The following is a 72,089-nucleotide window of genomic DNA, read 5'->3' on the forward strand; positions in this document are numbered from 1 at the left end:
TTTTCTTGTCTAAATTCAGAAACATACAAGAATTGTTTCAAATTGTAAACAAAAAAGGGGGGTAACAGATTGGAAAGAGGAATTAAAAATTATATATATATATATATATATTTATATATATTTAATTATATATATATATAATTTAAGAATATACACATACACACACACAAATACACACACACACAAACATACATATACACTCACCTCCACCTGAATATGTAAAAAGATCAGTCAAGGCTAATTGAAGTTTTTTCTTAAGGTCAAATATTAATACACTGATATAAACCAAAGTTTAATCTATACGTTAAAAAGACAAGGATTTCTTAAAACATTAATTTACCCATAACATTATGTTTATTAATTCTTGGTTTTTTTTTTTTTGGGCAAGTAATTTTAAAGAAATTAAGTATTATCTAACTATGGTTAAACAACAACAGTTATTTTGAAATATTATAATATGTTATTTTCTTAAGAGTGAAATTTTAATTAATATAAAAACATCAATGTAATTATGGTGCTATTATTCTTTTTTATATATATTAAATATGTTCATATCTTCTAAGTATACAAGTCTTTAAGGTAGAAGCTTTTAAAAAAAAAAAAAAAAAAAAAACAACAACAACAAAAAAAAAAAAACATTATATCAAGCTAGGGTTCTCCAAACTAAAGTTGTATGGTAATTTTGGGCTTATAAGGATGACAAATTTTATTGGAGATTTATTTATATCATTTAATGTTCTATAACTGAACTTGTTATCAATATGATATAAAGTTTTACGTTACTTTTTACATTGGAGTATGATTTAAATATTTTTTAAGTTAATGAGAGCCTAAATTATATAAAGTTTCATACTATGAAACATGAAAGTATTTTGCTACTTTTCCAAGAAAGATTAAAAGCTTTCAGCCTTTCTTTAATTCATGTTTTAAATGTGATATTCATGTGAACTCAAGCAACAATATATACAAACTTTGTAAAATTATATTTAAGAAAAAAGATCGACTTCAGATAGAACACTTCACCTAAGATCTGTAGGAGCTCTGCCTTACCTGAGATAAGGATCTGCCTCCCACCTTACTGTTGGAACATTTTACCTCTTTTGGGACCGTGGCCATCATTGGGTGTTGGCTGAGATGGCCTCATGGGTTCTTCTAGAGCATTTCCATATACTGAGCTGGCTGGATTGGCATGCATGGGCTTTTGACCTTAGCCCCGCCTAATGGTTTAACCTGAAATCTGCCTAGGCTCTTAGTGATAGTGATGTAATTGCCCCCTCTTAGTTCTCGCTACTTTCTCTCCTTTCTCCCTCCTTCAATCACTATAAAACCTTGTCCCTGACACAATAAAGCTGAGATCTGCTGCAGCTTCATGGCTGACACAACCCCCGGCTCAGTGTGGTTTCTTCCCAATCTTGGGTTGGGGACTGGGCCGTGACCCTTACCCTCTCGCTCAGCCCCTCGGAGATGACAGGCTGGTCCTGCCTGTCTCCCATGTACCCTTGTTGCAGGTAGCAACACCTTACTACATGTCAGAATGATTCCAAATCAGGCCAGATTTCAGTTCATTTAAAGTTGTGTTCGAAGAATTGATTTTTGTTGTTAAAATTAGTAGAATCTCAAACAGTGAATATAATATATAATTCAGCCAAAATTCAAGATAGGTTTTACACAAACTAAATATGTTTTTACTCTTGTTTATTTTATTTTGTATTTTCCTTATAAACTGTATAAATGTTGCCTGTTAATGTATTGCAGAGGTATTGTTTCAAGAACACACAACCTTAGTTAATTTAAGATAACAAGCTATCACCTACAGGACAGATAAGATAGTGCAGACCCCAATTAATAAAAAGGGGTAAATGACTATAAGGTTATAGACATTAAATTTAAAGCCCAGTATTCTTAATTTAAGACTGGTGAGACTGACTTGATAGATGTTTAAGATCAAGACATAAAAATTAAAGTTTAATTAAAAGAACCAAGAACCAATATTTGGCCTTGCCCTCTGAGTCAGTCTAAATCCAGGGAACAGGGATTAATGAGACCACTGGAGAACAGAAAGCCAATTGATGCACTTGCCATGAACAGGAGGGTTATTGGAGAAGGAAGACATCCTGGTGCTTCAAAGGGAAACCACATGTTCAAGCAAGACCTGGACCCATCCTAGAGAAAATGGCAGTAGCAGAACTAAGAAACTGTTTTCAAGTTGCTCCAAGAGTGACTCCCATGAAAACTCAGCTGACTGTTAACAATAGGTACAAACAAAAGTCAGTTTGAAATAGTATGCCATGTAGATAATTAGCCTACTATCTGCCTTTATATTATGCTTGTCAGAATCCTGTTAGCTGTAAGATCTCAAGATACCCCTCTTTGCAAATTTTTGTGCTATAAAATCCTGTTCCTGGAGAACTGGGGGCTGGTCTCTAGCCCGCACTAGGAAAAACAGCTGCTGGTCACCTCTCTTTGTGTACACATACACAAGTTTGCTTTAATTTGATTTAAAATTGGAATCAGTGGTCTCTTCTTCATGTCAGGGTTCAGCACACAACCCCATCACTTCCATCTATATATGTGTTTTTACCTGGTGTTCTCCATATGTATCTGCCCCAAATTCCCTCCTTATGTGAGATTAAGGCCCCTCTTAATAACCACATCTTAACTCACTGTAAAGACTATTTCAAAATTAGGACATATTCACAGCTTCCAGGGTTTTGTGTTGAACCAAGATGAAAAGAAAAGATCACCAACTCCAATTTTAAAACAAATTAAAGCAAGCTTATACTGTGTACACAAAGGAAGCTGGCCAGCAACTGTCTTCCAAAACTGGGCTAGAGATCAGCCCAGCTCTCAGAGAAGAAAAAGTTTATATAATAAAAAAAAGTTACAAAAGGGGGGGTGTCTTGGGAACTTATAGCTAACAAGGTTCTGTCAAACATAATACAAGAAAAGATAGCAGATTAATGATCTGCATGAAATTTTATTTCAAGGTAGGGAGTAAATTTAGATCCCAACACCAGAATTTATGAGGTGCTGCTGAGGTTTCAGAGAGAGTTGTTATCTGGTCAGGAGGAGCCAGGATTTATGAGGTGCCAATAAGCTTTTAGAGAGGATTGTTATCTGGCGAAGGAGAGCCAGGCATGGGTGAGTTTAGAGCAGGAGCAGGAATTACAAACAAGATTAAAAACTGCAGTAATTTATAGTAAAAGAGAAATTAACTTTTCGTGACTTTGTGATGAGATGGCTTTAAATCTTAAGATGAAATTAGGCTGGGTTCATCATTTTGATCCTCAACATATCTTTTCATAGGACACATTCAACTCATAACAGCAAGTGACAACATAGAAAAATGCCTTGGAGAAATATTATTATTGGAGGTTGGAGGTGGGAGATTAGAGGCAAGAGTAGATGTGTGCTAATTATTAGGAACTTCGAGGAAATAAAAATGAATATATTCATATGTTTGTCTCTTCTTTAAAAAAGTGGGAAAATGTGTATGGAACTTACAATGAAAGTAGCTACCCATAGGAAGCGACATTGGGATAGATAGAAATCGCAGGTACACTTATCAATAAGTTTTTGAACTACTTAGATTTTAGTGTTGCATAATAACATTAGCTATCCCATAAGGAAACAAGAAGTTTACAACTGGTGTATTAAGGTATTCAGCAGTCAAATAGTTGAGGGTATTCTCCCTCAACTTTCAGTATTAGGAGTACCCTTCCAGAACAAATTTCCAATCTCATGCTCAGACCTGAACTTCTAGATTTCTGATTGGCCAAACTGATAACATTTTATTTTCTGATAAGACCCTATATCAAAATAAAGATCTTAAATAGATAAAAAATGAATTACTACTATAAAAAGAAACTTAAGAGAACATTATCAACAACTTTATGAAAATACATTAAAGTATATAAAATTTATTATTTTCATTGTAAATATTAAATAATAATAGTTAACAAAATATATAATTAAGTACATGATATAATAAAAGTATAAAATATTTAATTACAAAATTTAAAAACAGACAACATGATTGTTTGGTAAAGTGATTCAATAACCTATATCTAAACACAATCACCCTCAAGGTTCAATTTTACATGTGAGTTTCCTGAAATGTGTAGAATTTTATTTCCTTATATAAATTATTCTAATGATTTTTTAAATAAAGAGCAGGAAAGAATTCCAGTGAAACTATTATAACTGTGATATTATAATTTGTCAAAGACATAAGAAAATAAAATTACAGACTAATCTAGCTTGTCAATACCAGGAGTACCAAGGAGTATTAATCAAGCTTGTCAATACCAGGAGTACCTAGAACAAACCAAATTAATAAAATGAAAATCCAAATATAATATTTCCAAAAGATGCCAGTAACAAATTTAAAAATAAAAACAGAGGGTCATGTCAATTAGCAAGTAGAATATATACAGAAACACAATAATGAGTTAACATAAAATTTATTTAAGCTATTTCTATTATTTTTAGGTTAAAAATGTAAGCTATACCTTTACTCCAATAGTATAAAAAAGTAGTCAATGGAATTCAATGCATGTTTTACTAAGCTTTATCATCACTGTAAACAAAAGACTTGACAAGGACAATTCAGAGGAGGGGAAGTGTATTTAGAGGTTCAGTACATAGATGGCCAACCTCATTGCTCTGGCCCTGAGGTGAGACATAACATCATGGTAGAAGGGTACATAGGAGAAAAGCAGCTGAGAACATGGTCACAGAAAGCAGAAAAAAATGCTTTGCTCACAGGGACAAAATATAAACCTGTAAGGCACTCCCCAGTGATCTATATCCTCCAATCACACCCTACTTACCTTCAGTGGCAACCCAGTTAATCCACATTGAAGCAGACCAGATACTCCAACCCAAAAGACCCTTGCCATAATTAAGCTTCTCCTGTCAGATTAGCAGGATGTTTATTGTGGATGGCATTTTTCTCTTTCTTGTAAATGCCAGGTTTGCACACAAAAGGTGTGACAGAGTTCGTCTGCAAGCTTGTTGTACAAAAAGCTATTATCTCTGTTTTCTTGGTCAAATTTGTAAAAACCTGTGTCTAGTCTGGGGGATGGAACATGGAGCACTTTCCATGTGAACCTCCAACTCCCTTTCCCCCTAGGTATAAAGTTCAAAGAATGTCCAAGATCTTTGTTCAGAGGAAAATTTCTTAGGCAAGAGGTATCTTTGAACCCTGCAGTCAATAAACCTGCTTTCTATGATGAACACATCCTAATTCCATTTTAAGATTTGGAGCCATTTCATCACAAGTTCTTAAAGAGTTTATTTTTTTTTGTTTTACTATAATTATTAACATTTCAATTTGGCCCAGCCATATACTGATGTTTACACTTGTTTGGAAATTCTGCACATACTCTTAACTCACCCATCCCTGCCTCTCCTGGACAAGATAACAACCTTCCTTAAAATCTCAGAGGCTCCTCATAAATTCTGATATTGGAATCTGAATTTACTCCCTACCTTGAAATGTTAAGCCATGTATATCATTAACCTGCTATCTGTCCTTGTATTACACTTGCCAGAACCCTGTTAGCTGTAAGTTCCCAAGACACCTACTTCTGTAACTTTGTTTGTTTGTTTTAGGTGGACACAATATCTTTATTTTTTGTGTGTGATTTTGAGAATCGAACCCAGAGCCCTGTGCATGCCAGGTGAGCATGCTACCACTTGAGCCACATACCCAGCCCTCTGTAACTTTTTGTTAAAAAAAAAAAAAAAAAACCCAGCCCTTAAGCCACATATTGTCCTCTGGCATGGCCTTGGGTGAGGCAGTCACTGATCAGCTCTCTTGTGTACACAAGAAAACTTGTAAACTTTTACACATGTAAACTTTCTTTAATTTGCTTTAAAATTGGAGTCAGTGGTCTTTGCTTTGGTTTGCAGGTTCAACATCTGAAAATTCTTCTTACTTCCAGCCTGTTTTCTCCTACTTCAACATAAGTAGATTAATCTACTGATTGGGTTTCAACTTTTGTCATCGAATCATTTCACCTCTGAAGCTTCTTGTATTGTCTCACACATAAACTTGTGGGGACACCTCATATCTAAGCCATAACAGTGCACATTCATAATTTAAATAAAATTTTAATAAAATGGTTATAAAAGGGAAGTAGTAAGAAATTAATAAAATATATCTAACTGAAGCAGAGTGCAATCTGAAAACAAGTTAAATACATTATATTTAAAGTGGGGAATGAGTAAAGAGCTCATGTGGGATGATAACTAATGGCTCAGCTAGAGGTTTACAGAAAGAGGACAAAGGTCACAAGCGCTGATATCTGGCCTCCCTTACAATTCCTGTTGGTCCTTATGGCTCCTGTTCAATTAGAGAATCCCTCAGAAAGCCCATAGCAAGAGACAGGGTGCTTTGAGTTTACAATTTACAATTTATTATGAAGTACTCATTGAATGTGGCTTGAAAATCTTCGTTTCTTTTGAGACTATGAAAGACTTTGAAAAAAACACTGTGTGAGCCTTTGCCTCTGTCAAAATGTGAGTAATCCTGGAAAAGGCATTTATTCTCTCAAACTCAGCTATCATCTCACCAACTGAGACTCAAATTCATTTCCTGTATGTGTGTTTAATGCAGAAAATTATACAATCCACCCCAACAGGATGGTGGAGGCTTATGTAATCCACCCAATGAACAGTAAATATCTCCTAAATTAAATAGCAGTCATTACATATTCAGTGGTTATTATCTAGCAGTTTGATAACTCCTTTACAAGTGATATTGTAGCTAACACTCAAAGCAATTGAAATCACCAGTAGCTTCATTTTTTGATAAGAAACCTGTTACCCAGCTTTCTTACCTCTGTCCTGGTTATATGTGACAGTACTGAAGATAACTTGAGCCTGTCTGGGTTCTGAGCTCAGGCTATCACCTTAGAGCCACATCCTGACATTCTGACAGTATCAGAGTCTACCTTATACCATCAGGAGTCACCACACAACCAGGCTTGTACAATCGCTTCAGCACTTGCTTCAGCACTGCCCAAGTCCCAAGATCAGGGAACAGACTTTTACAGGGATCTTAATAGCATGAAAGTCCAGGCATGACCCTGGCACTGAGGGATCAAGCTTTGGGTGGGACTGAGGATCCACTTCTCAGCATTGCTGTAAGTTGCCTATTGAGGCCAGAGACCTCAGTGATGCCTCCTGTGCAACTGCTCAGTTCCAGAGACTCAGGAAACTCTATCCCTTAGAAGCAGACAGGTTGGAACAGGTGACTAGGAGGCATACTCAGGAGCACAGACACAGAGGGAGTCTGTGGATACTGGAGGGGAGCACAATGGGGGAGATTGTATTTCCAGCAGGTTTCACATGAGCTGTGACTTTTGAAGGAAGTAAACAGTTTAATCCTGAAAGATGAAAGTGACTTTGAAATGTCATGTCCAATGGAACTGTGTTTGAGGCATATTTTATGGCCCTGGTTGGTGCAGTACAGACGAGGCTGGACACTCAAGGAATTTGCATGAAGCAAGTTTAATTCAGCTGCAGAAGTCCAGGGCGGCTAATGCAAAAAATTCCTTGGACTCTGGGTCCAGAGATTTAAACTCAGTGAGTGGTTACATAACAGTTATTTCTTATTTCATATTTCTAGATTGGACAAAGATTTTCTTAAATTTTATAAGAAAAACAGAAATAGATGACTAGATAAAGAAAATGTAATATATATACACAGCCATAAAGATGAATGAAATTATGACATTTTCCAATAAATTGATGGACTGGAGTCTATCATACTAAGGGAAATAATCCAGTTCCCAAACAGCAAAGGTTGAATGTTCTGTCTGATGATTTAGGGCATGTCACATCAGAGAAATAGAAACCTATAATGGAGAAAAGGAAACCTAACTTGCAGACTGCACTTCCTGGTCTTGGCTAAGATGGTGCCTGGTGATCAGCCAGAAGGTTTTACCATGGGTTGTGCTGAAAAATCAGACCACCTCTAGGATAGGCTCAGAACCCTTCCACCCTCGTAGACAGCTTGTGTCTCCCCTTCCTGCCTGTAGAATGGGTGTACACGCGAACTCTCCTCACCCTGCTGACCTTTATCCTGATTGGCTCCTGTGCCATATATTAGCTGTGTGTGCTTCCATGAGTTCCAGCCTTGACTGGTCTCCCTGATGCATCTGATTGTCCTCCAGTGAGGGCTGGGTGCAGGCTGTCAGTCGGCCCGTTCCTTTCTTGGCTTGTCCTGGCTGGGTTGTGTTCTCCCTATCTCTCCTGCAGGTTAGAAGGGAACTAGGACTAAAAACCCCGACATGATATATAGATTTTAACACACACTAAGGAGGGAGAAGGGAAGAGGAGAAGTTTATTGGAGTAACTTCTGTAACAAGAAAGAGGAATCTTTCATCTACAAGAAAGGGGAAGCTTCAAACCACAATGACTCTGCAAAAATTCTACAGATATTCTTTGTAACCATCTTTCTGGCAAGGAGAAAAGCTGTTACAATTATGGTAGAGACCTCTCTAGGGTCTACATTATAGTGGCAAAGTATATTTGTGCTAAGGGTCTGCAGTCTTTTCAGTGTCTGATATATTGGAGCAGGTACAGGGATGGGCTGGAGAAGCTCTAGGTTAAAGTTCAGGTTCTCCAGTCTGAATTTCTCAATCCCCATGGTATTGAGATAATGTCCACCTAGTCAGACTGTTTTCTGTTTATTTTTTTAATCAAATAGTCTTTAAAAATTTAAACTCAATTTTCTAGTGAAAATTCTTGAACTTCAAATGTTATATTTAAATGTAACAGTAAGATAAACTGATGATATAACTATTAGTTTTATTCAAACTAGACATTCTTCCTCATTGTTTAAAACTGACAAAATAATGAATCAACTTTACAATTTTTCTTCCTACTCCTTGAATTCAGTGCTGAGCACATCTTTTGAGCAACCACTATTTCTTCAACAATTTATTGTTTACTTTTTTCTCTATTTTATATGAATACATTAAAAGCATTTTGTTTTAAATTATACAGAAACATAGATTCATTTTGATCAAAACATCAATGTGTGATGAGGTGCACCACTAGTCACCCATTCTCCCTTCCTATCCCAAATGTGACCAGTGTTTAAAGGTACTCAGCCCCGAGCTTTAGTCAGCAGACCATGACATAAAATGGTGCTATTTCAAGTTATGTATAACTTGTTTATAATAGAGTTTGTAGTCATGTTATCAGTTCAAGATACTCAGAAAAAACCTTTCTTTTTCCTGAATACATAGTACTATATTATTTGGGGATGACATTTATTTCACCAGTACTTTTTGATGTTTAGTTTGTTTCTAATTTTTACTATAAATGCAGTGAATATTTTGTCTATGCATTTTTGCATATTTGTTTTTATTTCCATGGTACAAATTCCAAAATAGACAGTTATTTGTTAAAATATGTAAATGATGAAAATTTAATAAATGTTTAAAGATTGATTTCAATTTATCTTTCCACTAATATTTTTTAAAGTTATAGTTATTCTTACACATTAAAATGGTCAGGAAGGAGCTCTGGGTGTGGTTCACTGGTAGAATATTACCTAGTGGGCATGGGTCATGCATTTTATCATATTCCAACAAAATTAAATAAAATAAATTACTAATTTTACATTATATTTTTGTTATAGTTTGGGTGTGATGTGTCTTTTTTTTTTTAAGAATCCAGATGTTTATTCATTTGTTCATTGATCATGTATTTATTCACCATCTTCTTTCTATTTGTTCCAAGTGTTGAGGATGCAGAGGTAAGCATATATTCTGGTGAAGGGAACTGGCTATTAACAAGCAGATGGATAAAGAGGATGTTTAGAGCTATAAAAACAAACAACAAACAAGCAAACAAATATCCAGGATGATATGACGGAGGACGAAGAGATACCAGTTTGGGGGGTGAGGAGCCCTTGACCTGAGGAGGTGACAGTTAAGTTGAGATGATGTGGAAGGAGGAAGATAAAGATGACATAAAATGACCCAGGCAGAGGGAACAGCACCTCTAATTGCCCAAAGGAGAAAATGTTTGGAGTTTGCAAAGCATCAGGTGATCTCCAGGTAGAATCAGAAGCCATGCCAGGAATAAGTGGAAAAGGCAAGCAGGGCTGATGGCCAGGGGTAGGTTTCAGGAAGGGTCTGAAAGGGACCCAGGATCCACTGGGTGAGCTGCTCAGGCCACCTCATGGCCAGGCAGTTCATCAACTCTGACAGCAGCTCTCCCAGCCTCCCACTGCAGTGGGTCCTGTGTTCCCTTTGCTCTGAGTATTCTAATCACACAGGCCTGCACCTCCATCCCCTGAGGGTGGTTTTGATAGTTTTGCTGTGTGCACAGTGATTTTAAAGCAGGAGACGCATGAGGGACTGCAGCAGCACAAGTCAGTGATGTCAACGCCTGACAACTACCACGACGGAAAAAGATTCCTGAAGAAACTTCATTTATGTTGCCACATCTTAACAGAATCTGAGGTGTTTCTTGGTATATGAGCACAACATCATTTTAAATGTTAATAAGTTCAACTTCCCAGATTTTTTTCAAAAGGTCCATCGATGTGTAGCCATTAATTAGAAAGGCTTTGGTGTAGTCACCCAGTTCAATGGAATCCAGCCACTCGGCTACAGAGGTGGGATGGTAACCATCATGACCAATGGGTCTCATCTTTGGAAGGAGCTGGATTGCCTGTAGAATTCTTTGTCTGTGCCCAGAATTAAGGATACCAATTTCCAACAAATCTTGATCTTCCATAACATTGCTTCCCATAAACTGCACATTGTCAAATCCATTAGCCATCAGGTGGTTCTCGTACTGAGGTAGCCCAATGCTTTCCAACCATTGTCCCACTGTTTGGACAGGGCATCTGGGTCTTGTGGTTTCACCATTCATCTCTTCAAGTTCACTGTTGATTCCAACATCTATGGAATTCATTATTTTGTCAATTTCTTCCCATTCAGATGTGAAAGACGGTGTTCTTTCAGAATTCCCTTTAGAACTGTGTTCAGCAGTTGAAGCTTCACTCCAGTTAACTCTGGATACTTTCTCCTTTGAAGGGTGGGCGATGAGATCAGAATCAGATTTAGAGACAGTTTTGGATAAATGCATGTCGATCAGGGCTCTAGGCAATGACCTTATTCTCCCCAGAGTACAAGCTCTTTCCACAAATCCCCCTGTATTCACAACCCACTGGTCTCCACTCCTGGATCCACTCCTGGTTGTTCTTGTGCCTACAATGGTATGGTTCTCGAGTTGGTTGCTTTTTTTGTGAAAAATTGTTCTACTGACCACTTTGGGTTTAATTTTCTTTACCACAGTTTCTGAGTTATTTTCTATTGGAGTCTGCTTGAAAGGCAAAGGACTGTTTGCCAAACTGACTTCATCTTGTCTTTCTTCACATTGACCTCTTCTCCCATAGAGATGAAATGGATTTTCAGGGGATTCACAGGCTGGAGAAGATCCATGGAGAAGGCCTGCAAATTGCCCAGGATCATATTCTTTAGGGGGATCATTGTCTTCCTGTTGAGAGAGGTCATCTGTATGGTCAGTTTCCTCATTCTTGACTTCTATAGTTCCCACAGAAGAGGTGGGTGGGCTAACAGGAGGGCTGGTAGTAAAGCCTGTACACCCTGTTGATGTGTTGATTTCAAAATGTTCTTGGTTATGGTTCATTGGATGAAAATCCAGAGAAGACACAATAGATGTTCGTTGTTTAGGCTGGGGTCGAATAACTTTTACAATATTTTTGAGGGCAGTGTCAGGGGATGGAGGTGAGCAGTCAGGTGTTGGGCCTGTTGAGCTGTTTCTATGGTTACTAGTTCCTGGAGCAGTAATTGCTACTTCAGAGGCATTATCAGTTCTTGGGGAAGGTGCCCTTGCAATTTCTAAGGAACATGGTTTCTTTGTAACAGCTGTGTCCATGAGATCACATAGAAAGTTCTCATTTTCTGAAGGAAAAGTATCCAGAGAAGCAGATGGTACAATTTCCATAGTATAATTCCTCTTCTTTGGATAGGACTCCTGTGCAAGCATGGGGAAGCCAAGGTTCCTACATCCATTACAAGGAGTCAGTGCTTCCCAAATTCCTGAAGGCCCACATGTGTTCTCATCATCGTCATCTTCTTCCACCTCTCCTGGTGACAAATTTATTGTAGATGAAGTTCTTACACTCTGGCTTCCATTTTTCCCAAGTTCTTCCTCTGAAATCTTGCTCAAGTTATCTAAGTAGTGATCTGATATTGTATGGCACAAATCTTCAAAAGAATAATCCTTTTCTTGACAAAGCTTTATTTCATCCAAGAGTTTTGATAGTTCTCCAGTCACAGTTTCACTTTTGGTATTTTGGGAAGGAGATTCAACAGGAGATGAAATGCGGGTTTCTTGTGTTGTATCTTCCTGTACTTCCTGTATCTTCCTGCTCTTCAAGGGCTGTTGCTCTTCCCACGCCTTCTAAATATTCTTGTAAGAGTGTTGCAATCTGGAGGGATTTCTGAGATGGATGTTCTTTCAGAATATCTAAGACAGTTCTTCCTAAGCTATCCTTTATGTTGGCATCAATTCCTGTTTCTAACAGAATTCGCACAACATCCACCTTTCCAAACAAAGCTGCTTCATGAAGGGCACTCCCCTTTTCTGTTTGACAGCTCACATCCATTCCTGCCTCCAACAGCACCTGTACAACTGCTTTGTGACCGTTGCGAGCAGCAAGATGAAGTGGTGTGTGCTTTCGAGTGTTGCAGCTCATTAAATTAGGGTGTGCACTGATGATCATTTTGACTACTCTAAGTCGTCCATAGAGTGCTGCCAGGTCCAGTGGTGTTTCAAGCTTGCTGTTCCTAATCGTAGGGTCAGTGAGCTCTTCTAGGAGGACAGCAACTACTTCTGAGTGTCCATACTGAGCTGCACAGTGTAGGGCAGTTTCATTTTCATTGTTCTGTTCATTGACTCTGGAATGTGATGGTCCATGATGAATAAGAATCTTCACAATTTCCACATCTCCTTTCCAGGCAGCCAGATGAATAGGAAAATAACCTTTGTTGTCTGCCACATTTGTTGATGCCTCATACTGAAGTAGTTTGAGAACTATGTCCTTAGGTCCATTTAAGGCTGCATGGTGTAAAGCAGTGTAACCGGAACTGTCAGTGCAGTTCACATTGGGGCCTCTCCAGATGCTTAGCAGATTAGACAGGGGCAGGGGTCCGGATCCACCGCCCAGGATCCCTCCTTTCCTGCCAGACAGGAGTTTCTCCACCAGAGCCACATTTCCAGTGCAAGCAGCTTCCAGCAGCTCCTGGTCCTTCCCCATAGTCCCTCACCGACTCCCCCAGAGTCCTTTCCCTCCTCGGGTCCTCCTCCCCGCCCACCCCCACTCCCCGAAATCCAGGGGTCTCCCGCCCCACCCTAAAATAATGCAAGCGCTTCAGCCCGGAGATATCCCTGCAGCCCACGCCGAGAACACAACGCTCTCCTCTTCGGGGCGCAGCTTTTACAATGGGGACCAGACCATGTCCTGGAAGAGGGGCAGGCGGAGCTGGGAGCCGCGACGCGCCCCTACAGCCACTCCCCCGAATTTCCAAGGCCTGGTTCCCGCGGGTGGGGCGTGAAGGGCTAGGGGGTCGGGGGTGCTTTTGAGGAGCTGGAGGGGGTGGTAGGACTGAGGAGGAAGATGAGGACTGAGGCGGTCGGAGCAGCAGGAGGAGACTGTCCTCGCTGGAAGCGGAGCACAGCGAATGACCACGGCGGCCCGCGAGCCCTCACGCCCGCCCGGGTTCTCCTCAGCTTCCGCGCCGGCCGCCTCGGCCGTTACGCGGCGGCGGCGTCCGCGGCCCGCAGCGGGGAGGAGCGGAGCGCGGCGGCGGCGGCTCGCGCGGCCCTGGCCCGCGCCGAGGCAGGGCGGTGCGGGCGAGCCGCGGCGGGCGCGTGCCGAGGGCGGCGGCGGCGCCTCCCAGGCCTGCCGTGATGTGTCTTTTGAAGTTCAATGTGTTAGAGGCTTGGTCTTCAGTATGATGATGTTGAGGTGGTGGACAGTTTAAGAAGTGGGACCTAGTGGAAAAAAGGAAAATGATTAGGCCATTGGGGACATGCCCATTAGAATTAATACTGGTCTCATGAACTGGGTTAGTTTTCATGAGAACTAACTTATTATAAACAAAACGACCCATGTACTTGGCCTCTTCTGCTCAACGCTGTTTCCTGTTCTCTACCTTCTTATGATGTAGCCAAGATCCCTTATCAGAGCCTGAATAAATTGAATCTCTTAATCTTGGACTTTCAGCCTCCAAAATTATGAGTTAAATATACCTCATTTCTTTGTAATACTCAGCATTAGGGATTTTGTTATAGCAATAGAAAACAAAGAAAAACAATTTTAATCAATACTGTGGCAAAGAGGTATTAACAACAGGAGACTGATGACCCAGGCTAGTTTGAGGACCAATAAAATGAAAACATGCACAGTCAAGGGGTTAAAAATTCTACAGCCTGGTTTTATTTCACTTCATTTATTTGTTTCAATCACAAAGTTCAGCATTCTACATGTTACTTTTTTATACATGTACAAAATCATTATATTAAGTGGTTATATTCTCTCAATGAGAATTAAATGGTTATATTTTCTCTATGGAAAAAACTTGTTGGGCTGTGGCTGTGGCTTAGTGGTAGAGCACTTGCCTAGCATGCATGAGGCACTGGGTTTGATCCTCAGCACCCCTTAAAAAATAAACAAATGAAATAAAAGTATTATGTCAATCTGCAACTAAAAAATAATAAATAAAGGAATATTGACACATTAAATAAAAAGAAAAAAACTGATTGTGGGAGGATTCCAAGATTTTTCACTTTTGCCTGCCTAGTTCACCAGAGTGCTGGTGAATATTAAATATGTACTATGAACATCCATATAGTAAAATATTTGCTTGCTCTTTCTTCCCCTTTTAGTGCTTATCCTAGTCTTGCTTTTATTACTATAATAACAAATTTGAGTGTCCTAGGCAATAATACTATAGTTCTCTTTCTACTGTTAAACATTATACTTAAGATAAAAATATTGTGGGTCTATAACTCTACATAAGTTGAAAATTCAAATATATAGGAAACAAACACAAGAACTGACCAAATTAACTGTTTTTTGATAGAGGTCAATATTTGGTGATAACACAAATTAAATATGAAGTAATTATAATTCCATCCAAAAATTTTTAGCACTCTGCCTAACCATGGCCCCAAGTTCCCCAAATTGTGGACATGAACAACATTCCATGTGAATTACACAGATGGTAATTTTCCCTTAAATAAAAAACAATGTTGCATTTTTGGCCCCAAGAAATATTTTCTAGTCATCAGACCACCACTACAGTATTTCTTTTGGTTCTCTATTCAAATTCCAATTGTGTTGGGTTGACCAAAGGGAACCAACTCTTATGCTTGAGATACAGAGTTAGGCCCCTTTTTTCTTATGTCTGCATGGGCTCTGTAAAAGCTTTAAGTAATATCATGGGAGTGACTCTGCCATGTTTGGGGCCTGAGGATTCAATTTGTCTTCTCTGTCTTTGGGAACACTTACCCTTTTGATCCAGATGCTATGCTCTAAGGAATACCCAAAAGCCCCAAGAAGATCTCCATATGAAATGGAACTAAGGTCCTTGGCCTACTGCTCTCTCAACCACATGAAAGAGACCTTTTGGATCTCCCAGATGAAGTACTAAGTGAAGCAGATTTGAGCCTTTCCTATTATACCATGTTTATATTGTAAATTTAGGGATAAAATACATGGTTTTTGCTGGTATAAGCCTCTAAGTTCTGAACTTTTTAACTCATAGCAAAAGATAAGTGAAATATGGGCCCTGAAAATCTCTGCTTTGATATAAACTGTTTCCCCTTTTGCTTTTTCTTTGTTCAGAACATGGATAAAAGTTCAGGTCATTTTTCAGATCAACTCTACCCTTTGAAGACTGAGTTTTTTACTCAAGTTTCAAGGCTTTCATTTGGGCCGTACTGGCAGCTAGGTTGCCCCCTAGGTGTTTATAGACATTTTCCCTAAAACTCATCACACAGCTAAATGCTGGCTCCTTCAAGATCTGATATTTGAATATTAATTTTATTTATTTCTAAATCTGTGTATTCTCCTATAAAACTCTCTTAAGAATCTCTCTGGATTTTAGCTCATTTGCAAACAAAGAAGAACCAACTCAGTATATTTTAATGTATTTCTTGGATCAGGTAATTAGCTCTACTTTGTTCCAAAGGTTCTCTCAGCCTATATGGGTTGAAACCCATATAAGTTTCTGTTTTGATTAAACAAATTTAAAAACAACAGAGAACTGCAATTGCAGATTGCTCAGATTGCCAAAGAAGCAAATTGCCTCTTAAAAAATTCAATTATTCTGACCTCATATTCAATATTGATTTATTCTTAATTATATATTTTACTCTTTAATAATAGTTAAATTGTACCCACTTTGACCCTCTTAATTCATGTGTATTCTTCAGAAAATCTCTTCTATAATCTTACTATTATCAAAAACATATTTTTAGTGTAAGTTTAATAATTCCTCTTTTATAATTTTATTTAATCACCTTCTGTCTCATATATTAAAAGAAAAATAGACAATAATTTCCAACAATTTCACCACAGGAAAAAAATATTATTTTAATATTACCAGGTGTCAGTTTAGATTTTCTTTAATCAACACATTCAAAGAATTTATATAAATTAGAACTTTAAAATAGTGAACACTAATGTTTTTATAAGTTTTGTTTAAAATGGTTTAACTTCTCCATCTTAACTGCCTTTGAAGGATGTTTTTCAGGTAGATATTGTATTTCAGAATGAGCTAAGTAGTAGAAGGCAAAGAGGAATTAGAGTGGGATTTAGAGAGAAGGAGGTACATGTTAGAATAAATAAGCTTGATTTTAGGGTAGATGTAGCCCAAAAGGTTAATTATGCTTTTTGTGGCTTAAATATGTTGAAAGCTTATGTAGTGACCTATAAAAATTTAATGGGAATTGGGAAGAAGCCAACAGATTGTCCTTTTGCTTTAAATTTCCCCAAGAAAAGTCAATAAAATCCCAAGCATGTACATTGAAAAAAGAAAAAGAAGACTATCAATTCCAGATCCTGAGCCCTTGAAAAAAAGATAAATTTTCAGATACTTCATAATCCTCTGCTTTTTTAAAAAATTTTATATTTATTTTTTAGGTGTAGATGGACACAACACAATGCCTTTATTTTACGTGGTGCTGAGGATCGAACAAGGGTCCCGCTTGTGCTAGGTGAGCACAATCCCAGCCCCTTGACATTTTTTCACTGGGATTATCCTACCAATAATTTTATTTTACCACACTTTTTGTTCCTCTATGGGAAGTTAATGTAGACAAAAAACCAGGATTAATGCTTATATTTTCAGATTTATGCAACAAAACCTAAACATTAGGTTTTGAGTTCCTTTTCACATTTTTATATTGAATTTTTATTTTGGGGTACTATTGCAACTCATAAAATTTTATATATCTGAGTTTCAATTATTGAAAACCATGAATTTGATGTTTGAATTGTCCCATCCTTGGCCCATGGGGTCCATTGAATTGGGCTTTGATATTCATTTGATTCAATCTCATCAATTTTTGTTTGAATCTTTGCTCTCTGTTCCTAATTTCATGGGCTCACTTTATTCCTTTCCTATTACAGTACTAAAATTAGCTATTTCTCCAAAAACTCTCATTTGTTTTGTTGGAAATTCTAGGTTGATATTATAATCTGGATGCTAGTCATTCCCATTTGCTAATGAGTTTTTATTGTTTCTAAGTAATGAATATATATATATATATATATATATATATATATACACACACACAAAAATGTATGGGTCCATATGATACTTCCAGATTAAAACTAATGTTTCAGGGATCTTAACTTTGGCAATTTTATTTAAAATTGAATTTATTTCCTCATATGTTGAAAAATTATTTATTACTGATTTGGTATACATACTCTAGATAGATGAGAGAGTAATTCAATATTATTCTGGAAAACAAAACTACTGACATTTATAAGTTGTTTTTTCTTCTTTTTTTTTTAAACATTTTTTTTTTTAGAGAGAATGAGAGAGGAGAGAGAGAGAGAGAGAGAGAGAGAGAGAATTTTTAATATTTATTTCTTAGATCTCAGCGGACACAACATCTTTGTTGGTATGTGGTGCTGAGGATCGAACCCGGGCCGCATGCATGCCAGGCGAGCGCGCTACCGCTTGAGCCACATCCCCAGCCCCCTTCTTTTGTTTTTAATACAAATACCAAAGCAAGTTTATCCTTTCATTCCAGGTTTTATAATTATTTCATGGAGTTTGTATGACTGAAATACCAATCCAGAGTATAATAGACACTTCACACATCTATAACTATAGTACTTCTTTAAATTATGTGTAGTAGTGGAATATTTATTATGGGTAGTAGAGGAATAAGTATAGGAATGCACCACCAATAGAATGAAATATTGAGATGAGAAATAGACTCACATTTCTATAATTATTTGATTTTGCCCAAGGTGTCAAATTGTTTTTCTGAGAAAAATTAAGTGTTTTTAACCTGTTGTGCTGAACAACTGGATAAATGTATAAAATAGATTTTTTTACAAACTTTAATTTCAATGTTTAATTCATCTAAATCTTAAGAAAATGATACTTTAAATATATTCTTCCTTAAATGTAAGTTTAAATACATAAATACATATGTACTTTTAAATTAAAAATTTATTGACTAAATTTTATTACTAGCAAAAATACATTTCTGTCTATGTTAAAAGAAAACAAAATACTACACATGCCTCATGGTGGTAAGTAACAAGTAGTGATAAGCCATCACTTTTTTCCAGTAACCAAAAATGCTTATTAAATGATAAAATAATACTTCCTGAAAATATCATAGAGATATAAAAATAAAATGACTAGATGAACCAAAACTGTATAGAAAAAAGAGCTGTTCTTTAGTGAACTGAAATTGGAAATTAATTTCTAATGTGGGATTTCTTGAATGGCTGAGATTTGGGCTGATACTTGTGATTGCCCTTAGCAGAGAGTCTCTTGGAGGAAATTTCATCACCTTGTGATGATGTAACTATTCTCTTTTATATACAGGTTATATATACCTTAACTGTAGTGATGGATATATAAACTTATAGATGTAAAAATCTTGCACAGAAGTATGCACATGCACACACACAAACACATGAGAAAATGCAAAACTGGGGAAGTACAGTACAAATTCACTGGAATATATCAATATCAATTTCCACTACACTTGCCCTTCTATAATGAAACTTCCCTTTACCCAAACCATTTCCTTGTCCCAAATCTCTGACAATGATCAATTTGTTCATGATTTCTATAATTTTATAAATTTTAAAGTATATAATTTACTTTTTAAATTAATTTTTTAAATAAATAAAACAAAATTGTTCATGGCACTATAATATCATGTGTAATATCAATATATTGTACATTGTATAATGACTAAGTTAGGTGAAACATATCTGACTCCTCAAACATTTATCATTTTTTATGTTTTAAAATCTTTAAAACTCTTTCTTGCAACTTTCTGAAATACATAGTAAATTATTGTCATATATAGTCACACTATTATGCAATATTACATAAAAATTCTTGCATCAATCTAACTGTAACTTAGTACTGTTGATAAGTTTCCTCTAATTTTTACCCTGTTATCTCCCCAGCCTCTGTCAACCATCATTCTGCTCTTACTTCTATGAGATCAACATTTTTTAAATTCTATATGTGAATGAGATCATGTGGTACTTGTCTTCCTGTGCCTAGCTTATTTTACTTAATATAATGATTTCCAGTTCCATCTATATTCTCAAGAAAGACAGAATTTAATACTTTTTATGATGTATATATACCACATTTTCCTTGTCCTTGTATCAGCTCATGAACACTTTGCTTGTTTCTACTTCTTGATTAGAATGAGTAATGCTGCAACAAACACACCAGTGCAGAAGTCTTTCTTCAATATGCTGATTTCATTTCCTTTGGATGTACCCAGTAATGGGATTGCTGGATAACATGGTAGTTCTACTTTTCAGCTTTTAAAAAAACTTTCAGGCTAATTTTTGCAATAGATGTATTAATTTATATCTCCATGAACAAGGTACTACTGTTCTCTGTTCTCCACATTCTCACCAGCACTTGTTATCTTCTGTCTTTTTAATGATAAGTTCTTACTGGAGTGAGGTAGTAGCTAATTTTGTTTAATTTGCTTTTCCCTCATGCTTAGTGAGATTGATAATTTTTTCATGACCTGTTGATCATTCCTATGTCTTCTTTTTAGAAATGTCTATTTAGATCTACTGCCCATTTCTAAAGCTTGGACAATTACTTTTTTTGCTATCAAGTTTTTTTAAAGCCTTACTTATTTTGGGTATTATCCCCTTGAAGATGTGTAGTTTGCAAATATTTTCTCCTATTTCACTCTGTTGATTATTTTCTCCACAGGAACTCCTTAGTTTGATATAATACTATTAGTTTACTTTTGCTTTTTTTTTCTCCCATGAGAAAATTACTTGTTTAAAAGTTACCCCTTCCCATGTCCTCAAGTTTTACCCTATTTTTTATTGTGTTTTGATTGTTTCAGGTATTAAAGCTGTATTTAACCAATTTTGAGCAGATTTTTGTAAGTGGTGAAATACATAACCATTCTTTTTATTGCTTTTGACTTAAAGTCTGTTTTAATTATATAGGTATGGCTGCTCCTGCTTCCTTTGGGGTTTTATTTCTCTTCATTTTCACTCTATACATTTCTTAAAGGTGAACTAAGTCTTTTTTTGTAAGCAATACATAGTTGGATCTTGTTAAATTAAGTATATCTATGTGTTTAAGTTGGAAATTTAAGATAATTATTGACTGGCAAGATCTTGCTACTACAATTTTGTTTTTAGTTTTCAAGTTTTAGTGTAATTTATTTTCTCTATTTTTATAGTCTTCCTTTGTGGTTAAGTGATTTATTCTAGTAGTGTGTTTAATTTCTTCTTCCTTATTATTTTTTTATTTGTTTTTATGAATTTTTAGTTTGTAGTTGCCATAATGTTTATAAATAACATTTTTAATTATAAGAAGTTATTTTGAAATGATGGTAATTAGCATGCCTGTAAAGACTAGAAAATAATTTTTAAAAGAATCAGAAATATGCTTATAAGAATTTTCCCATTTCCCCTGTGTTCCTCTCCACATTTTGAATTTTTTGATCACCCATTTTATGTCTTTCTATATTGTCTTTTAAGATACTAATTCAGTTATTATTTTTAATTGTTTTAATTTTTATAATAAAGGCATGAATGTTTAGAGTACCTTGCTTATAGTATTAGAACATTCTAAGTTTGTCTATACATTTACTCTTACTAGTAAGTTTTATATCTTATGATGCTTTACACTTTCTCATTAACATCTCTTTCAGTTTGAAGAACTCCCTTTAGCATTATGTGTAGGACAAGTCTGATGGAAATAGATTTTCTCAGATTTAGTTTGTCTGGAAATGGCTTTATCTATCTTTCACATCTAAAGAATAACAGTGCTGGGTACAGTATTTTGGGTTGCCAGTTTTCTGTTTTTCTTTGATTGCTTTCTTTTCCTCAGTGCTATATCAATCTCCTGCCACTTGATATAGTTTGGATAAGAAATGTACCTCACAGTTTATTATAGGATGTTCAAAAATCAAGTTTGGGAGTGACTGGATCATAAGTGTCTCGATTTCATCAGTGTATTAATCCATTGATGTCTGAATAGACTGCCTTGAGGAGGGAAGTTGAAGGAAGTAGGCCCAAGGGGTGAGGGGGAGATTCTCTGGAGGGGTTTATCCTCTTTCCGCATCCTGCTGCCATGAGCCGAGCAGCTTTCAATCACAATGTTCTGACTTGACTCAGGCCTAAAGTAATGGAACAACTAAACATGGACTAAAACCTTTGAACCTGTGAGCAAAAATAAATCCTTTCTTATTTAAAATATTTTTGTCAGATGTTTGTCTCAGTGTTGCAAAGCTGACTAACCCACTACTCTTTAATGGCTTACAAGGTTTCTGATGAATCATCTGTTGTCAGAACAATGGGAATGAGTTTTATGTTGCTTCTTTTTACAAACTACTTTGAGAATGTTCTCTTTATCTTTCTTCTTTGAGAATTTATTACAGGATGTACTAAAGTAGAATTGGTTGAATTAAAACTGAAAATCTGAAAAAAAAATGACTTTTCTGTACCTTGATATTTGTATACTTCTTTATTGTTTTGAAAATTTTCTGCGCTCCCTCAGTCCCAGGCCTCGGAGCGCACCTCTTCTGCGGTCCGCTCGCCTCTCGCCTCTACTTTCCGCCACGTGCTGCCGCTTGGGCGAAACGCTGCTGTTGTCGCGCGCCGGACCCGCTGCGCTGGCCTCTGACTCGGCTGCACTGCTGGGCTGGGCCCGCGGACAACCCGCCGCCTCCCCGCAGCCCGGATTCACGCCGCCCTCCCGGCGCCACTACAGCGAGGCGGCTGCCGACCGTGAAGACGACCCTAACTTCTTCAACATGGTGGAGGGCTTCTTCGACCGCGGTGCCAGCATCGTGGAGGATAAGCTGGTGGAGGACCTGAAGACCCGGGAGAGTGAGGAACAGAAGCGGAACCGGGTGCGAGGCACCCTGAGAATCATCAAGCCCTGTAACCATGTGCTGAGCCTCTCCTTCCCCATTCGGCGAGACGACGGTTCCTGGGAGGTCGTCGAGGGCTACCGGGCCCAGCACAGCCAGCACCGCACGCCCTGCAAGGGAGGTATCCGTTACAGCACTGATGTGAGTGTAGATGAAGTAAAAGCTTTGGCTTCTCTGATGACTTATAAGTGTGCAGTGGTTGATGTGCCATTTGGGGGTGCTAAAGCAGGTGTTAAGATCAATCCCAAGAACTATACAGATAATGAATTGGAAAAGATCACAAGAAGGTTCACTATGGAGCTCGCAAAAAAAGGTTTTATTGGTCCTGGTATTGATGTGCCTGCCCCAGACATGAGCACGGGTGAGCGAGAGATGTCCTGGATCGCTGACACCTATGCCAGCACCATAGGGCACTATGATATTAATGCACATGCCTGTGTTACTGGTAAACCCATCAGTCAAGGAGGCATCCATGGACGCATTTCTGCTACTGGCCGTGGTGTTTTCCTTGGAATTGAAAACTTCATCAATGAAGCTTCTTACATGAGCATTTTAGGAATGACACCAGGATTTGGAGATAAAACATTTGTGGTTCAGGGTTTTGGTAACGTGGGCCTGCACTCTATGAGGTATTTACATCGTTTTGGTGCTAAATGTGTTGGTGTTGGTGAATCTGATGGGAGTATATGGAATCCAGATGGTATTGACCCAAAGGAACTGGAAGATTTCAAACTGCAACATGGATCAATTCTGCGCTTCCCCAAAGCAAAGATCTATGAAGGAAGCATCTTGGAGGCTGACTGTGACATACTGATCCCTGCTGCTAGTGAGAAGCAGTTGACCAAATCCAATACACCCAGAGTGAAAGCCAAGATCATTGCTGAAGGTGCCAATGGACCAACCACTCCAGAAGCTGATAAGATTTTCCTGGAGAGGAACATCATGGTTATTCCAGATCTCTACTTAAATGTAGAAATTACCTATTCCTGAAAGCCACTTAGGCAATTTGCTTTTAAATTAAAAGTATCTTCCACCTGACTATGCTGCCTTGCTCCAGGGCTCTTCCCAAAAATAAAAAAAAAAAGGGTTGTTGCCAAGGAAAGCAGTCAAGAACAGTTACTCAGTTTTGCTCTGGCAGGTCTGGGACATGCTGTAACTTTGATACATGTGAGAATTAGATATGTGGTTTTTGAAAGGTGGCATGGTCCTCAAATGAGTTATTGGTATTTTACATCTGCATAATAACTCAATTTTATAAGTTGCAAAAAAAATAAAAGCTGTCTCGTATGCATTTTATTCTCATAGAATAAAATAAGTACATGCTGCTGTAATAAAATTGCCTTGAATCACTTAATAAGCCTAACCTTGACTCAAGCAGTGAATGCCTATAAACATAGTAAATGAAAAAAGCTAGTATTTTTATAACATAAAGTAATATCATTTATAGCTTATCAGTCATATATTGTCCAGCAGAAATAAAAAGCCTGATGGAGATCTGTCTTCATACCTGGAAACATTGGAGGCTATTTTTGTTAAAACTATCAGAATTTGCTAACTGCCATTATGACACATAGTCCAAAGAATGTAGTAATCTCCTTATCATGTTAATTAATTGTTCTTCCCTTTTGAAGATTATTGTGTTGACTAAACCATAATTCAAGTAGAGTGTCCCAAGAAAAACCACTGGGCTCCCTGTTTGGAGTCCAGCTGGCTCTGAGCACTGACTCAACCTGTGTACCCTCCCCTTCTGGAGGCTTTGCATTCTGCACCCAGCTTCATTAACAGCAGGCTGAAAACAACATAGGTTCTAGTGTTTATGGAGTTTTTTGGCCAGGGCCTTTTGGCCTTTTGAGCAGTGTCCCAATGAAGTTCTAGGTATTTATGTAAGAATGAGCGCTTTTTTTTTTTCTTCTTCTTCTTCTTCTTCTTCTTTTTTTTTTTTTTTAACAAATAATGCCCTTTCACAGATTTCTAACTACTTTGTAACTGCATGACTTAACCTGGTGATAAAGGCAGTTATTAAAAGTCTACATTTTCCAAAATTTGTTTCTTTTCTGTGTTTTTATATTTAATAATCTCTCTCTTAGTAGGATAAAACTACATCTGGATTTCAAGAATTTTGTAATAGCTGCCTATGTATCATTTCCTTCTGTTGTGTCCTGAGCTGCCCAAATTTTATTCCTGAATTCTTTTGCATTTTAATTTTATTAAGTAATACTAATAGCTGTTCTTGGGGAGGAGATTTAATGATTAAAACTGATAACTAAAAAAAAAAAAAAAGAAAATTTTCTTCTATTATCTCTTTGAATGAGCTTTCTGCCTTTTTGACAACGGTGTGTGTGTGTGTGTGTGCATGTGTGTGTATGTGTGTGTGTGCATGTACACGCAAGTGTGTAAGTGTAGTATTGGGGATTAAAAGCAGGGTATTGTGAATACTAGGCAAACATTCTGTTTTAGTCAGGTTTTTGTTTTTTGCCACTTGGACCAAAAGACCTTACAAGAATGATTTTAGAGGAGGAAAATTTTATTTGGTACTCATGGTTTCAGAGGTTTTATTCCATAGCCAGCCACTCCATTGCTCTAGTCTAAAGGCAGAAAATCATGGAATAAGAGAGTAGTGAAAGAAAGCAAGCTGCTCTCTGTTGCTATGCCCTTCTGCATTGATGTTCTGTCTCACCCCAGGCCCAGAGTCATGAAGTCAGATGACCATGCACTGAACCTCTGAAATCATGAACCAAAATAAACTTTTCATTCTGTACATTTTTCTTATTGGGTTTATTGTTCAAATGTCAAAAACAAGGATATTTTAGCATGTACTTGAAGATGTGATGGAATAAGTCTTATGACTATCAAAGAGAACGGGTTCTGGCCAGAGACAGTAATAAAAATAACAGCATTGAGGTAGACAACTGTTTGGCATGTTCAAGGAATATAGAGGAAGCAAGGGTAGCTTTTAATAGTGAAAATTATTGGTGATGAGCTCAGAAATGTATTGGGTAAGTGAGATTATGTAGGGCATGTGAGGTTCTGAAAGCACAGTGGCTTTTATACTAAGGACAATGGGGTACCAGTGAAGAGCTTTGACCTAAGGAATAATGTTTTTACTCATTTTATGATTATCACTTTACATTTTGTAATGAAACTAAAATCTAGAGCCAAGAATGGGTGAAGGTTCAGGTTTAGCTTTACTTTAATTCAGGTGAGATATATTAGTTGCTTTGAGAAGTCCTGTACCAATGGAGTTAAGTAAATAACAGAAAACAGCAGGGCTAATGACATTTACTAACACATCAAACATAGAACATGAAAGACTGATGGGAATAAAGAATGATTCAAACATCTTAGCCTGAGAAATTGGAACTTATGGAAAGGAAAGTGATCAATATAGGACATAAGTTGAGATGCTTATTAGACTTTCATAGTGGAAGACCAATAAGCAGAAATCATACAAGCCTGGATTTGAAGGAAGTAGTCTGGAGTGGAAATATAAATTTAGTAAAGAGCAGGATTTCACATATGTTTCTTGAATCTGTGAATATTCAAACCAAGATAAGTTAATTCTGTAGAAAGTTATCCAATATTGGGTAATAAACAACATAGCTATGTATCAAGATGCTACTATTGATTTTGTTTTCAGATGTTGGCCAGGAGTTTGTTTTAAAAAAAAATAATGAGGAATCTGAATGAATTATGAGCAGGAAATGAATATATTACAATTTGTTTCTAGTCTTAACATGCATTCTGATATTTGGGATTCATGAATAAAATTGTTTTTAAAGCACAGTGCCAATATGAGTTCTATGAAAGAAAAAAGCAGCAAGTTAGATATCCTCCTAACCCTTTTCTATAAATAAAATTTTACCTTTGAGTTACAGAACAGAATTATTTTCCTCTAGAGCTTTACATTGCTTCTTTTAAGGGTTCAGAGTATACTAGCACTAGATCACTTTCAAACAGTTTTTTTTTCTATTTTTAAACATCAGGTGATGAATGTATATTTGGACACAAAATTTGATAAAGTCTCATTTGTTCCAGTTTTCTAGAGGCTGACTCCTCCCACCCCCACTTTCTGTTCTTTTTAGGTTGTAGATTGAAAATAACAGATTTTTCTTGTGTTTTTATCTGTGTATTTTTGTTTTCCTTCTTCTAGTAATTTTGTAGATTTTGTATTTCCAGTTTTATGGAAATACAAAATACATCTTACAACTTGGGCATGCTATGTACTCTGAGGCCATGAAAACCCAACCCAAAGATGGTGTTGTTTAGCAAATGTCTTAGCATGACAAAATTGATCCAAGGCTCCATCTGGGTTGCCATATTTACTGAATAATTACACATGATAAATAGTTGTCTCTCCTGCTAGTTAATTAACACATTGCAAAGATTTTTCAACAATGGAATCCTTGTTGATTACAGTGGGACATTCCAGACAGTTAGCTTACATATTACTAAATCTGAATACTTAGTTGTGAAAGAGAAAATCATTCTATTAGTATCTGAACATTTCCTTAGGGTCAAATATTGTAGCCTAGTTTTCTCTTGGAAAATGAATAACTATAACTCTCTTATTTTTATTCTTATTGTCTAATAAGCTTACCAACAGTCAATAAAACCTGGAAATGTAAATAAGAATAAAAACATAATGATGATGATAAAAGCAGCAAGTTTAATATTCTAGTAACCCTTTTCATTGTAATTGCTCTATAAAGAATATTATAATTTCTTGGCTTGGTGTGGATCTTTTGTGATTTTGCACATTCAGCATCCTTTAGGCTTCTTGGATTTGGATTTCCTTTTCATTCTTGATGTCTGGAAACTTTTCTGATATTATTTCATTGAACAGATTGCTTATTCCTTTGGTTTGGACCTGTATACTTTCCTCTATCCCAATAACTCTTAAATTTGGTCTCTTTATGTTATACCATATTTCTTGGATATTCTGTGTTTCTTATCAGTCTCGCTGTGCTTGCTATATTCTTTTTGAGATAATATACTTTGTATTCATTGTCTGATGTCCTATATTCTAATTGGTCTACTCTGCTGATGATACTCTCATTTGAGTTTTTAATTTGGTTTATTATTTGTTTCATTTCCAAGATTTCTGTTTAGAATTTTTGTATAACCTCTATCTCCTGATAGAGGTAAATTTTTGCTTCTTGGGAAATGAATAATTACAACTTTCTTATTTTTATTCTTATTGTCTAATAAGCTTACCAACAGTCAATAAGACATGGAAAAGTCAATAAGACATGGATTTGTCTATGATCAATATTTATAGCAGCCTAATTCACAATAGGTAAACTGTGGTGCCAATCTAGATGTTCTTCAATGGATGAATGGATAAAAAATGTGGCATTTATACACAATGGAATATTACTCAGGACTGAAAAAAAAGCAAGATCACGGCATTTGCCGGCAAACAGAGGGCATTAGAGAAGATTATGTTAAGTGAAGTTAGCCAATTCCAAAAAAACAAAAACAAAATCTGAATGTTTTCTCTGATATAAGGGGGGTGATTCAAAATGGGGTAGGGAGGGAGAGCATGGGAGGAAGATTATTTCTAGACAGGGAAGAGGGGTGGGAGGGAAAGGGAGGGGGAAGGGGAATAGCAAGAATGGTGGAATGTGATGGTCATCATTATACAAAATACATGTATAAAGATTTGAATTTGGTGTCAACATACCTTATATACAAACAGAGATATGAAAAATTGTGGTACAGTCTTAACATCTGGAAGATTAAAGACAAATGTAGTCAGGTTGATGTGAGAATGTACTAAGAATTGTAATGCAAAAAAAAGAGAGTACATGTATAATGGCATAATTTGGGGTGAACATACTTTATATAATTGTGCTGTAGATGAGTAATCATGAGTGTAATGCATTTCAGTATTGTCATGTATGTAAAAAATAAATAAGTAAATAAATAAATAATATTGTAATATTGTAACTTTTGTAATAAGCACGTGATTTCGACTGTTATTATATTTGAACTTCTTAGAATGTAGTCAGTTTTCAAGAGAAATAAAATAAAATTGCAAACATTAATATTGGGGAAAATATGAGGTTCTTACATATCTAAGTTTTCATTTACTATAATGACAAAATGTATATCAGCATATAGAAGAGACTCACTTACTTAAAGTTTAAAGTAATATTAATTTTTTAGTAGTCTTAGGACATTCGTACAATGAGTACTAAGAAATGCACAAGTAACCTGGAGTGTTTTATTTCTGGCATGAAAACTTTTGGATATTAGAGAGATCAACAACACTTTGGAATATCTTCAGAATGTGACCATTAGTAATGATAATTTGTGAAATCCTTGAGAAAGAGAGAGAGAGAGAGAGAGAGAGAGAGAGAGAGAGAGAGAGAGAGAGAGAATATATGTTATATGTTGATGGAGATTTTAGTGTTAGTGTTTTGAATATTCAGGAGACTTAAATCTACAAAACTAGATATAAAAAAGTTGTTTAGAATGTTATGTAACTTTTCAATATTCAGCTTTAGTGTAGGAAAATGAAATAACTTTACTTCTGTTTTTTGTTGTTTTTCAGATGACAGCTACCTAAAATAAAATGCTGGAAGTTCAATATTAGCTTTAAATAAATGCAGCTCCTCCTTATAAATTGTACTCTGGTTTCTGCAAGAGTTCTTTTATCTCCTGTGGAAAGCTTCTCACTGCCTGTTGGGGACATACTACAGAGATGAGTAATGTTTTAGTCATCCCCATAGGAGGTTCCCCATAGAAGTTCAGAATCATCATTTTTACTGTTCCAACAGAAGGTGATATAATAAATATTAAGCAGTTAAACTTTATTATTCATAATGAGGGCACATTATTTCATCAGACTTATTCTCATTATTAAAGAACACCTTAGTATTAACATCTGGAAGATTAAAGACAAATGTAGACAGGTTGATGTGAGAATGTGGATTGGCTTAAAATAATTTTAAATCATTCTTTCCTTCCTAGTAATTTCAACACACTTCCAATTTCCTCCTTCTATAATAAGATAATATATGCTCAGGATTACATCAGAGCACTTATGTTGAATATATCATCTGTGAGTTTTAAAATATTTGTCATGATTTCTTCTAACAAAGTGGGTTAAAAGTTGGTTCTATTAGTGTTCCAGTTTGAATGTGAGGTGTCCCCCAAAAGCTCATGTGTGAGACAATTCCAGAAGGTTCAGAGAAGAAAGAATTGGGATGTAAGATGGTAACCCAATCAGTGAATTAATCTCAAATAGGGGTTAACTGAGTGGACCAAATTGTTGGTAATAATTTCTTCTTTGGACAGCCTGTGGCACTCAAAAATTGTGTGTCCCAAATGGATAACTTTTCTCAAACTCAATTTTTATATCTAAAATTAGGAATTACAATATATATGATTTTGTATGATCTACAGAGGGACAAATAAGAAAATAATTTACATATTTACAATGTGGTAGGTCCATAGGTTTCCCTTTCCCTTCTCCTTTTATGGCATTTGTGGTTGGGGACTTTCCACCTGGCTGAGGAAACCCAAATGGCCAATCAGCAACTGACATGGCAACAGACCCCAACAACCACGGGTTCCTGCTGACTGAAGCAATTGCCCTGTCAACTCACATCATTCCTGACCAACTCGAAACAGACATGATCCCCCTAAACTCGGCTTGGCCAACCTGCTGAAGGTAGCTGCAATTTAGATGGCCTAGGCCCTCCTACCTCCAGATTTCCTTATTAGCATTGTTTTTGTCTTTCCTGCCTGCAACTTCCAGGCCCTCACCCTTTTAGGAACCCATGAACCTGGCCCAGGAACTCTCCCTAATAAACCTTCTTTTGTTGCCTCATTCTTATTCTGTGGTTCTTGATCTGATGCATCCATTTCTGCTTTACACTATAGTGAATCAGATTTTGGATAATTTCCCAAAAACACAAAAGGAAACTTTTTATTTGCATAGATTCCAAATCTTGTAGCTACTGAATACTAAAATCCCCAGCATTGGACATTGGAAATAATGGACTCACACTCTTCCATTGTTCAGATCTTGTATGTTCATATATATTTTTACACATATTTTTTACAAGCATATTCTTATGTACATTTATATTTTCCCATCTTAACTTTAATTTTCTAACCCTAAACCTAGTCAGTACAAAATTTGATATTACCTTTTCCATACCTCTACATCTAAACTTACTGTGACTTAAATTCATGTACACAAATATAAATTTTAAATTGTATTTTGACTTTTGCTTTACTAGTCAATGTTAAATTTGATACATATCATAATATATCATATTTATGAGTCATGCAATCATATATATATATATATATATGGTAAACATTTTAATTATCTCTGTTTTAGATCTTGTACATATATACATATATATGTCTTCACATATTTCATAAGTACTTTCTTAAGTATATTGATATTTTCCTATATTAATCTTAATAATATAACTTTACCCTAGCCAAAAACAAAATTTGATATTACCCTTTTCATACCTTTATATTCAAACCTAATGTGACTTAAATAAATGCACATGAATGTGAATTGTAAAGTGTATTTTGACTTCTGTTTTCTATTTTCAATGTTAGGTTTGCATACTTATCACAATATATTAATATACAATTCATTCATCTATGCACATATTTTCAGAATATTTATTTATAAAACCCACACTTCATTTTTTACTGTGTCAGAACCATTATATTTTTATGTATGATGTAACAAATACATTCTTTTTTTAAATTTTTTTATTTCTTTCTTTATATTTTTTAGTCATACATGACAGCAGAATGAATTTTGACATATAATACATACATGTAATGTACATACATCAATCATATTGTCAATTCTATTCTGCTGCCCTTCCTATCCTCCTTACTCCTCCCCTCCTCTCCCATCCTTTCTCTCTATCCAATCTAATGTGACACACTTTTTTTTCTTTTTCTCATTATAACATCATATATGTATTCTGTATAATAATGAGGTTCTCCTTCCATCTTCAGTGAAACTCCCCTTCTCCCTCTTTTTTCCTCCCACCTCTCTTCCCTGTTTAGTGGTAGTTTTCTTCTCATGCTCTTCTTCCCTATCCCATTTTGAGTCACCCCCCCTTATATCAGAGAAGACATTCGGCATTTGTTTTTTAGGGATTGGCTAACTTCATTCAGCATAATCTGCTCCAATGCCATCCATTTGCCTGCAAATGCCATCATCTTGTTATCTTTTAGTGCTGAGTAATATTCTATTGTGTATAAATGCCACATTTTTAATCCATTCATCTATTGAAGGGCATCTAGGTTGGTTCCACACTCTAGCTATTGTGAATTGTGCTGCTATAAACACATGATGTGGCTGTGTCCCGGTAGTATGCTCTTTTTAGGTCTTTTGGGTATAGTCCAAGAAGGGGAATAGCTGGGTCAAATGGTGGTTCCATTTTAAAATCTGGAACAAGACAGGGATGCCCTCTCTCACCATTTCTATTCAACATAGTTCTTGAAACACTAGCCAGAGCAATTAGACAGACAAAAGAAATTAAAGACATAAATATAGGAAAAGAAGAACTTAAACTAGCACTATTTGCTGATGACATGATCTTATACCTAGCAGACCCAAAAAATTCAACCAAGAAACTTATAGAACTAGCAAATAAATTTAGCAAAGTGGCAGGATATAAAATCAATACCAATAAATCAAAGGCATTCCTGTATATCAGTGACAAATTCTCTGAAATGGAAATGAGGACAACTACTCCATTCACAATATCCTCAAAAAAAAAAAAAAAAAAAAAACCAACCTGGGAATCAACCTAACAAAAGAGGTGAAAGATCTATACAATGAAAACTACAGAACCCTGAAGAAAGAAATAGAAGAATACCTTAGAAGATGGAAGGATTTACCTTGCTCATGGATTGGTAGAATTAATATTATTAAGATGGACATATAATCAAAAGCACTTTACAGATTCAATGCAATTCCCATCAAAATCCCAATGACATTCCTTGCAAAAATAAAAAAAGCAATCATGAAATTCATCTGGAAAAATAAGAGACCCAGAATAGCTAAAGTAACTCTAAGCAGGAAGAGTGAAATTGGTGGTATCGCGATTCCAGATTTTAAACTATACTATGAGCAATAGTAACAAATACATTCTTATGAATATTCACATTTTTCCATATTAATTTTAATTCTCTAATTTTAACCATAATGTAGTAGTATATTTATATTATGTTTTTTATAATTTTTATATAAATATAATGAGACTTGCTTACATATCCAAGAATATAAATTTAAGGACTTATGACATTTATTTTAATTTTAATATTAAATTTGAATGCATATCACAATATTTCATATATAGATTTCATCCAAGTGATCCCATAATTACAAACATATATTCATAGGACTCACAATTTACTTGTTTCTGTTTCAGATCTTATAAGTTTCTGTGTTTTCACAAATAAGTTCAAACACATTGTTATGAATATACATATGTCCCCATATCTTAATTCTCTAACCCTAACCCTAGGCCATTACAAAATTTGGTATTTTCCTTTTCATACCACTATATTTAAACCCAATGCAACAAGAATATAAAATTAATGTGCATTTTAACTTAAATGTTCAATTTTCAGTGTAAATTTGCATATATATAGAGAATATAGTATATATAGAATTCATCTCTGCTTCCTCATATTTACAAGATATACAATACCTTTACACATTAATAATATAAGTAAATTTATCTATAATCCCCATGCTGTGCTTTTCTTACTACACCCCTCTCTCATTTGGTCCAGGGCCACCACCCCCACCAGATTATCCACCCAAATCCCCCACCTAATCTTTTTCCTCCCCCTTCCTCATGCACTACCCCACTGAGTGGTCCCCTAACACCTCTCCAGTCAGGGTACCCACCTACACATCATCCCTGCACAGTGGGCTTTACTACCTTTGGCTCCCCTTGCTGCTCCAGGCTGGGGCTCCAGGGGAAACAATTCATAGCTATGGAAGCCAGGGGACCACTATGGCAAGGCCAAGCATAACTGGGACAGCATTGAGAGGGTGGTGGCTCCACCTTCCAAGAGGGCAGCAAAGATAGGGACAGAAGCAGCAGAAGCCCTAACACACTACCAGGAAGTGACTTATAAGGCCGCAGGAACTCACAACTCGGGTAGCTGGTTGACTGTGTACCTATGATTGCACCTGTGTGTCAGTAGTGGGGCCATATGGTGGGACATTTGGGAAGTCTATGTGATGAGATGTAGCTTGTCAGCACAGGGGATTTTTGAACCGGATCAAGAATGTCCAGTGAAATTCAGCTTAGGAGGCATTGCCTGAGGACTTAGTGGTGGTGCCTAGGAAGGCCACAGAGTGGTTACTATGGGTTGTGGATGAGGCTCAGAGAGGTGAGGGAAGGAAGTGTAGTTGCACCCTTTTATCCAAGAAAATCTTAATTAAGTTTCTTCAGAAATTTTCACCATAATTTATTTTAGGACTATTAGCAAAAGAGTCTCTACAAAACAGTTTAATACAGTTAAACTTCCCATTTTTCTGTTGCTGTAATTTACTTGGCCACTGGTCTGGAAGAGATCAGCACTCCAGGTATATTAGCATTGTTTTGGCAACAGTATTGAATTCTCTCAGATACTCTTCTGCATCAATTGACATTAGGATGTTGCTGTAATTTACTTGGCCACTGGTCTGGAAGAGATCAGCACTCCAGGTGCTGAACACACCTTTTTCTAGTTTTTCACAAACATTTATCCAGTATAGTAGTTTGTAAAAGTGTGTTTACAAGTGAAAAATGTGATACAAAATTTTTTTTTTTTAACAAGGGCTCTGACCTTGAGCTGCAGCTTCACATAAGTGTTTACATTTCTATGATAAGAGGAAATTACCTATTGGGCTCAATGGTAACAGGTGGCATGGGGAGAAAAGAAAGGGGAGAAGAAGTTTTTCCCTTCTCAAGTACTGTCCTAAATGTGTTAACTTTCCCAGAACAGTGAAAGAAAAAGTTGCTTTTATGTGAACTTCTGCAGGGTGTGAACTTCTGAGCCTCTTCCCTTACATGCTGGGAATAAAGTTCTGAAAAGAACCGGGGTTCAGGGGATTAATCAATTACAGCAAAAGCTTTACACTCTGAACCTGGCTGCAGGCAAATAAAACTCTTTCCTGCTATCTTCAGTGCTCTGCCTCCTCTGTCCCTTACAACAGTAGTACTAGTTCTGTCTACCATGGCTCAGGCTGGGAAGCATTGACAGGGTTCTCCTGGATATGTGGGGCTTTTGGATGGGGTCACTCACCATCAGGGTGCAGGAAGCCTGGGCCACCAGAGAACTCCAGTTTCCCTAAGCTGCTGACCCTCCCATCAGGTCTCTGATTAGACTATTCTTTCTAGAGATTAGGGTGAAGGTAAGTGTTTGTGGTGGTTAGGATGGTAATGAATTTGAGTTTCAGGTATGTTCTTGGTTAAATTAGGATTAGACCATACATTTTGGGACTATGATTTTCTCAATGAAAAAGGTGGTGTTGGGATTCTAATATTGGTGATGTTTTAGTGCTTAGATCATAAAATTTAGGTCATAAAATTTCATTAGTCTTGAATAATTTGAGGTCAGTTGCTAGGGATTAGGAAAACAGGTTGGGGAGGGAGTTCCCTTGAGAACTCACAAGCATAGGAAATGCATCCTGGATCTAGCTTGTTCCTACATATTGCCTTTTTTTCTATGTCCCTTCCCTTGCACCAACAACTACGCCTTTACCAGTATCCCACTCCCAAAACCTGGTAATACACATGCCAGCCATCCATTTATTTCCTTTCCTTCCTCTACTACATTTGTCTCCACTTGCTACCACTGTTTGCCATCCACACCTCTATTTGATGAACAAGCACTGCCCTGTCTGCCAACTTGGGATGCTTGAATTCCCTGTGTTTCCAGCACAGTTTCAGGCACTTTGTCTGTCCACAATAATTCAGTGTTCCAAATCCTTGCTGGTGGATGTTTGTTGAGATGGCCTGAGGAAATGACTACAAGAATGGTGACCCTCATAACTCTGGTTGGCCTGTGTGCAGGGAACATTATATGGAATAGCTTCCTTCTACTGTGTGTGAAGGAACAGTCCCATTCTGACCTGTCCACACAGCTGAGCTTGGGAAATGCTCCTGGATCCTTAGTATGCCACTCCAAGGTGGCTGAGCAAATGTCCTCTCAGCTACAGGCTTTGAAAATCTGAAGCAATTTGAGAGGATACAGAAGTCACCTGCCATCCTTGGTGGACTGGGGGTCAAGGGAAAAAACTTCCAACCTTCATCAAAAATAGATTTTCATGGAGGTCGTAACAGATTGTTTTCTTAAAGCAGATTGACACCACATTAAATAAATAAATAAATAAATAAATAAATGTATTGTGTCCATCTACAAGTGACAAGAAAAGACAAATGAGAGGTAAGGGCTTAGGGTGAGTTTGAGGGTGTAAAGGAATATTTGGTGATTAAAGTGGTTCATGTGGTTTGGGCTGATTTGATATTAGCATTGTTTTGGCAACAGTATTGAATTCTCTCAGATACTCTTCTGCATCAATTGACATTAGTATGCATATTTGCAATTCCCTCTTTTATAGATTTCTTAATTTTGCATGTTGAACTGTCCTAGAATTTTAGAAAAAATAGGTATATAAAAAATGGTATATAATTTTGTAAACATGTTCTTAAGCTCCTTTTATTAATTTATTGTTCATGGTTTTTGCATCAGTTTTCATCAGGTATATGATATAAACTCCCCTTTTCCTGGTATAACTTTGGTCATTGCATCAGTGTAAAGATGTTTTCATCGACTGAGTTGAGGGTTTTTTTTTCTTTTCAAGTTTTGTAAGTGTTTGGGGGAATTAGGTTTAGTTGTTTTAAAATATGTGATAGTAATCAGCAATGAATCTATCTAGTCTATAAATGTACATTAAAGGAGGTTTGAATAATGGTTCAAATCCCAATCTTATTTTTGTTCTATTAAGACTTTATATTCCTTAAGCATTTGATCTTGGTTGACTGGGTTACTAGAAAATTTTCCTGTTCTCTGTAGCTATATTATTTATTGAAATGTAGTATTGCATATTATTGTTCCACTCTTGTTTTTTTTTTTTCTGCTTTTGTTAACTTCCTCATATTTGTGCCAATCTTCGAAGGCCATTCTGATACTCCATGTGAAGTGGTATTTTTTCAAAGACAACTATTTCTGGTTCATGTCCCACAATTACTGAAGTATTTGTGACTGCTATGCTGAATGGCCTAGCCTCTTATTTGCCTATATTTGCTGTCTGGGTTTTAGTCTTTCTCCACATGTTCCAGACTTAATCTGTTTTACTCTACTGCTTGATATTGATACTTGTTATAGTTCAAATCTGAAATGTTTCCACAATTCCATGTGTTAAAGTTGTAATTCCTAGCATGCAGCACTACTGTGAGGTTATGGTATCTTTGAGGGAGTGGCCTAGTGAGACAAAATTAGTTTACTGGAGCCTTCCCCTTGGAGAGGATATTAGGATACCCCCAACACCTGCCTCTTTCTCTTTGCTTTCTGGTAACTCTTTAGTGTACAGGCTTCCTCTGTTAGGTGATACTTCCATGTGATACCATGCTGCCCTAGGCCCTATGCCAATAGCAACAGGGCCAAGCCAAAAGAAATTTCTCCTTTTTTAAAGCAGCTTTACTCAAGTATTTTGTCACAGTGATGGAAAACTCACCAACACACTTATTATTGCTTATTTCCTTTTTCCTTTGCTTGCTAAATCCTTGGGTATTCATATATATGATTTCTTTTTGTACTACTAAAGTCAAAGAATGCTTTGACTATTCTTTCAAAGATTATCAGGGTATTTGTTGTAATTGTTCTGTTTTGTGGCATACATTGTATGTTTTCTCACTTGTGACTTTAGTCATGAGATTTCACTTTTCTCCAAGCAAATCCAGCTATGAATTTGTGAATTGTGTCATTCTGTTAAAAAAACTCTTTGCCTAATTGATTTTGTATGTTTATACTTTGTTTCATTTTTTCTATTCTAATATTTAATATTATCTTCCTTTGACTAGATTAACATGTACTCAGATATTTTTCTAGATTCTTGAGGTGCAATTCTTTAAAACTTTGAGATATATTTTTATCTCTAATCTTTCATTTCAGCAGTTGTTCCTGAATAATATATGCTTTGATATGTAGTATTTTCATTGGTGTCTACATATGTACCTTTTCCCATGCAACATTTTTTTGACCCATTAGTTTTTAAGGATTTATACTTTATTAAGGGAAGAAATTGTTAATTACTGTGATTCAATCATCACATATATACATGTATTCAAATATCACAACTTGATTTAATATGGACTATTAAGAAATATTTTATAGTATTTTGAGAAATGTAAATACTAAGAAAATGCATTTGATAATTACAAAATGTATACATGTATTAAATTATCACCCTGTAACTCATGAATTATATAATAAAAAGAATTAAAACCAACTTTGGGTGTATCCACAAGACACTAAATTTTTATAGTAACTGGATTGGACTGGAGGCAGAGAAATAGGGCATAAAGACAGGGAAGTGCAGTGCATCAGATTTTGATGCTAGGCTGAACAAGGGCATCCTACAAGCCAGAAGACCAGTTAAGAGTGGCAGCAAGGTCAGGTGCCAGGTATTTAGTCAATCAGAATTCTAAACACACATCCAAAGGCCCAATATACTTGCCAACAAGCAGGGAAGGTAAGCATACACACTCCCTGTGGAAAAACATACCAGATTCTTTGGTGAAGACATTCTACAGCCTATGCCTATCTTGCAGAAAAATTATCTATTTACCAGCCCCCCACTACTGCAACTCCAACAGGTGTCAAGCCACTGGGATAATATGGTTGAGCCTGGAAGAAGGAACCTGAGGGGGCCCATGCTGGATGGGAGCTGAAGCAAGACTTGTACAACCCATCCAAACACCCATAGGACTAGGGCCCTCATAATTTTCCACAAGGGAAATTGGGAAAAGAAATTCAGATAGGTAAATCAGAAGATCACACTCCAGGAGCAAACATAGGGTGGGCTTATGGAGTAACCCTGAAGTTCTCAGACCTTACAGGATGGTTCTAGCCAGCCCTTATCTCATTACCCAGATTTAGAAAAAAAAAATTCCAGTTAGAGGCTTTAACTTAGCCTTATCACACTCCACAGGTGTCCCAGACATTAAATAAGACTAGAAAAAAGTTGAAGCAAACATTTCCCCCAAGTGGCTAATGTTGAGGAGATCATACTATCTTCCTCTAAAATGCAACTGACTCATATTGATTTTCCTAGCTTAGGAACTGTGGGGCTTCTGGATATGCTGGTCTGTCTACACAGGAAGACCCAAAAACCCCATGCCAGTGTGAAAGAGACTGGAGTTCAGCACTGTTTACCACTATACATTAGGAAAATTTTTTTCACCAACCAGAGGGAAGGAATTTGTGCCAATCCATTATGCAGGAGGAAGAAAGAGGAGTTTAAAAGTGACACCTGACATGACTCACTCCACCAAGTCTTATAGAGAAGGTCTTGGCATTGCCAGGCCTTCCCTGGAACAGATGTCAGATGCCATCCTCTGATACATGTGTCCTCATTTCATGCCATTCCCTGAACCAGTCGCAGCCCACAGACAATATATGGAGAGGCATGAGATGTGTCAGGTGACAGGATGTGGTACCACCCTGGTTGAGCATTCCTCTCATCTTCCACTCTCTGGTTACTCTTAGGCACTCTAAGTGCCAGTTGAGTGCTTCCAGATACAGCACATAGTGTGTATTCCTGCATCAGGGAGGGCATCCAGGAAGCATCAGTAGAAGGCAAGGGACTAGCAAAACAGGGGCCTGAGACCCTGTTAAGGTAGTGGTGGTTCATGGAATATTCAGAGAGTGTGAAGACTTGTCCAATTGTCTGCAAACCTGCAGAATGCAGCTGAAGACGAGAGGAGCTGCAGAGGGCAGTGTTACCTAGTTAGCTGCACATACTGGAGTGGAAGCAGACCCCACCAATGGGTTCATGGAGACTGTGGCTTACAGCCAAATGCATAAAGGATGGACCTTGTCTGGAAAAGTCACTTCCTAGCACCTGGTTGCAGCTTTGAAAGGTAGCATGGAGACTTCAAGACCATGGGCTAAGAACCCTCTCCACACTTGGGGTGGAACAGTGCAGAATGCAAGGGTGGCAGACAGAAATGTGCCCCTGGTGGAAACTGGGTGAAATATTTACATGAATGTGCACCCAAGTCTCAAACAGTGGAAGCACCTGACAAGTAAATAGACTATAAAAGGTATAGGGAGCAGGTGAGGACTGCAGGAGATGAAACCAGGGAGAGCATAGGACAATGTAGGCTGTGAAGAGGTGTACCTCACCACCAGTTTCACTAGGCACATGAACTGTCCTGTGGCCTCTAGCATAGTGTCCAGGCCTCTGTGACCCCTGTAGCACTTGAGGAAATTCTGCCTGTCCAGTGCAGTGGTCCTCAGCCCCAGGGATTCTTCATATTACAATGGGTCAATCACCATCAGTTCTTACTTTGCTCTCCTGGGTAAAAACATGACAAAGCAGTGCTGTTTGAGTAGAGGGAAGGACTATGGGAGAAGGGATTTGTGTAGGGCCAGGGTCAGTTGGCCAAAGCACAGCAATTTTGGGGTGACCTCTAGAGACCTAAGATATTATTGAGCCACAAGGGCAACATGAACAAAATTCTACTACCACACCAAAGAGCCATTACCAGATGTCTGAGATGAAGTCAGTTTTAGGCACTCTGAAGCCTTTGACTCCTGACACCCTCTGTCATGACCATTGTGGCCAAACTAGGAGGTTCTGGCAAGAGGCAATGGGAGATTGGAAGAAATAGAGTCAGCACATGTAGATCTTGAAGAACAGTTGGGGTTGGATGGAGTGCTGCTCTCTGATGGAGAAGCAGGTCTAAAGGTTTACACCAGCGAGAGCAAGTGGTGGAGCTGAGCGCTGTGGAGCTGAGTGCTGCGGCACAGAGCAAGTGCAGAGCTGAGTGTGGTGACACAAAAACTTTGCTTACCAGTCACCAGACTGAGCTCTGGCCACAGTACAAGGTCATCCCTGCACCCCCCCCCCAACTTCACCAAACACCCGACTTGAGAAACAGATGGAATCCATCTTGGAAAACCTTACTCACCATCTATAGGTGGGCATAGTTACTAGCATAGTCTGATCAGGTACCCAGTTGCCATCTTTCTCACCCCTGCTGTGATAACTCAAAACTTTTCTCACAATCTTTTGGGGGGGACATGGCTATCAATGCGGAGCTACAATTGTACAGGCACCTGGTTTCCGACTCAGAGAGACTAAGAGCAGGAAGGCTCCAGGCAGAAGCTCAGGCCCTCTCACACTTGTTACCTCCACCACCCTGAGGGCAGAGACTCAAGCTTGGAATAGACAACACCACCTACTGGAAGAAAAGAAAACAAAATTCAAAGAGACTTTTTTCTTTTGCTTTTTTTCTTTTGTTTTCTCATCTATTTTCCTCTACCTTTCCCCCTCTGATCTTCACAACCCCAATATATGTGAAACCAAGAACTTTGCATGAAATAGGACTTTAAGAACTGAAATACCAGAATAATATAATATAGAGGAATTGCATATGCCTCCCTCCTCCCTTTTTTTCTCTTATTTTCTTTCTCCCTCTCTCTTTTTTCTCTCTGTTTCTTTCCTTTATATTTTTTTCTTCCACCCTCTCTCCCACTTTCAACATCCTAATTTACACTATTTTTACTTTGGATAATTTTCTAAATACATATAGGAGTTTGATTTTATGCATTCTTTCATAAACTATCTCCTGTCTATTCATTAGAGTTTTTCTCCAAAGTTGCTAAGATAGATTAACCCCATACCCTCACACCTTTTCCCCTTAACATAATGTCCTACTCCCGACCTTCAGTTCTCTAAACATCACCAGAAACAGTATGCCTTTTATAAAACTTATGACTATATTTTAAATAATAATTGAATACAACATCTCTAGACATAGAGACTAACTATAAATTTTTAATAATGAAAATTTGCTCATAGTTGATGTATTGTTGATATTGGGAACAGTTAACATTGTTTTTCCCCACATAGGAGATATTTCAGAAATATACAAAACCATTATAAATCTATAGGGTAAAAACAATAACACAACATATAACAGAGCTGGAAAGAAACATGCAAAATAAAAAGAAAAGGAAAGAAAGGACCACAAACAATGCAAGACAATACAACATTAGAAGAGGGAAAGTGAACATTTTCTTTAGTTGACAGCTTTGACTTTTTGTGAGCCCTATTCAAGCTCTGCCAAAGGTCCCACACAGCACTGGAGATGGGGTGACCTACTGTACCTACACAGCCCCTCTGAGAAGGGGGTGTTCTGCCAAGATGCCAATCAACCTGCTGACTGCAAAACATCATGATGCAAAACTATGACCTTAAAATCTTATCCCTGCCTTTTATGTACTCCCTTCAATAAGCCACTGGAGTATCTTCTTTAGTCTAGCTCCAGCACCCATGTGGATTAAATCTATCAGAGGTTTTGCTTTTAAAAATATATTTCTGACTCTTGGTATTTTGTTCTTCACTAATATTCTAGACTTTAATTTTTCTTGTGGCTTACACTCTCCTTGGCAGGAATAACCCCCCTGTGAGATGCTGACCATTGTCCCATACTTGACCAAGTAGTTGTGGTTAATTTCTTCAGTGATACCTCCTCCCCATGTGCTGTGATAAAAAGACCATTTCACTTCTATACTCCTTATCCCCCAGATACTACATACAGCACTCTACAATTAGCTAATAGTACTCATTGAAAGGTCAAGATCATGAAAAACAAGGGACAGCTGAGAGATTGCCATAAATTATTGGAGATGATGGAATCATGATGACTATTACAAAACAATGCCCCTCCTTTGCTGCTGTGAATAATGAAACTGAAACAAACCAGGAGTGTAAAATGGTAAAATCCAAGTTAATTGAAAAGTTTAGTTAATAAAATTATACCAAAAATATACTCCCTCTAGAATTCTTCCTAGAATAAAAAATTTCAAAATAATTACTAAAAATAGAATAAAGTGGGAAGGAGAATGAAAAGTGAAAAATAGGAAAGTGGGTATGTTTATACCAGCACAATTCACAATAGCTAAACTATGGAACAAACCTAGATGCCCTTCAATAGATGAGTGGATAATAAAAATGTGGCATATATACACAATGGAAAACTACTCAGCGATAAAAGAGAATAAAATCATGGCATTTGAAGGTAAATGGATGGAGTTAGAGACGATAATGCTAAGTGAAGTTAGCCAATCCCCCCCAAAACAAATGCTAAATGTTTTCTTTGATATAAGGAGGCTAATTCATAGTGGGATAGGGAGAAGGAGCATGGAAGGAATAGACAAACTCTAGATAGGACAGAGGGTTTGGAGGGGAAGGGAGTGGGCATGGGGTTATTAATGGTGGTGGAATGTGATGATTGTTATTATCCAACATGCAGGTATGACAACACTAATTGTTGTGAATATACTGTGTATATAATCAGAGATATGAAAAATGTGTTTATATGTGTAATAAAAATTGTAATGTATTTGTCATATATATAATATATATAATTTCTATTAAATAAAAGAAATATAATTTCTATTAAAAGAAAAAGGAAAAAAGTAGAAAGGGGAATGAAGAATGAAAAATAAGGAGGTGGGTATGGTTCTGTTTTGGTTTTAGTAAGACATTCTGTGAAGTTCTTATGGTCATGACATCTGTCTAGCAGAGCAGAAGGAAATCAAGCCTGGGTCATGTAAATGTCCAAGCCAAAAATCCAAGAACAGAAAAACATCAAGTATAAGGAAACTGAGGTGAGACCATGACATGTTTAAGACAGAGCAGAGGGGTAAACTGATCAGGAGAGAGAAGAGTAAGAATGAGGTAAGAGGGAAGCTCTGAGGGAAAGGGGGTATCCAGTGTTTTCACCATGGTGAGGACTTTGGACATTATTGTTTGAATAGGGATGATTTTTCATATTTTAAGCAGAAAGTCAAATCTGTGTCCTATGACAGAAGAGACATGAACAGCACAAGAAAAAGTCAGAGAGATTTGAAGGAAATATGATTTGATAACCCATTGCTGGCTTGAAGATAGAACACAGGAGAAGAAATGTGGGGGTGGGGGGGCACATAGGTTTCAGATACTGAAATTGGACCATGACTGAAAGTGAACAAAGAAGCAGAATCCCACTCTTGTTGCCGCAGTCTGGCTGGGCACAAATTATGAGCCACTGAAGCAGGAACAAACTTTATTTATGAACTCCACCAGCACACTCCACACACACTCCTCGGGAATTTCTCCCGAACACCACGGGGCTCGTCCAGCAACCAGAAGCCGGAAATATCCCTCCTCCAGCACTTCCCCAACAAATGGGAACTCTGCGGGAGAGAGCTCAACTGGAACTCAACGGGAACTCCGTGAGAACTCGCTGGCATCACCTCTCAACCACTACTTCTGGCAAAAATGCCATGCATCATCCCGACTCGGCTGTGGCCCTCAACATCTTGTCATAATAAGAAAAAACTTTCTAGCAACCTCAATGATCTTGGATGCATATTTTACTCTAGAACGTACAGATAAGGGCTTCACGGGGCCAACACTTTGAATTCAGATTTGTGATACCCAGGCAGAGAATCCAGTCATGCTGAGAATTATATGTTAGTAAAGAGGTATTATGTTATGCCACTAAATTTGTGGTAATTTCTTCTGAAACAATAGAGATCTAAATACGGATGCCTTGATATTTCTTTTGCTCCAGAGCCAGATAAGTTTCAGAATCGGGGAATCTCTGCCTATCATGTTGCACACTCCAAAACGACCCAGGACCATGGGTAGATCAAGTACTCTCAGAATCATCAGTGTGCTTGGGAAATTGTGCTCAGCTCTATAGTGATGGATTCAGTAGCTGAGATCTTTTTGCTAGACTTCCTTGGTTAACCTTGAGCCTGTACCAATTTCAAAGACATTTAATCACTTAACATAAATCTATCCACAAATTGACATTTACTTATTTTAAAACTGCTATTTTCATAGGTTATGTAGAAACAATTCAATTAAACCACCAAAATCATTTTTTCAAAGTTAAAAATGAAAAATGAGGTGCTATAAACAAAGCTTAAATCAAATAAATATTCAGGAAAGCATGCCCTAGAGAAATGTGTATTTAGAGGATGACAGAAATTAGGTTACTCATCTGGGAAACATGGAGAACAGGAGGAAATGACCTAACATTTTGGAAGTACTAAAAGAAAAGAACCATCAGAAAGGAAGAAGAAAGAAAGGCATCCAGGGATGAAGAGGAATTTGTGTTTGAATTTGATTTTAGTAAACTAATTCTTAAAAATGTATTAAGTTATCTAAACAAAAAGAAATTCATAATAGAAGACATCTTTGAACTTCAAAAAGAAAGGAATGCCAGGGGGCAAAAAGGGGATATATGTCATAGATGATGCTTCTCATGTGTTTTTTTTTTTAATGAGTGAACTCCTTCTTTATTAACAGAATTTACAACTTTGACAAATGAATTCATTTTAGTTGGCAAAGTACTCCAGAAATACATTTACCTAATGTACAAAGAAAACCACAGAAAGTCAATATAAATGAAGGAGTTCTCAAGTTATAATTCTGACATATGTATCCTCTTTAGGTGCTGCCAATACTGCTATTCATCCTAGAGCAGCCAGTTACCAACACTTTGCCTACAGTATCCAGTGTATATTCTGGTCTGCAATTCCTAAGGTCAGTCATGGCCCAGTATTGACAGAGTTGTGGCAGTGATGATCAGAGGAAGTGATGCTGGAGCTTGTGTGAGCAGTCTGCCTTCTCCACCACATCTTTCTCACTCTACCCTGGCTCTCCTTGTGACTCAAAGAGCCCTTTGGCACCATCAGTACAAAAAAATTAGAGTCAAACCTCTGGGTACTAATATTTTACTGGCCTTATAATCCAGCAGTACCCGTGGCTTATGACAGCCATGGTTCAACTCAGTAGTGATTCATTTTAGATAACCTTCCAAACATTCCTTAGCAACCCCCACCACCACTGAAGCATTTCCATTTATTTGTTCTTACTTCCTGCCTTATCTGCAGGAATGATTTTACAAATGCCAGAGTCTAATGTAGAATTATAAAAATGAAACAATACCAAGAATAAAAAATGTATAGTGAAGAAAATAAAAAATTTGCTTTCCTTTCCCTCCCAAATCCCAACCCTCATTAGAAAAGATGACAACAGAAGAGAATACATCCATTTGCCTGCTACTTAGTATGTTGAGGATTCCTGTTAATTGGGGGTATATCCCAGCTTCAGAGAAGCAGTGCTTGCATTAGGGTGAGAGGAAGTCCACTACTCTCTAACCTCTGGGCAGCACATAGCTCACATCTTCTGTACTTAGGGAACACCATGCCTTTGGGGTGAACCTCAGAAAATCAGCCTGCTGCACAGCAGAGGGTATGGAACACAACTAGTGAATATGGGATGCTTTTCCTCCCTCTGCTTCATATACTCTCTACCCAACCTCCTAATACCCCATCCTGACCTTTTCACTTCAGGAGCAATTGATCCTTGGGTGTACTAAATACAAAGGGCCAGAACTCTCACTACTCAATTAAAATAAAACAAGGCAAAATAAAAATTAAAATGTGCTTTTAAATATGAAATGAAGTGAAATCAATACATCTGATTTTCTTTTTCTTATGTCTAAGTACAATTTCATGTCCTACACCCAAAGCTCCATACATTTGGGTTTTGTTCTGAATAAAAACAACTTTCCAACAGTGAGGAGAGGAGAGTGAGAGAATAGACATTCCCTCACTGACAGACCAGTGCAGCTGCCAGACTGTGAAGAACTAGTCCTGCTCTGGGCACTTCAGGACATGGCTAACCCCAAGTGGTTCATAGGCAGATTCTCTGCCACACTCTCTCTGTGTCCACACTGGAACCAGGATGTGGTTGATACAAGGCAAATGCTCAAAATCCAACAACCTGCAGTCACCTCCAGGACACTCAGCTTTAACTTTTATCTGAGTGCTTGTCTATGAGGGCTGATCCAGCCAGTCTTTGGCAAAGAATGGTATAACTTTCCTCCACTTTCTTTAAGTGTTCAAGGTCAGCCTCTATCTTATGAATGTACTCCATGATCTGGCTTTGTGAAATCTGTATAAGAGGAGAGGCTCTGGATCTCAAAACAGGAATCCTCCATAGTTCCCCAATGCCTCTGGACCAGGAATTCTGGGGTGAATGGCGAACCTGCCCCATCAGAATGAGCATTCTGGGGAGAATGCTGCTGATGGTGAATGGAGTACATAGAAGGGATGCCTGTCACCGGCTGCAGGGTAAATGAGGAAGCAACCTCCTGAGCTGTGGAGCTCTGCTGCACTGTTTAATAGCCATCAAGGATCAGTTTCCTGAGATGCATAAATTAACATCTTTCTCCTCCTTTTTAACTGCTCCATCACCTTCTGATGGATTATCATCACTATGTGCTTCACGGCCATCAAAAAAGTGCTCTCCACTCTCATCAAGACCCTCTTCTGGCTCTGTGGCAGGCATCTTTGGGGTCATTATCATGTGGTCCCTTACTAAAATGTTACCTGCCAGGCTATCTTGGGATGCCAGTACCACTGAATCCCGTGGAGCAGAAGATTCAGTTGAAGTCTGTGGACTGTAACAAGCTGCATTGTCACCAGTTCCAGTTCTAAAGGGCATCTGTCATTCACCAGGATAAGCGTTTGTGTTTTCAGAATTTTGGATTTCACTATCTGCCTGCACCCCCTGAAAGGTTATCCTGTAACTTGGGAAATGTGGCCCAGTCTTCCTGAATGTTCTTCTCAGTCAAACCAAGCTGCTGTACCAGCAACTGCTTTAACAGACCCAAATTCCTTAGTACATTCAATGCCCACCATTCTTCTGAGACAGGCAAGTGTGGATCTGGGATTGTTATAATTTTCTCAACTTTCCTTTATTGTCCCATCTGTATGCAGTTCCTTTGCAAACTGTCTCTCAGTCACAAAAAGATCATCTGCCTCTGATTTCCCAGATACTCAGTGAATGAGACTGAGGTTTTGATGATAGTAAGGGAGACTCTAATCCCAAATCTCTGTCTGGACTTTGTAGACCAGTGACTGAAATGCCATGCTGTTCTACTTTTAATTTGGGTGGTTCTTCTTCATCATTGTCTCCTTCAAAAGCTGGTGACTGTAATGGAATTGGCTTTGTGGATCGTTCCTTCACTGAGGAAGCCATTCCTCAGATTAGGTCCTGCCAGACAGTCTTTTCAGAGACTGTCTGTGCCACCAATTCATAAATTGGGCTCCGTTGTCTGACATGGAGATGACGAATAAATCTTTGTTTTCTGTTGCCACTTTTCGAACCAACACTGTATTCAACTTAATGACAGGCTAAATGTGTGTTTGCTATCAGCTGAAGATGCCAGAATCTTATTATGACATCTTAACACCAGCCTATCATCCTGTTTTTGTAACAAAACAAGAATGTCCTCCAGCAGCAATGTGTACAAATCAATACTTTTGTCTCTATTCACCTTCCAAACCAATGGTCCTTCATGAATCATCTTCTTTTTTGTTAAATCCAAACTCCTGAGTTCTTCAACATTTGGGTACTTCATATTGGAGGCATCAAGGTGATGCTGATAATCTTCTAAGTGCTATTTGTTTTCTACCTCCTTGACAGCCTGATTTACATAATTTAAGATCTGATGACAGTGATCAGCAGCTTTCTTCACCTTCTCCCTTTCCATTGGCTATTCTGTGTATTTGGCAATGTTATCCAAAAGAAGTGGGTATTTAGTTAGCCTCTGCATTTGGGTGGGAATGATATCTTTCAGCTGAGGACAAAGTGGATTATTCTCAGCATCTTGCACAAATGTCTGGAATCGAAATTTCTTTTTCTGAAGAGACTTGATCATTTCCAGAGCGAAAGGTTAATTACTACAAAATGTAGCAGCAGCATGTTTCAACTTCTCCTCTCCTTGTACACTGAACCAGGTCAACAGATCTTCCCCAATGTGATCAATATCAGAGGTCTCATTCCTCTTTCAAACAGCCTTCATTTGTTCATTCAGTCCAACATGAAGTTGAATAATATCTTCCAAGTTTGAAAAAAATCTTCTGTAGTTCTGAAGGTGAAAGAATTCCTTCTCTGGATACTCGCTGATAGAATACTTGATCAAGAACCTTCAATGTTCGAACATGAGTTCTCTAGGTGTAGAACAATTCATTAATCACTTCCTGTCTTTTGATTTCAGAAGGTTTGGGTCCCAATAACACTTCTGTACTAACAAGCTGCTGCTAGTTGGGTGGCTCTGTCTCTAGGTCATTTTCAAATTGTTCATCCTCACTTTGACTTTCTCCAAAGGCTATACTGTCAAACTTTCTAGAGGGCTTTGGTGTCCCATGTTCCATCACCCTTTCTACTTCAAACTCCTCCTCCTGCACTTGGACTAATGCAGGAGGTGGGAAAATCAAAATATGGTATTGGGAATATGAGGTGTGCCATCCAATGAGTCTCCAGATGCTGGTGTTGCTCCAACTTGTTTTGATCCTATATCATTTTCTTTCCCTACTTCCTGGGAAAGAGTGGACCCTAAAGCCACAGAGGACACGGAATTGGCAGAAAGGTATCCAGTGTCTGTTCCTTCATTTTCTAAGCCACATGGCCACACCTTAGCAGAGTCCTGGGGTTCCAGACTCACAGATGAAGGCATGGATAAATGTTTAGGGTGGAGTGGCTTCTGTAGTTCCATGGCCCTTCCAATTGCACTATTGTCATGATGACTTGGTCTCCTTGGGGGTCCTAGGATGCTAGGGAATCCTCTTTGCTTCCCTTTTTCTTTGCCTTCTCTATCTTTCTTCATACTTTGCTTGATTTTTGGAAGGAATCCAATCCAACCCCGTTTGTGCTCCAGATTTCGAGGTTCTTTCACTTTTACTCCCAAATGCTTCATATACAGGAGAATAACATACTGCATTGTGGAACTCTTTTTCTTCTTCTACAGCCTGAGCAGTCAACAACACTTCTTCAATTTTGGCAATGATCTGTTCTGCGCATGCCCTCTCCTTCTCCAAAATTACTTGGTCTTTGTCTCGCTCTGCATCAAGTTTAGTCAGCTCACTTTCAGCCAAGGTCAGTCCCATACTACGTTTCTGCCGAAAATCTTCCAAGTGCCTCTGACCTTCTGGGTGGACTCTTTCTTGCATAGTTTGGATACAGTGGAGATGTAGATCCCCAGGAATAAGTTCGGGTCTCTTTTTTTCTAGATCTACAGATATTTCATCAGGAACAGAAACCTTCAGGTGTGCAGATGACAGGAAGAACTGATGAAACTCAAGAAAGATGTGATGAGTTTCTTTGGAATTGGTCTGTTTGTACAGGTCTGAATAGGGATAACAGAGCAATGTTGCTGGGTCAAACTGTGAAACTACATGGTGTAAGAAAACAGCCAAGTGAGCAGGGCGAGATTTTAGCAACTCAATGCTCTGGAAACAGCTGCACTGCCCATTGATCTTTTCATGTTCAGTACCAAAATCATCATCCTCTGCTCCAATTATATGAGGTGCAACACGGGTTGAGGGACTCCCAACAAGTGACTGTGTGTCAGTGTCCTGAATTGCTTAACTTTTCTCTGGGCTTTCCTCTAGATAAATCCTCTCTTTCATGCCACTCTTGGGACTATCTGCATTGTCACTACTAGGCCGAGATGCGTCTCCACTGCTCCAGTCAGTCCTGCCCAGTCCATCTCCAGGTTCCATTTCTGCCTCACTGCCTGTTAAGGCATCACCTAAAGGCCTGGAGGGAGTAACTACAGCTCCATCCTGAGCAGAGCTTGTGACTTTGGATAACTGCTCTTCAGCTCAGTAATGTGTTTCTTGGCTTCTTGTATCTCTTTTAGCAATCTTTGGGCAGGTGATCGGCTGTAATCTTCCTGCAATAACTGTAGCCATTCCTGTTCTTTCTGCAACATTTTTCTCAGAATTTCTACTTTCTGGTTATGCACCACATTACTTTCTTCCTCCATGAGCACAGGACTAGTGATTTGCTCCATATTTCCAGATGTTCCAGGTGAGTGAGGGGATGTCATGATGGGAGTCTTATGTCCAATGACTGATGGTTCTACTTCAGATTCAGCAGGTGGAATCTGGGGCGACCCAGGAGGGCGTCCCTGAACAGTGAGAGCTACATAAGAACCAGATTTGATTAGTTTCACCACCTCCAAATGGTTCGAATGAGTCACCAGAGTTCCATTCACCTTGATGATTCAATCACCCGTCTGTACTCCAGCCCACATGGCTGCTCCATCTTCTTTCACAGACTGAACGATTGTCTCCACTGACTGTCAGCCCAAATCCATTGTCACCTTTCTGGATGATTACACAAGGCTGAACAAGACCTGTGATGCACCGCGTTCAACTTTCTGCTTCTTATCTGTTGGTGACTCTCTGTTCATAATACTTCCATGCCTTGAGGGGAAACCTGTCCGTGATAGTTGACTGTGTGCCACTCATTGGGACCCTTGGCGAGAGGTCCTCCTTTTATCCAACTTTCATTTTACAGTAACACCTCCACCTGACCCCCAGTGCTCTAGGATCAAGCCCCATTCCGGCGGGGACACAAAAGTCCAACTCAAAACTCCATTCAGTTGTCTAGAACATCCGATTGATGAGCGTCAAGGAAAGGGAATGCGGAATGGAGCAAAACAAGTTATCTCCCAAAGCAAACCTAGAGAGTTAGCGGAAGGCAGTTCTAGAGCTAGAGATAAAATCCTCCAGAAAGCACAAGGGGAAAACAGAGGGAAGTCTGCGAGCCATGGGGAGGGGACCCGAGAATCCCTCCGGGGCTGGGGTGGAACTGGCTCAGGGACCTGCTCCTGAGTCGCCGGGCCTCGAACTGCCAGCTGCACCAGGACGGGACCCTCTGGCCCAGCCTCTTTATCTTTGGCTGCCTACTCTCGGCTGAGTCTCGGGCCAGTCTCACGCAGTCCCAGGTCCCCGGGCCCAGGGCCCGTCTGGTCTTCCTCGCCGCCTGCACCAGGCTCCAAGCGCTGGGTCTAGCCGCAGGTGCTGACGGGAAGGGGATCCCGCAGCCCCAGGGACCGGGGGTCTCAGCGCCACACGCTGCTCCCCATCCCTTTAAGGCCCGGAATCTTGTGCAGTCTGCACAGGAGGCGGCGGCTCCTCCCCGACACTCCAGCAGGCGGCGGTTCTGGCGAGGAGCTGAAGTCCGCTTCCGGCCCGACCCCCGGAAGCCCCGGCCAAGGAGGGAGCGACGGCGAAGGCGACTGCAGTACTCTCAGCGCAAGGCCGGCTCGCCGGGTCCTGGGATCCCTCACGGCAGCGGCGTGGAGGGCGGAGGAGGCCGCGAGTGGTGGGGGCTGCGCCTTCTCAAGTGTTTTTAAAATCCTATTTGACATGGTGAGTAATGGAGTGCGGACGGGGCTTAAGGGAGAACACCGAGGTGGGAGGGGCGGCTCTGGAGCCCTCGTGCCCCAGGGCGAGCTGGGGGCTCGGGGACTAGCCATAGCCTCTGCCCTGTAGACCCCCTGGAGGCCCCACTATAACTGTCCACTGGCTGGTCCAGGCTGTGAAGAGCTGGTGAGCCTAACCCCCCTGGCTAGATGACCTGATAGCCAAAGCGACTGTTGGACCCCGCTTTGGGACTGTTGGCCCAATCCTGTCTCTCCCAGCTGAAGAAGCTGTTGGGCGCGTGCCGCCTTTGGGGGGCGGGTGGCGGCGGTCCTGTCCTGGCATGGCGAGATCGATGGCCACCCAAAGGCCACGGAGGCCGGCAGGGGCTTCAGTTCCCAAGAAGGCGAAGGGCCATCCAAGAGCTAGACCATGTGTTAAGTAGAGCTGCCTAGACTAGGGCGCCCCTGTCCCCATGATGGCTCTGTGCTGGCTTCTCTAGACCACATCTTTGTTTCCACAAGGCAAACAAAGGCTTTGAACTCCCTGGAAGGTGAGCAGAAGACTCAGACTGCGAAAGATGGAAGGGTCAGTGGCCTGGGGTGATTGGTGCTCCTGATACCAAAGACAGAGAAGGTAAGAGAAATATACCAAATTTGATTGGAAATGCCCATCATCCTTTGGTAATATTTAATGGCAGTTTATAGGAGGCCTGTGTATATGATATGAAAAAGCTGTTCTCAATTTGCCCCCCACACACAAACTTTTAAAACTTGAGCTACATCTGCACTTTCTAAATGTAAAGAGGTCACCAATATATGACAGAGTTAGAATAATGTTTTGTAAACTCCCATTTGTTTAAAAAAATCACAAGTGTCTTCTGGAAGTGACTTTGAAATGGATTTGTTAGACCACTTCTAGGAGTGACACTTGTCCATATTTCTTCAGTGAGTTCGAGAAGACTTTGGCTTTGAGAAGGAGGTCCTGTGCCAGACTGGTGTTATGTAGATGACATTTTTCATATAATAACCATTGTTTTGTGTATGTATTTCATCCCTCCTTACTGTATATATAGTTGGAAAATAGCACACATTTTATAAATTTCTTTTTGTTAAAGTTCTTATGAACTTTTTTTTTGAGGTGGGGGGGTGCAACTCCCTGTTGAGTAGTACAGAGTTGTGTGCTGTTCCTTGGGAGCACCATGCCAATGTGCTTACTTTGAGGCAAGAGTTGTCCATTGTATCTATGGGTTTTGTTTTACTTTGCAGTATTTATAGTTTATAGAAAGGATAAATGAGTCCTAATCTTCTTGTAGTCTTTCTAAATGCTAAAGAGGTTGTCAGTGTATGACAAAAGTAGAATTAGTAAGCAAATTTTGTATGTTTTTTGTTAAAATTCCTAGGAAGGATTGTCTTCTGAAAATTTGAGCATTATATAGCCCACTAGGGGTGGTGGCGAAGGACCAGAATTCTCATATTTTGAAGACACTTTCAAATTAGAAATATTGTTACAGAGTGCACGTACTCAAGACTGACATGTATGTACTGGACAAATTGAGTCCTTACTTTAAAAATCGAATCTGTCTAGATGTTTAGAAGTGCCAAGATGTATGTTAAATGTAGAGGTAATAAAATATTACTGTGTAAATATCTTTTTGCAAAAATTCATATTAAATATTTTCTTTTGGGAATGGAACTGTTAAGCCACCTCTATGAGCAGTAGAGTACTGTCTGTACTTGCTCAGTGATGTGGAGGAGGTGGGAGGGAAGCAATTGCAAAAGGTAATAAGTGTGTTCATACTTGGATATTTTCAGACATCAGTTTTTTGTGTTTTGTACCTTTTTTTTTTTTGCTGTGTATATAGTGTATATGAGTCCTAATTTTGCAACATCTAGTCTCCAGGTATTAAAGAGGTTGCCAGTGTATGAACAAGTAGTTAGTAAAATTAGCACATTTTGTACATTTTGTGTTGAAATTCATAGAAAACTTGCCCTCTGTAAATGACTTTTGGATATGAATTTATTCAGCCATCTCTGTTACATAGGACTGCATTTGTTCACTGGACTGAAGTAGAGAGAAGTGCGGAGGAAAAGGTTTAAGGACAAAAAGATCATATTAGGAGACACCTCAGAATATAACCATTGCTACATGTGCAATTTTACTTACCAGTGCTGTGCGAATAGTGGATAATTCTTATGTGGAATATCTAGTCCTTCATATATTTAGAAGTGATCAATATATTTAAAAGTAAAAGTAGTAGAATAAAACTTTTTGTAAATAGCTTTTTAAACTGATCATGAAATATGCCAGAAGAGTCTGGACACCTGAAGAATTGTCAGGAACCATGTTTATTGACTTCAGGGTTCAAAGGTAGTTCTTGCCTAAGTATTCTTCCTCTAAACAAAACTTTTGGAAACTTTTTGAACTTTATACCCAGAATGTCTGTGTGGCAAGTGGAGGTTTACATAAAAATATTTTTTTCTTTGTGTTCTCAGAAAGTGCTTTTTAAGGCCAGACAATAGTCTTATAAGTCTTTACCAAGAAAATAGAGATAATATCTTTTGAACAACAAGCTTACAGACTTTCCATCACACCTTTTTGTGTGCGGATCTGGCATTTGCAGAAAGTGGAAATTACCAACCACAATAACTTCTGTATACATCCTAATGATCTAACAAGAATAGATACTTAATTACAGCAAGGGTCTTTGGGGTGGGGCTATCTGGTTTGCTTTAGTGAGAAATACTGTGTTTGGAATTGTTAAACCACATCTGAACAGAAAAAATCCTATTTGACATTTGAAGGAAAATTGTAAATAACATTTAATATGGCATCCAATGCCTATATAGGAGTTAAGTAATTTCCATTTTTTAATGTAGAGAGGATAAAGAGACCTTAATGACCCCTTTTCTTGAAGTGATAAAGCATCAATATCAGGTGACTCTGGTGAGTTACATATGTAATGCTAATAAATTAAATAAATAATTAAGAGAATTACATAAAATCGCAAAGATCAATATATAAACCTAAAGGTATTTCATTAACCCATAAGAAGGTTAGGAACAAGAAAGGAAAAATTCAGGAAACAATAAAATAAATTAACATACTTAAGTCCTAACACATAAAAATTACCATAAGCACAAAGTGCATATGTTTATCACTGTAAAAAAGAATGTCCATGTGGGTGTAAAGGAAAATGATTCAAAAATACACTATTAATAGAAATTCACTTGATATACAATGGCATAGATAGCTTGAAAGTAAAAGGATGAAAAATGATATACTACCCCAACTTAAACTTCTTTTTTTTTTTTTAAGAAAGAGAGAGAGAGAGAGAGAGAGAGAGAGAGAGAGAGAGAGAGAAAGAGAGAGAGAGAGAGAATTTTTTAATATTTATTTTTTAGTTTTCGGCGGACACAACATCTTTTTTTTTTATTGGTTGTTCAAAACATTACAAAGCTCATGACATATCATCTTACATTTGATTCAAGTGAGTTATGAACTCCCATTTTTACCCCAAATACAAATTGCAGAACCACATCAGTTACACATTCACAATTTTTACATAATGCCATATTAGTGATTGTTGTGTTCTGCTGCCTTTCCTATCCCCTTCTATCCCCCTTCCCTCCCCTCCCATCTTCCCTCTCTACCTCATCTGCTGTAGTTCAGTTTTCTCCCTTGTTTCCCCCCCTTTCCCCTCACAACCTCTTATATGTAATTTTGTGTAACATTGAGGGTCTCCTACCATTTCCATATGCTTTCCCTTCTCTCTCCCTCTCTCTCCCCCCACTCGTCTCTGTTTAATGTCAATCTTTTCCTCATGCTCTTCCTCCCTGTTCTGTTCTTAGTTGCTCTCTTTGTATCAAAGAAGACATTTGGCATTTGATTTTTAAGGATTGGCTAGTTCGCTTAGCATAATCTGTTCTAATGCCATCCATTTCCCTGCAAATTCTATGATTTTGTCATTTTTTAGTGCTGCATAATACTCCATTGTGTATAGATGCCACATTTTTTTATCCATTCATCTATTGAAGGGCATCTAGGTTGGTTCCACAGTCTAGCTATTGTGAATTGTGCCGCTATGATCATTGATGTGGCAGTATCCCTATAGTACGCTCTTTTAAGATCCTCAGGGAATAGTCCAAGGAGGGCGATAGCTGGGTCAAATGGTGGATCCATTCCCAGCTTTCCCAGGAATCTCCATACTGCTTTCCAAATTGGCCTCACCAATTTGCAGTCCCACCAGCAGTGTACAAGTGTACCCTTTTCCCCACACCCTCGCCAACACTTATTGTTGTTTGACTTCATAATGGCTGCCAATCTTACTGGAGTGTGATGGTATCTTAGGGTGGTTTTGATTTGCATTTCTCTGACTACTAGAGATGGTGAGCATTTTTTCATGTGCTTGTTGATTGATTGTATGTCCTCCTCTGTGAAGTGTCTGTTCAGGTCCTTGGCCCATTTGTTGATTGGATTATTTGTTATTGTTTAATTTTTTGAGTTCTTTGTATATTCTGGATATTAGGGCTCTATCTGAAGTGTGAGGGGTAAAAATTTGTTCCCAGGATGTAGGCTATTTACCTCTCTTATTGTTTCTCTTGCTGAGAAAAAACTTTTTAGTTTAAGGGAGTCCCATTTGTTTATTCTTGTTATTAACTCTTGGGCTATGGGCGTCCTATTAAGGAATTTGGAGCCTGATCCCACAGTATGTAGATCGTAGCCAACTTTTCCTTCTATTAGATGTAGTGTCTCTGATTTGATATCTAGGTCCTTGATCCATTTTGAGTTAACTTTTGTGCATTGCGAGAGAAAGAGATTCAGTTTCATTTTGTTGCATATGGATTTCCAATTTTCCCAGCACCATTTGTTGAAGATGCTATCCTTCCTCCATTGCATGCTTTTAGCCCCTTTATCAAATATAAGAAAGTTGTAATTTTGTGGATTGGTTTCTGTGTCCTCTATTGTGTAGCATTGGTCCACCTGCCTGTTTTGGTACCAGTACCTCGCTGTTTCTGTTACTATTACTTTGTAGTACAGTTTGAACTCTGGTATCGCTATACCTCCAGATTGACACTTCCTGCTTAGAATTGCTTTTGCTATTCTGGGTCTTTTGTTTTTCCATATGAATTTCATGATTGCTTTATCTATTTCTACAAGAAATGCCATTGGGATTTTGATTGGCATTGCATTAAACCTGTAGAGAACTTTGGGTAATATTGCCAGTTTGATGATGTTAGTTCTGCCTATCCATGAACAGGGTACATTTTTCCATCTTCTAAGATTCTTCTATCTCTCTCTTTAGGGTTCTGTAGTTTTCACTGTATAAATCTTTCACCTCTTTTTTTAGGTTGATTCCCAAGTATCTTATTTTTTTGAGGATATTGTAAATGGAGTGGTTTTCCTCATTTCCATTTCAGAGGTTTTGTTGCTGATTTATGCGTGTTGATTTTATATCCTGCCACTTTGCTGAATTCATTTATTAACTCTAGCAGTTTCTTTGTAGACCCTTTTGGGTCTGTTAAATATATTATCATGTCATCCACAAATAGCGATAATTTAAGTTCTTCTTTTCCTATTTCTATGCCTTTTAATTTCTTTTGTCTAATTTCTCTGGCTAGTATTTCAAGGACTAAATTGAATAGAAGTGGTGATAGAGGGCATCCCTGTCTTGTTCCAGATTTTAGAGGGAATGCCTTCAGTTTTTCTCCATTTAGGATGATGCTAGCCTGAGGTTTAGCATATATAGCTTTTACCATGTTGAGGTAAGTTCCTGTTATCCCTAGTTTTTCTAGTGTTTTGAACATAAAGGGATGCTGTACTTTGTTGAATACTTTTTCTGCATCTATCGAGATGATCATATGGTTCTTGTCTTTAAGTCTATTGATGTGGTGGATTACATTTATTGATTTCCGTATATTGAACCAGCCTTGCATCCCAGGGATGAATCCTACTTGATCATGATGCACAATTTTTTTGATATGCTTTTGTATACGATTCGCCAGGATTTTTTTGAGAATTTTTGCATCCAAGTTCATTAGAGATATTGGTCTGTAGTTTTCTTTCTTTGAAGTGTCTTTGTCTGTGGTTTCGCGATCAGGGTGATGTTGGCCTTATAGAATGAATTTGGAAGAACTCCTTCTTTTTCTATTTCTTGAGATAGCTTGAAAAGTATTGGTACTAATTCTTCTTTGAAGGTTTTGTAGAACTCCACTGTACACCCATCCAGTCCAGGGCTTTTTTTTGTTGGTTGTCTTTTGATGGCTTCTTCTATTTCTTCTTTTATTGGTCTGTTTAAATTGTGTCTTCCTGACTCAATCTGGGCAGATCGTGTGACTTAAGAAATTTATCGATATCTTCATTATCTTCTATTTTATTGGAATATAGGGTTTCAAAATACTTTCTAATTATCTTCTGTATTTCTGTAGTGTCTGTTGTGATATTGCGTTTTTCATCTCGTATGTTAGTAAATTGAGTTCTATCTCTTCTTCTGTTTGTTAGCGTTAGCATGGCTAAGGGCCTGTCGATCTTATTTATTTTTTCAAAGAACCAACTTTTAGTTTTTTCAATTTTTTCAATTTTTTTGTTTCAATTTCGTTGATTTCTGCTCTAATTTTAATTATTTCTTGTCTTCTACTACATTTGCTGTTGTTTTGCTCTTCCTTTTCTAGGTTTTTGAGGTGTAGTGTGAGTTCATTTATTTGTTGGTTTTTTCTTTTTTTGAGGAAAGAACTCCAAGAGATGAATTTCCTTCTTAAGACTGCTTTCATTGTGTCCCATAGATTCCGGTATGTAGTGTCTGTATTGTCATTTGTCTCTAAGAATTTTTTTATCTCCTCCTTTATGTCTTCTGTAACACATTGATCATTCAGTAACATATTGTTCATTTTCCATGTGATGTAGGATTTTTCCTTCCTTATTTTATCATTGATTTCCAGTTTCATACCATTATGATCAGATATGGTGCATGGTATTGTTTCCACACCTTTATATTTACTGAGTAGCCCTATGGCATAATATATGGTCTATCTTTGAGTAGGATCCATGTGCTACTAAGAACGTGTATCCACTTGGTGATGGTTGATATATTCTATATATGTGGGTTAAGTCTAGGATATTGATTGCGTTATTGAGTTTTATAGTTTCTTTGTTCAGCTTTTGTCTAGAGGATCTGTCCAATGGCGAGAGCGGTGTGTTGAAGTCCCCCATAATTATTGTGTTGTGGTCTGTTTGACTCTTGAACTTGAGGAGAGTTTGTTTTATGAACGTTGGAGCACCATTGTTTGGTGCATACAAATTGATAATTATTATGTCTTGATGGTTTATGGTTACTTTTAACAGTATATAGTGTCCTTCTTTATCCTTTTGATTAACTTAGGTTTGAAGTTGATTTTATTCGATATGAGTATGGCCACTCCTGCTTGCTTCCGAAGGCCATGTGAGTGATGATTTTTCCCAAACTTTCACCTTTAGCCTGTGTATGTCTTTTCCTATCATATGAGTCTCCTGAAGGCAGCATATTGTTGGATTTGTTTTTTTAATCCAGGTTCCTAGCCTATGTCTCTTGATTGGTGAATTTAAGCCATTAACATTTAAGGTTACAATTGAAATATGATTTGTGCTTCCAGTCATGTTTATTTTTTTATTTTAGTTTGGCTAGTTTTTCCTCTTTGGTTATTTTTCTCCCCCTTTACTGAGATACCTCCCACTGTTAGTTTTGGGCACTATTTTTCAATTCCTCTTCTTGTAGTATTTTGCTCAAAATACTTTGCAGTGCTGGTTTTCTGGCTGTGAATTCTTTTAGTTTTTGTTTATTGTGAAAGATTTTAATTTCATTGTCAAATCTGAGGCTTAATTTTGCTGGATACAGTATTCTTGGTTGGAATCCATTATTTTTCAGCGTTTGAAATATGTTGTTCCAGGATCTTCTCACTTTCAAAGTCTGTGATGAAAAATCAGTCATTAATCTAATTGGTTTATCCCTGAATGTAATCTGCCTCCTTTCTCTTGTAGCTTTTAATATTCTCTCCTTGTTCTCTTTGTTAGCTATCTTCATAATTATATGTCTTGGAGTTGGTCTATTATGGTTTTGGATGTTTGGGGTCCTGTAGGCCTCCAGGATTTGGCAATCCATTCCATCTTTCATCTCTGGGAAGTTTTCTAGGATTATTTCCTTTAATAAGTTGTCCATTCCTTTGGTTTGAAACTCTGTGCTTTGAAACTCTGTGCCTTCTTCAATCCCAATGACTCTCAAATTTTTTTTTTTTTATGAGATCCCATATCTCTTGGCTTTGTATATCTCTGTTGTCTCTCCTTTGTGGTGGGAGATTATGCCTAGAACTGTTGGGCTTTATTGTACTTTAAAGCTGATTCATTCAATTCATAAAAGGCTTCCAGGTTCTGTATCCATATAGTGATTTGTTGTTTGTTCTTAGGACTATATGTTTAGCTTAGGTGCTATGATGGTACGAGGGTTAGTATGTCTTGGCTACTTTAGAAGATTGCTCTACTAAAGGTGGATACTAACAGGCAATTGGATCAGGGTGTTGGTAGTAGCTAGGTATTTAGGAACCCTATAGACAGCCTCGAGACATTTACCTATTTGCATTTAGACAATTACACGTAAGAGAAGACGTAATGCTTGGGATGAAAGTTGGGGGGTAGGGGAATGAAGGTGCTCTTAAAAAGAAAGAAGAGAGAGAGAGATAGATTAGAGGAGAATGAAAAGAACAATAAAACTTGAAACGGGAAAGAGAGAAGAAAAGGGGAGAAAGGAACAGAGAGAAGAAGAAAAAAAATATTGAAGTCTTAGAGATCCATTTTCTTCTCTTCCAGTAGGCGGAGCTTCTGCTGTCTACCTGCCCATAGCAATCCCTATAAGGCGTCTCCTGGGAGTCTCTCAGACTTGTCAGTCCAGAGCAGTTTCACTTCTCTGGCCCTCACCCTCCTTCCTCCTGTCAGCCAGCCGGCCAGGTCCTGTTCACCAGAAGCGGTTCCCCAGAGATCTAGTTACACTTGCAGCCCCACCGTGTGTCCCATTTAAGCCCCAGTGCTGTGGTAAACTGGCGGCTAGGACCTTGGGAGTCACCGCTGGTGATTTGGGGGGTTGGGGGTCGGGGATCCCCTCTACTTCCCTACAGACATGACCCCTGAGAGTTCCCTGAAGTTTCTGGCTGCTTGTATCTGGATGGGGAGGGAGTCACACACCTCCTAAAGTGGATTCTGCTGGGAAGGAATTCCGTCAGCTGAACTCTGATCATGTCGCCTCTCTGCTATGGCAGGCCCCAGGCTCCTTGCCAGAGTGTCCGAAGGGAGGGGTGGGACTGGTCCATCCCCGGTTGACTTCAGCTCCCAGCTCCCTAATTCATGAAGGCTTGGCTAAAGACTTCTTCCTGCTAAGCTGTGTCTTGGAGGCTCGGGACCCAGTCACGATTGCTGTGTTTGCTTTTGCTGCGGGCGGACGGGCCGGCAGCCGCGCGCTGCAGCGCGCGTACTGTGGCTGGCAGATCTAGACCTCTGCGTCTTGTGGGGCAATCTGTCGCTTCAAAAAAAATCCTAGTAGCTCTCTCTTCAGTGGAATTTTGCTAGGAGATTCTCCTTTGGTAGCATCTAGGCGTTATCTAGGCGTCTTTATGATCCCATCACTGGGGAGGTATTGAAAACGCTGCCTCTCCACTCACCGCCATGTTGGATCTCGACACAACATCTTTGTTTGTATGTGGTGCTGAGGATCGAACCTGGGCCACATGCATGCCAGGCGAGCGCGCTACCGCTTGAGCCACATCCCCAGCCCCCCAACTTAAACTTCTTAACAAATAGGTTTGCCTTTTGTTAGTGTTAATGTACACATAAGAGAAGAATTAACTACTCAAGATAAAAGGACCAATCGACAAGAAAGATACGTGGCATGCTTAAATGTCTACATACTGGACAACATGACCTATAAATATAAGAAGCACAAACTGGTGGTAGAAATAGATTAGCCTCCAATTCAGTTCATGTCTTCAATATCCCATTTTATCAAGCTAGTAGTCAGAAAAATAAGCTAGGTTGTATAAGAGCTGAATAGTAGTCAACCAACACTACTTTATATGAAACAGTCCACCCAACAATAGAATACACAGTTTTGCAAAAATCCATGGTGAATTTACCAAGATGGGCCATATTCTAGGTCACAAAATGTACCACAACAATTTTGAAAGAAATTTTAAAATACAAGTGGATTTACAGTTAATGTTGAACTCAAACTAGAAATTAATGAAAAAGCTAATACAAAAATTTTGAGACACTTCAGGATTAAACAACATCCATTTTACTAAGTACAGGTAGAAGAGGTTGCCTAAGCAACTCCATTTTAAAATAAAACTGGAATTCCCACCAGACAAACCTTCAGAGCCCTCTAATATTGTCATCAGGCAGAGTCTAATAAAATAAGTCATTTTCCACAACCCTGATAAAACTCAAGAGTGAAGTCACTGTCATTTGCCTTTACCCTGATAAAAATCAGAGGTGAGAGATTGTGGCAGAAACCACCAGACCCTAGAATGTCCTAACCCTAAAATGAAAGACATCACTAAGAAACCCAGTAACAGCTTATAGAGACTGAAAGGGCAAGCAGAAACCCCAAAATTTAGTATAAATGATGTAGCAAATGAACAGATATTTAGCCAAATGACACTGATGCCTACGTGCTGGAGAGTCTGATGTTGACATGTGGACTGACATCCCAACTCTTCTCATCATCTACCTGATCTTCTGCATCATCCTTACCTCTCTGCAACTCTACAGCCACATCTTGACCCTAGATGAGAACAGCAGCTTCTCCTTATGACCCTCTCCTCAACTAGCCTTCAGCTCCATCCAATGAGAAGCCTCCATATATTCCTGACCTGATCACTGTGGAGTTTGAGTGAGTGTGCATCTGCTGGACTTAAGGACCAGGACCTGAGACTCTAGATCTGGCACTTGAGCTTACCAAGCAGAGGGAATGTCTGTCATGATTAAGTATGTATGAAGTGCTTAGAATTGAACTAGAATTGTTTGTTTTGAATTGATTATGTCTATTGCAGTGCCCATCATTATGGATTAAGAACAGCTGGAGTTGTTGTTCAGTAGTAGAGTACTTGCCTAGCACATGTAAGGCCCTGGGTTCAATCCTAAGCACCACACAAAAAATAAAGGTATTGTGTCCAACTACAACTAAAACAAAATATTGGAAAAAAAAGAGAACCTATAGCGTGAAGTTGTATTGAATGATTTGAGTGAATAAAGCATTGAAAATTGCACTAACTCATGTATATTCTTTCTTCCCTCAACTGCCTATGTCGCACCTTTGCCCATCACGACACACACATGCACACATAAACACACACACACAGAAATCCCCAAATATAATCCCCCACCCTCATACACCCTTTTACAAATAAATCCAGTGTTCTCAAATCTAAGAATGTGTTGTGGCATGTTTGAAATAAATCAGCGGGTAAGTCTTGGAGCAAGATATGGAACCTGTATTCACTAGTGGGTCAGAAGGACATTAGGAAAGTCATCTCCTTGTAGAAGACCTTGTAGCAACCTTTGGCCCCTTGTAGAAGGTAGGGTACAGTCTTATAGTGAAAAAAAGCCACCAGTGAGTCAAAACCATAGCAATGAAGGGAGTGGGTCAGAATGACCCAGCGCAGTCAGGGAACAGTGGAAAACAAATGAGAACTAAAAAGAGAACAATTGCATTATATAAGACTAACAGAAATATTTTCCAAGGCTGTGCATTACTAAGCAGAGTATGCTAATAAGCAAGATCAGGGTGGCTGAGGTGGATTTTCTTATGGGAGAAACATTTCTTATGTGAAATGGAATGTCAGGGTAAAATGAAGTTTGCCTGGTCAAGGCACATATATTCTGGCCCATAAAAAATGAACTGTTTCTTCCATTTCAAAGCCTTCCTTTAGAATTTTTTTTAAGTTGTACATTCTGTGTCAAAGGAATCGCTGAGCCTAGAGCCAGTGGAGAGTATGGGAGGAAGATTACCTCTAGATAGGGAATAGGGGTGGGAGCGAAAGGGAGGGAGAAGGGGAATAGCAAGGATGGTGGAAGGAGATGGTCATTATTACAAAAAATATATGTATGAAGATGTGAATTTGGTGCCAACATACCTTATATACAAATAGGCATATGATAAATTGTGGTATAAAAGTGTATTAAGTATTGTAATGCAAAAAATAATGAGAGAGTTCATGTATAATGGCATAATTTGGTATTAACATATTTTATATAAAGAGTCATAAAAATTGTGCTGTGAATAGATAATTATAAATGTAAAGTAAAATTGGAAAGCTTTTATTTAAAATTAGCATAAGTAAATAAGCATTAGAGAAATTTCATTTCTATGCTGAATTGATCAAGGCAAGAACATATTGTATAGAAGAATTGAAATTTCAAAGAGAAGAGATCCTGAAAGTAATAATCCCGGAGAAATAAAAATTGCAGAGATAATAAGAATTTTCAAACACTTTGAAATTGATGGAGCTCAAAGAGCCACAAGGAAGCATGTGATGTCTGTGTTCCAAGAGAAAAGAATATTGAATAGACTGAAGTCTTCTCTGACAGGGTGAGTAAGTGGAGTTTGAAGAAAAGATCTAGAAGGCCCAGGAAGGGTGGAGGACATGTTGGCTGGAGGGCAGGGCAGAGGTGTGGTGCTGATTCCTCTTCTTGTCCTTCCCTGAATGACAGGATTCCTTTGTGGTGAGAGGGCACAGCTCTGTGACATAGTCCTGGGCCCTACTCTCCATTGCTGAAGAGACTTTCAGGACTCATTTGTCCAAGTGACATAGTGCAATTTAGATGATGGAGAATCCTCTCTTTCCTCTAAATAGTGTTAATCCCGCATGGCTGAACCCCAGCTTCATCACCTGGGCAATGGATATCATGCTTGCCTTTGCATGTGGATTGGAGCTCATTCTCCTTTTATTGCCCTGCCTCCAGGATAATCCATCCTTTCCACCACAATCCTTTGTGCAGGTGAAAGTAAATTAGAGTGAGTCAGTTTTTATGTCTGCTGGTTCATCTTGCTCCCAAGTGCTTTTACTGAGCATCCACTTCATCATATTTCCAACCTAAAAACTCAGTAATTTTGAGTTCAGGTCTTGTCCCCAATAAAACAAAAATGCAGTCCTCTATGCCATTTTGATGGTTGATTACTAAAGTTATACAAAATAAAACATTTATCTCATCAGGAATTTGGGTATAGCTCAGTGGTAGGACATTTGCATAATATGAGAAGTTTCCATCTGACTGTAAATTCTGGTGCACTTGTCCAGGAAAGACAATCAGGCCAGTGACAGAGACACCTTCCAGAGTCCCCATCAGAGACCTCCACAGAGCCACCAACAAAGATAAACACTGAGACTTCCAGAGACTTCACAAATCCCTCATGCTGAGACCTCCAGAGACCTACAAGACCTCCATAGACAATCCTACTGAGTTCCATTCCCATCACCCCAAAATATTTCGTTATCTGTGATGAGATATTGGCAGAAGTTTACTCATTTTTGAAGTTTGTGATTGCTTAAATTTGGGGTCAGTACTCAAGCTAATGAAAAACTAGGAAAGAATTTACAGATCTTTAGGAAAGGATTTTACAGATTTGCATGTGGAAACTGTAACGCTTTTTTAGAAGAAAAATGACATTATTCAAATACACAAATATGTGGGCATTCCAAGGAGCTAGATTCAGCTGAAGATCTCCTTCCTGTATTTCCACTTTGGTAAGGTGCACTGCAAAAGACCTGTTCTTGTGTGGCTGCACAGGCTCCTACGAATGAATATGAGTTCTCTGTGGGAGGTCTGTCTTCTCAGTGTGTTGTCTCTGTCTGAGGTTTCTCTCCAAATGTCTTTGAGAAATTGTTCTTGATGTGGGTCTGTGTTGGAAATCTCTTTGAGGATCTCATTTGTAGTCTATAAATATCTCTTAGTTGGAGGGATTTGGGGGGCTTCTTTTGGGACCTCTCTGTTGGTTTCAGTGACAGTATCTATGGAGGTCCCTGTGGGAATCTCTGAAGATATTGTGGAGTCTCTGGAGGTCTCAGTGTGGATCTGTGCTGAGGTCTCCAGGGGGTCTTTGTGGGGTCTCCCTCTCACTGACCTTACTGCCCTTTATAGAGCAGCACCACCAGTAGTCACAGGATTTGATCTTTGCTGTTTCAGGCTGGTTTATCAACGTGGCCCTCTGTACTACTCATCCTTTCAGGAGACACAGGGCCTGGTTCAGCAGAGAACTTTGCAATCCATACCCCAACTTACCTCCTAGTCCCACATTCAGAATCCTGACAGGTGTGGAGACTGGACCTATGAGTGTATTCTTTTCCTTGGTGGCACTTCCTGGCACAGGCATTTCCACCATGGAATAATTAAGACCACTATGGTGAAGCCCATTGCCCACCACACATAGGCATGTGGAATAGTATGGAATGGCCCAGGGAAATGATAACTCCTCTCACTATTTTACAGCCATCATGGTTTTCTGTGTGGATGACCCCTGAAAGAGGAAACCTCTCCTAGAAGAAGATTGAGGCCCAGCAGAAACCAATATTTATCGCCTTCCAGTCTAGTCAACTCCCACATTTTGGACAGGTCATTTTCATTTGTATATACAAATTCTGTCAAATCATCTCTTCACCCATTTGTCTTTGGACAAGCAAATTCTAGAATCCTGGAGAAAACTGCTTTGAAACCCTATGCCAGGTCCTTGACCCTTTTAGATACCCAATTTGTCCATGGAAGCAGTGCTAAGGCCATGTGCATGTGTCAAGGTCCCTAGACTGAGTCTCAGCCAGAGTTCCCTAGTCCTGGATACTCCACCAAATGTCAGGTCATCTGTTCTGGAATTTAAGAGGCAAAGATTGACAGAAGCAGACTTACTAAATTTTCTCTTAGGAATTTAACCTTCCTTGCTTGAAGTCTTTTGCTTTCTCTCTAGTGTGTGTTAGAGCTAAAGATCTTTCTCCAGTCCTGCAGTCTGGGAAACCACAACAGACTGACCTTGGTATTGGTCCAGGCTGAACCAGTGAAAAACCTCAGCCCATCTGGTCTCCTCATGCTAGTCTGGCAGTTAGCATGGGAAGGCAGTGGCTTCTTGTCCATGGCACTCTATATGGCATCCAGTTCCACTGTTCTTCCTATCTTGGCTCTAAACATCAATTCTTCTACACATTCCACTTTAGATCTACCATGTACTACCATCAGTTTTTTAGTGTATGCACAGTCCCTTCTAGAGGAGAAGACAGGTGACCATGGGCAGGGGGCATGCAGCACTCAGCAGCACTTTGTGGCCCCACCTAGATGCAGAGCTGTAAGTTCTATCTTGGCTGCTGCTATAGAAAATGGTGGAAGCAGATATGGAGTTGAGTGACACTGCTATGTAATTAAGGCTGAGCTAAGAGGGATTGACAGGTCCCATCTACATTCCAAACACTATCAGGGAGAGAAGGGGCTTCCCCATCAAACACACTTCTTTTCTCACTAGAAAATCTAAGGAGCAAGGTTTTCCTGACTTTAAGACCAACACACTAATTTCCCCCCAACATTCCCATGCCTACTTTATAATATGTGAAGTTACTAGAATCTGTCACTTTTATACACCCATACCCCAAAGCTGTATAAAGTTCCAGAGAGAAGGAAAGCAAGGAAAAGACTGATGGAGGCAGACTGTGGAGTGGGGTCTTCACAGGATTGCCTCATCCTGAGAAGGCTCAAGGCATTCTCTTGTTTGTTTCTGTGATGACTGAATGAGGAATCCTTCAGGTACAATGAGATAATTTGAGATGAGGGTGGTTCCTCTGAATGTCCTGTCCCTTCTAGAAGCCACTCTGAGGAAGAGCAGACACCAACCCCCTTCATACCCCACAGGAGGACACTGACAAAAATCAATATATCTGATGAGAAAAGGAAAAAAATTTATTGGGAAGCAATTGAAATCCCAAAAGGGAAGAAGACATTCGTCCTTAAAAATGGGTTCGAATGATGACAAAACGTTTTCCCCCCTCTGTGAATTCAATATTTCCTGAAAGGTTTTTCACCAGGAAACTCATGGTAAACAAGACCTGGTTGACCATGAACATCACCATTTTGAAAAAAACATGTTGGGTAATGGTGAAGGTGGCTCAAAGTGCTCACCCCAATTGACCTTAGCTGGAAGCCGGTGGCTTGAGGCTCAACATTCCTAGACTTGAAGCTCCAATTATTGTCTCTGATCCACTTGTTCTTGGGGCTGTGGACATTGGGGCTGGCTTGGGGACGAGAGGCAATCTCTCTAAACATTTGTCTTTTATCTCGGTAGAAAGAGCCCCCGGGTTGACAGAATTGCCTACCCAATAGGGTCGGGAGTTGTTCTTTATGCCCATATACCTCTGTTGGACCACTTCTACGTTGAAGTCCCAGCTTATCCATCAGGATCTGTCCTACAACTGTTATGAGGGCCTGGGGTTCAACCACTACACTGTCTTTGGATATTTGTCTTTTGGCTAATTTCTGGGTATGGGTGGTAGCTGTCAGGAGGTTGACTTTATTCAGGGAATTTTCCTTCCCTTTTCCTTTTTGATGATTGTTAAAAGACTCCATAAAGTCCTTCATTTTGATATCACCATAGCTTACTGGAGGATTCTGTCCCTTTTCTGGAAGGCAAAGGAAGGACTTGCTTAAAGTAGTATTTATTTCCTGGACTTTGTCAGAAGGACTCAACCCACAGTCTTGGGAAATTTCTTCCTCCTCTTTTGGTCTGGACCTCCCAAAGCTCTCTTGGCTTTCATTTATACAAATCTTTTCAGTGTCTTCCTTTCCAGGAACCTCAACATTTGTGACTTTGGATTCCTCCTGCTCCTGGCTGCTCTCTGCCTTCATTTCATCATCACATAGAGCTTGGGAAATTGACTTGTGAATCGTGAAAAAGCTCTTGGAATTGGACAGGGACACTTGAGATGGTAAAATATCTGTGGTGGAGAGCTCATTAGTGTGGCAATCTTGCAGCACTCCAGTGACCATGTCTTGGGGTTGCTCCTCTGTCTCTTGCTCCTCTGACTCAAACTCCACTTTGAGCTGAACAACATTACCTATATTTTCTTTCAGGATTTGGTCTCCTGGATCTTGTGAAATAGAAATTCTAGAAGGAGAGGGGCTATTCATGTTTCCAAGAGACCCTATGTTCTTCACATTCACATTGATGGTTTGAGAGTTTGCCATCACAGAGGCTCCCACGGTCACTTCCCATTCGCATGATTTCTTCTCCACATCTGTCTCCTTGGTCTTTCCAGCTGTTGATGATTGGGTCCCTACTTTAATTTCCAGCATTGTCATACCAGAACATGGGTCTTCTGAGGCCACATCCTTAGTCTCTTTCTGTGTCTCAATCCTGGTCATATCCAGGCTTGGATTGGGCTCCAGGCTAGCTTTTCCAATCCCCCTTATAACTCTACTCTGTTGGTTTATGTGCAGATGGCTATAGGTTCCAGAAGGCATACAGGCATCTGAGGTCCTCTGACTGCCACCCAGTGGGGTTTCTTGCATGGTACTCTGTACCTCTGAAAGTGAGGGTGCAGGAAGAGGATTCTGTAAAGTGGGAAATGAAATTTTTCTTATTATCCTCTTTCCCACACCTTTCTGAGGAAGTTCTTCCAGGAGACTGCCAATTTTGGCAATGGAAATGGCTCTGTAGTCACTGGAGGCTGAGGAGGAAATAGCAGGCTGTGGAAGGGGTGAGGTTTGAGCCTCATCTAAATTGCAATTAATGGTATCAAGAGCCTGGAGTGATGGATTCCACCTGTGCCTCACCCGAGACCTCATAATATCTGTTTCTAGCTTCAGGTGAGTTCCGGGGTCAAGGAAAGAAAGCTGCTTAACAGTGTTTACATAGGATTGCTGGTACTTGGAGGAGGCTAGATAGATGGGTTTTGTGTACTTTGGAAGAGCATAGTTGGCAGCAAGCCAGGATCCACGCACACACACTGGGATCATGCCTTTCTTGATCTGCACTAACTTTCTGCTCAGATGATCTTGCAGGAATTTTTCCACAATTGTCTTTTCTAGGCCTATAGATAAGTCACTTTGTGAAATATCCTTCCTAGTCCTCCTCAAATAACTTTCTGAAACCTCCTTATTATCATTCTGAGCCTTCCCTGAGGTGCTTCCTGAGCTCCAGGATAAATCTACTGGCTGCTTCTGGAGTTCTGGTTCTAGACCCTTGTTTGGGAAATCTAGTTTGAATGTTATAGAGCCCATTGTAGAGAGTCTTTCAGAGTGCTTAGTCTCCATCTTCTGCAAATCATTACTAGCAAGTGCTGACTGGCTGGGCTGCTCCATCTTCTGCAGATCATTATCAGTAAGTGCTGACTGGCTAGGCTGTGAGGAGCCAGGCTTGTCATTTTTCTGGCACTGACTTTTCCCTGGAAATTTATCCTGAGGATGCATTTGTTCCTGAGATGCTAGAAATCTACAATGAATGTCTAGCTGTGGTTGATCACTGATTAACTCCCCTTGAATATGTTGCTCGAGTCTGTTCTCTAGCTCCTGGTTGGCAGAATCCCCATCAACTATGCAGACAGAGTTGGAAATTTGTGAGGCCCCGCTTCTCTGGGGAAGGTTGAGAGCTGGCTGGTTAATGACTTCCAGAGTCTTTTTGATCTCAGAGAATAAGACCTTCTTCCATTTCCTTCGGTTCTGCAGGGGACATTCTGAATGTTGATCTTCAGTTGGGAGGAAAGACTGTGTCTCCTTTTCAGAGTTATTGCTAGTTGTGCCAGACTTAATCTGGGATGAAGAAGGTGGTAAGTTTGGAAAAGTGTATGAAGTGCTAGCCAGAGTCTGACCCAGAGCCACAGATGGAGACAAGTTTTGCGTCAAAAGTTGGGATTGGGCCTCTTCCTGGGCCAAGGGCTCCTCCTGGGAAAGCTGTGGAGGTTCTTCATCCTGATATTGTACTGAGAGAGATTCTGAGACTTTGTTGAATGCTACATGTTTACACTGTGCAGTAGAGGACCTCTTAGAGACCCAGGCGGTAGCCACCAGGGACTCACTGTGCAGAGAGGGCAGGCCCCAGAACAGCTGGCTGTATTTTTTCTCTAAAGGCCCCCCCAAGACCTTGTTGTAAAAGAAATTCTGAGAATCATGAAGCTTCTCTTGTTTTTCTTTTGTGTTCCAGAAAGTTTGTGCAGTGGTGTCTCTCTTGCTACCCAGTGACTCCAACATGTTTCCCAGAGAATACAGGGTGTAATCTGGACTCATTTGTTTGAAAGAGGACCCATTTTTAGAATTTTTCTTCCATACTTTTAGTTCCACTCTTTTGGTGATTAGCATTTCCAGCAGCATCTGTACATCAGAGTTGATGAAAGAGAGGCCTCCAGACTCTACCTGCCAACGTGTGGGGTCTACCCAGAGTGTGACATCTGAAGGATGGTGGAAAAGATGTTCTTGCTTGGATTTGTTTACCCAGGTAGAGAAGAATAAGAGCTTTGCAGTTTCCCACCACCAGGAGAGGAATGAAATTGAATAGCTTATGCAGTCTAGGCCTGAGATGGCTGTGATCAGGGATGCCCAGTATGAGTGACCTACAAGGGAGCTCTGTGAAACAATGTCCAGTGAGATTCTATTGAAGTCAGACTTGTGTTCATGTTCTTCTGATAAGGATGAGGCCAGAGGCAGAGTGTGTTTTGTCAGAGGAGCTAGAGAACCCAATGGGGATAAGATGGTAGAAGGATCTTCCAAATGTTGATGAGGTAGCTTTTGAACTTCAGTAGGCTCTTGCATGAACACCTCACCTGCAGTATCTTCAAATACCAGTAGAGGAGAACTGTCCTTGTCCCACAGCTTCCCTAGGAGACTGCAGGAGACAAGAGGCACAA

At 38.9% G+C, this 72,089-nt stretch overlaps 2 protein-coding genes and 2 pseudogenes across 2 annotated transcripts in view; 1 reads left to right on the forward strand and 3 right to left on the reverse strand.

Moving 5' to 3' along the window:
* Positions 1 to 10,518: 10,518 nt before the first annotated feature.
* On the reverse strand, positions 10,519 to 13,315 carry LOC144251767 (ankyrin repeat and sterile alpha motif domain-containing protein 1B-like). Its single transcript, XM_077794513.1, is given in 3 exon segments — positions 10,519 to 12,030; positions 12,178 to 12,417; positions 12,419 to 13,315. Coding segments are annotated over 3 exon segments (2,649 nt in total).
* Positions 13,316 to 22,251: 8,936 nt separating this feature from the next.
* On the forward strand, positions 22,252 to 23,685 carry LOC144251764 (glutamate dehydrogenase 1, mitochondrial pseudogene; annotated as a pseudogene).
* A 23,110-nt stretch (positions 23,686 to 46,795) lies between these two features.
* Positions 46,796 to 51,306, reverse strand: LOC144251768 (rho guanine nucleotide exchange factor 12 pseudogene; annotated as a pseudogene).
* An 11,581-nt stretch (positions 51,307 to 62,887) lies between these two features.
* Positions 62,888 to 72,089, reverse strand: part of Spata31e1 (SPATA31 subfamily E member 1) — a 10,872-nt gene continuing 1,670 nt past the window's right edge. Inside the window, exons 4-5 of the mRNA XM_077794512.1 lie at positions 68,374 to 72,067; positions 62,888 to 63,004 (exon numbers count right to left, since the gene is read on the reverse strand). Of these exons, the coding sequence (XP_077650638.1) occupies positions 62,888 to 63,004; positions 68,374 to 72,067 (3,811 nt within the window). The remainder of the gene's footprint in view (positions 63,005 to 68,373; positions 72,068 to 72,089) is intronic.

Source organism: Urocitellus parryii, unplaced genomic scaffold (assembly GCF_045843805.1).
Source record: "Urocitellus parryii isolate mUroPar1 unplaced genomic scaffold, mUroPar1.hap1 Scaffold_203, whole genome shotgun sequence".
NCBI lineage: Eukaryota > Metazoa > Chordata > Mammalia > Rodentia > Sciuridae > Urocitellus > Urocitellus parryii.